The 72,089-nt window shown below is 38.9% G+C and overlaps 1 protein-coding gene across 1 annotated transcript; it reads right to left on the minus strand.

Annotated features, from left to right (window-relative positions):
* Window positions 1-14,491: 14,491 nt before the first annotated feature.
* HPGD (15-hydroxyprostaglandin dehydrogenase) lies at window positions 14,492-50,323 on the minus strand. Its single transcript, XM_061424964.1, has 7 exons — window positions 50,131-50,323; window positions 49,738-49,861; window positions 47,090-47,196; window positions 36,187-36,283; window positions 21,527-21,603; window positions 18,214-18,377; window positions 14,492-16,227 (listed from the first exon to the last, which is right to left on the minus strand). The coding sequence occupies exons 1-7, from the start codon at window positions 50,221-50,223 to the stop codon at window positions 16,089-16,091; spliced, it is 801 nt and encodes a 266-aa protein (XP_061280948.1). The 5' UTR covers window positions 50,224-50,323; the 3' UTR covers window positions 14,492-16,088.
* Between the last annotated feature and the right edge of the window lie 21,766 nt (window positions 50,324-72,089).

A 72,089-nucleotide genomic window follows, 5' to 3' on the forward strand; every position in this document is an offset into this window, starting at 1 on the left:
CAATAAAGCAGAATAGATGTTTTTCTGGAACTCTCTTGCTTTTTCCATGATCCAGTGGATGTTGGCAATTTGATCTCTTGTTCCTCTGCCTTTACTAAAACCAGCTTGAACATCAGGAAGTTCACGGTTCACATATTGCTGAAGCCTGGCTTGGAGAATTTTGAGCATTACTTTACTAGCATGTGAGATGAGTGCAATTGTGTGGTAGTTTGAGCATTCTTTGGCATTGCTTTTCTTTGGGATTGGAATGAAAACTGACCTTTTCCAGTCCTGTGGCCACTGCTGAGTTTTCCAAATTTGCTGGCATATTGAGTGCAGCACTTTCACAGCATCATCTTTCAGGATTTGAAATAGCTCAACTGGAATTCCATCACCTCCACTAGCTTTGTTCATAGTGATGCTTTCTAAGGCCCACTTGACTTCACATTCCAGGATGTCTGGCTCTAGGTCAGTGATCACACCATCGTGATTATCTGGGTTGTGCAGATCTTTTTTGTACAGTTCTTCTGTGTATTCTTGCCACCTCTTCTTGATATCTTCTGCTTCTGTTAGGTCCATATCATTTCTGTCCTTTATCGAGCCCATCTTTGCATGAAATATTCCCTTGGTATCTCTAATTTTCCTGAAGAGATCTCTAGTCTTTCCCATTCTGCTGTTTTCCTCTATTTCTTTGCATTGATTGCTGAGGAAGGTTTTCTTATCTCTCCTTGCTATTCTTTGGAACTCTGCATTCAGATGCTCATATCTTTCCTTTGCTCCTTTGCTTTTCGCTTCTCTTCTTTTCACAGCTATTTGTAAGGCCTCCCCAGACAGCCATTTTGCTTTTTTGCATTTCTTTTCCATGGAGATGGTCTTGATCCCTGTCTCCTGTACAATGTCACAAACCTCAGTCCATAGTTCATCAGGCACTCTATTAGATCTAGGCCCTTAAATCTATTTCTCATTTCCACTGTATAATCATAAGGGATTTGATTTAGGTCATACCTGAACGGTCTAGTGATTTTCCCTACTTTCTTCAATTTAAGTCTGAATTTGGTAATAAGGAGTTCATGATCTGAGCCACAGTCAGCTCCTGGTCTTGTTTTTGCTGACTGTATACAGCTTCTCCATCTTTGGCTGCAAAGAATATAATCAATCTGATTGTGGTGTTGACCATCTGGTGATGTCCATGTGTAGAGTCTTCTCTTCTGTTGTTGGAAGAGGGTGTTTGCTATGATTAGTGCATTTTCTTGGCAAAACTCTATTAGTCTTTGCCCTGCTTTATTCCATATTCCAAGGCCAAATTTGCCTGTTACTCCAGGTGTTTCTTGACTTCCTACTTTTGCATTCCAGTCCCCTATAATGAAAAGGACATGTTTTTTGAGTGTTCTAAAAGGTCTTGTAGGTCTTCATAGAACCGTTCAACTTCAGCTTCTTCAGCGTTAGTTTACTTCATGGCAAATAGATGGGGAAACAGTGGAAACAGTGACAACTTTATTTCCTTGGGTTCCAACTGCAGATGGTGACTGCAGCCATGAAATGAAAAGACACTTGCTCCTTGGAAGAAAAGCATGACAAACCTAGACAGCTTATTAAAAAGCAGAGACATTATTTTTCCAACAAAGGTCCATCTGGTCAATGCTGTGGTTTTTCTAGTAGTCATGTATGGATGTGAGAGTTGGACCATAAAGAAAGCTGAGCCCTGAAGAATTGATGCTTTTGAACCGTGGTGTTGGATAAACTCTTGAGAGTTCCTTGGACTGCAAGGAGATCAAACCAGTCCATCTAAAGGAAATCAATCCTGAATATTCTTTGGAAGGACTGATGCTGAAGCTGAAACTCCAATGCTTTGGCCACCTACTGTGAAGAACTGACTCATTGGAAAAGACCCTGTTGCTGGGAAAGATTGAAGGCAGGAGGAGAAAGGGACAACAGAGGGTATGATGGTTGGATGACATTACCGACTGGATAAACATGAGTTTGAGCAAGCTCCAGGAGGTGGTGATGGACAGGGAAGCCTAGCCTCATGCAGTTATGGAGCTGCAAGGAGTCGGACATGACTGAGCGGCTGAACTGACTGAATGCTTATGTTTCAACGATACTGTCTCTGTCCCAACCTCTCCTTCTTGGCACTGTGTCCCCAGACCTGTTCTCTGTTTGCATCTCCATTGCTGGCCTGCAAATAGAATCATCAATACCATCTTTCTAGATTCCATACACATGTGTTAATATATAATATTTGTCTTTCTCTTTCTGACTTACTTCACCGTATAATAAGCTCTAGATTCATCCACCTCATTAGGACTGACTAAACATCCATGAAAGGTCCCCCACTGCCAAAATAAATTGCAGATCACTTAGAATGAAACACAGGATGCTTCACACCAGCTTTCAACCCTATGTTTCATCCTGAACTCATAAGGAACTGCTTACAGTTTGTTGAACCAACTATGCACTTTCCCTCTCCTTGGAACATCTTCTGCCAAATTCTTGAAAATCTGTTAAAGTTGGGCTCAAGAGTCTTCTTTGTTACAAAGTCTCTCCTTTAAACAGTTTCCATTATAACTTCCTTATCTATCTGGTACATAAATCTGTTACAACCTTTATAATCTGGAATTGTAATTTTCTTCCTCTGCATGCTTGTTTTCCAAACATGATTGTGAGCCCCTTGAAGGAAAACACGCAATTTATTCATCTTTGCTGGCTTGCTTTTTAGGGCTGTGCTTGAAACAAGGAAGTTATCCAATAAATATATGTAACTGAGAGTAGATCTATTCATATTCTTGGCATTTACTATATTAAATGTAATTTAAATTTTAAAATTCACTCAGTGGATATCCTATTTCAGAGCTCTGAGAAAATTATTTCGTTTTCCTTACAAATTTCTCTTTAACAGAGCATTATATTAAAGTAAAACAAGTTTGTCTCTTTCTTGAGATAGAAGGACAGGGAAGAATAGAAAAGTCCTTTACTGCTTTAATGTTTAACATGCAGGTTGAAACATCTTTAAAGTAAGATTTGTCACAAGCTGAAACACAACAGGGTTGATTGACTATAAGTTAAACAGGAGAGAGTTAAAGAAAGATTAGTTTTTCACTTTACTGATAATTCGGTTTTGTTGTAGAAGGGGAGAAAGGGCTTCCCTGGTGGCTCAGCGGTAAAGAATCTGCCTGCCAACGCGTAAGATGCAGGTTGGATTCTTGGACTGGGAAGATCTCCTGGAGAAGGAAATGGTAACCCACTCTAGTATTCTTACAGGAAAATCCCATGGACAGAAGAGCCTAGCGGGCTACAGTTCATGGCGTCACAAAGAGTCGGACACTACTTAGTGACTAAAACAACAAAAAGGGGGACCATCAATAGGGATGGACTTAGGGAAGCTTTAAGAATTCCTCTGGGGCTGACTCAGCCTCTTCTCTTCTATAAAATGCTTCAGGAACCAAGAGAAGGTCAATGAAACAAAGATACTAGCATTTGCCTTAGAAACCTCTACAAATGAGTAGCCTTTTAAAAGAGAAAATTTTAGAACTAGTTACAGATGTAGAGAACAAACTTATGGTTCCCAAGGGGGTGGGAGTGATAAGTTGAGAGATTGGGATGAACATATATACACTAACACATGTAAAATAGATAATAATGAAGACCTATTGCATAGCACAGGAAACTCTATTCAAGAATCTAAGGACCTATATTAGAAAAGACTCTTTTTAAAAAGAGTGAATATATGCAAACTGATTCACTTTGCTGTACATCTGAAACTAACACAATATTGTAAATCAACTACACTCCAATAAAAATTATTTTTGAAAAGGGTTGGAAGTCTGCCATTTCTCTTGGTTCTGGCTTTCTGCCCAATCAAGCCGCACGTTTGCGTGTCTGTGCATGAAGAGCTTGACAAATAGTGTTACTGTTCTTAGTTTATTTTTTTTAAGTTTTAAATATTTTACAGCAATGACAAAAAAAAATAGGACTGTTTGGAATTTGGTAATTGTTGTTAGTCACTCACCACAACTTATAATAAGAAGAAAAACGTAATGGGAAGCAGAGATCACACAGGGCTCTGTCGTGTGTGTGTGAAATGATGCTGAGTGACAGAGCAACCCCGCAACGCTGGCGCCTGACTTGTTTTAGATGTTTTAGGCACAAGAAGAAGGAATAGTCAGGGATCAGGTCCTATCTTGGATGGAACATATTGGATTATGACTGATAAGCCCTCGTCACTAAACAGTTCAGGTAAACCAGCAAGTATTAACAATAAGCACTTTATGTGATAATCATCTAACCAGTGAGGTATTGGGAACCACAGAAAGGTATTCAATGCTGTGATTATAAGAAAATCTTATTCATTGTTCAGCTGAATCCGAATTCACAATGATGGCAAACATCTGTAGGCAGACAATTAGATTCAGAAATCTATTCCTTATGTTTTTATACTAGGCTAAATATGGAAACCATATTTTTCTGAAATGTATCCAAAAATTTTCCCCAAATTACCTTAAGACTTCCATTATTCCCTTCCTCTTTTCCCAATTTTAAAATTCTTTGACTTGCAGGAATTCTATCTGAAGCATACCCCTGGCATATTCTTTTACTCTCTTCAATATGATGGAGATTTATAGATGAGGATAAAAAGGAAAGAGAAGAAGCAAAAGCCAGGGTGGGGTCGGGGTGGATTTGAGGAAGCCTATAATTTGATAAGGATGAGCCCAGATAAGGCAGGACTGATTAGTAACGGTTTGATTGAGAAAAGTCTGGAATGTTCAGCTGGAGATCTGGATTTTGTGCCTCTGGAAATAGGAGGCAGAAGAGTCTGAGCTGGGAAGTGACCCAAATGGAGCATGTGTTATGTTACACACTCAGTATAGGACTTTGGAGACTTGAGAGCAGTTAATGGGAAAAATAAAAGTAAATTAGCACATGTAAGATATTATGAGAACTTGATTTGGGGCAGTTGAAGTGAATCAGAGGGATGAGAGAAACAAAAGATCATAGACTAGAAAGATCCAACTTTCTGACTCAATTTCATATTCATCCCTATAAAACCCTAGGTGTCTGTGCTATTCCTACAAACTTACAACATCCCCTCATTGATAAGATACAGGAAGAGGAAGCAACCAAAAAAGATCATTTTGCCGTAATACTTGAGCAGCCATCAGATAAGGGTGATAAAATTTCCTTAAGAAAACCGATGCTCAAAACATCCTTCTTTCCAAGGAACCCTCCCATTCCCATGGGCAGGAAGAAGGGAGCAGGCCATTCATCAACTAACATTTTGTGAGCCTTTTGCCACAAAATCTGAATAAAATAATCTTTGTATTTATCCAGTCAGGTGGCCATTATGATGTCCATTTAAGAACATCCTGCCAGAAGCTGAAAGTAGACACTTGGCTGTATGATGGGGGTAGGAGCCACAGAAGCAGCCTGTGTGTAGGGCTACAGAGTTTTGGAAAGCCTCCATATGTGAAATAAATAGGGGAAACCAGACATTTAAAAAAAGTTAGAAAGGAAGCAAACTAGTGCAGGAAACTCATAACAATCTTTTGTGATTAAGAAAAGTATTACCACGGATCATATTTACTTTGTATACACTTTACTGCAAAGACCATTGCATAGTGCACAGAATAGAAATAAAGTTTAAAAGAGATATAAAACTCTTTTGGTTCAATTTCTCACTTAGGTAGAAATGCTGTGCACGAGATTTATAATGGGGGGCTAGTGGGCATCAGCTTCAACCATCTCACTGAGGAATGAACTGTCTGCTTCCAGGGCAAATGCATTCGATTTGCTATTGTTGTTCAGTCGCTAAGTCGTGTCTGATTCTTTACGACCCAAAAGATGTCAGCAAGGCAGACTCCTCTGTCCTTTGCTATGGCTCAAAGTTTGCTCAAATTCATGTTCACTGAGTCAGTGATGCTATCTAACCATCTTATCTTCTACCATCCCTTTCTCCTTTTGCCTTCAATCTTTCCCAATTTTGAACCAGTCAGGTTCAAACTGGTTCTATGTCTGGTTCTGTTACTTCTTGACTCACATACAGGTTTTTCAGGAGACAGGTGAGGTGGTCTGGTATTCCCATCTCTTTAAGAATTTTCCAGTTTGTTGTGATCCACATAGTCAAAGGCTTTAGCATAGTCAATGAAGCAGAAGTAGGTGTTTTCCTGGAATTTCCTTGCTTTCTCTATGATCCAATGAGTGTTGGCAATTTGATCTCTGGTTCCTCTGCCTTTTCTAAACCCAGCTTGTACCTCTGGAAGTTCTCGGTTCACATACTGCTGAAGCCTCGCTTGAAGGATTTTGAGCATAACCTTGCTAGCATGTGACATGAGCACAATTATATGGTAGTTTGAACATTCTTTGGCATTGCCTTTGTTTGGATTGGAATGAAAACTGACTTTTTCCAGTATCCTAATTCTGATGGTACCTTAAATCGCATCCCTTAGACTTCTACTTATTTACAGTTCTGTTCCCTGGAGAAAACTTTGTCTATTCTATCTTCCTGACAATAACTCAAGTGAGAATTTTGTCTTAACCTCAGAGGGGAACCAATGGAGGTTGTAAAGAGAAGTGTAGGATGACATATTAGGATTTGCACAAACACCTAATATTGTTCTATTGGGTTCACCATTATATGTACTGTTTTTTTCTTCTTTTGTTTGGACTTATCAAATAATTATTATTAAAATTTCTTCTCAGTTAGATTACCAGTTATATATGATTTATCATATTTTACCCTAGGCATGCTTGATTTGATATCTAATATTAGTGGTTTTAGCAAATTTTAGAAAATATAAATACCTTAAATCTATGTACTCCTTAACATTTGTGCTTTCATATATTTTCATTACAATTTTAATATGATAATTTCACTGATTTAATTTAAATATTAGACCAGATTTAATTATTATACTAACCAACTTGTTGATTTCTGCCATTGTTTTGATGCAGAAGAATTTTTTTGCTAACTCATTGAGAATTTTTGTGTTTATGTTTATTACAGAAAAAGTGTTATTGGTCTATGCTTTTTAAGATAATATCTTTGGCAAGTTTTGGTGAAAATTAATAAAGAAAAACCTCAGAGACTTCCTTGGTAGTCCAGTGGATAAGACTCCATGCTTCCAAAGCAGGAATGCAGGGGGCAAGGGTTCAATCCCTGGTTGGGGAACTAAGATCCCACATGCTATGTAGTACGACCAATAAATAAATAAAACAACAATAACAAAACCTCCTATTAAAAAAAATTAAATTAAAACATAAAGAAAAACCTCACTAAGTCAGAGTCAGGAAGCTGGGGGTGGGGTGGGGTGGGGGGGGGGTGGAAACTCTCAGGCAGTACCACCGGATGTCAATTACAGGAAGAATCGTTAATCACACATCCCAACAGAAGAATCACCAACAGGAAAGAACCCTCAATCACAGGCCCCAACAGGGAAAGATGTGTGTCTCCTATAGGAAACTGACAACCCCAGTAACTCAGTCAGTGAGAAACCGTCATCACCCTAAACATTCACTTTTCTCCAATAGACTTTTGTTCAAAACAATCCCTTTCAACTTGCCCTTTTCAACTTTCCTTTTCGTTGTGTTGGACTTGCCAACAGCTTTTGCCATAGCTTGTTTTTCCCAAATTGCTGTTTCTCTGATATTCCTGAATAAACCCAATTTTGCTGGTAAAATAATCAGCTATTTCATTTTTAAGATCAATATTTTGAAATCAAGGTTATAAGTTGGAATTGACCTCTGGAAGAATCAGTGTAATGTTGGAATTGCTTCCTCCTTAAATATTTGAGAAAATTAACCAGTGAAGTCATCTGAGTAAAGACTTTTTTTATGGGAAATATTTAATTATAGATAAATAAATTGGCTAGTTTGTGATCCCTTTAGTAGTTATCTGACTAATCCAATTTTCTTTCCCTTCTTGTGTCCATTTGAATAAGTTGTATATTTCTAGGTGTTTTCCCATTTAATGTAAATATTCCAATTTACTATTGTAATTTGTTAATAATATCCTTGTACTATCTTTTCATTTTCTAAAGAACCTGTTTTTATTCCTAAAGTTTTATTCGAGAATTTTCATTTTATTTTTAACAGTGTGAAGTGTTTTACTCCCGTTTCACCTAATTTAAACTTCATCGACAGAGTGCTATTGAGTGAAAGAGTAACAGCTATAGCTAACAGTCTTTTGATAAGTTTCAGTTTATTAGTAATAGTCCTGGCAGGAAAGAAATGGCATTCTCTCAAACTGGGCAATTTGAAGTGAGTTTAGTAAAACAATTATTTATAAAGTTATCTGTGGTGTTCAGGGAAACCACAAGGGGTGCGAACTGCAGTGGATTGTTACCAGCCTTAGGCCTGGAGGAGAAGGAAGAGAATGGTCACCAGGACCCATGCATTGTGTGGAGCTGGGGGTGGCGGGGTGGTGGGGAAGGACTCTCTGACAGATGCTGACACCAACAGCTCAGGAATGAAGCCAAGGAAAAGTAGCCTAACCTCACTTTCTTTGGTCTTCCAACCTATTTTGAGAGCCTCCTGTTGACTGGACCAAATCAGGTGTGGACAGGCAAAGGGTTGTTAGTCTTTATATATATCAGCAACCTAGGGTGGCAAACAAGACATTCAACACATTTTGGATAGCCATTCTGTTACACTTCTCAGCAACTGGGACACTCACAGACTCCAAGCAAAGGATAACAAATCCTTTGGCAGGAAAACTGACCTTTCTTTACTTTCAATACAAATTGAAGGAGGAAACAACTGAGTTGTCAGTTAATAGATTTCAAAACAACACTTTTTTGAGGAGAGATTATTGCATGCTTTTGGAATAAAATTCAGAGAGAATTCAAAGACAACAAAAGTCCTTTTATTCCCAGCTATTTATTTACAAAGTTTCTTAAATCTTGAAATTATAATAGGAATAGATTTGATACTGATGCTTATTTTATCTACAAGTACTGTTTATATCTATTCTTGCATACATGAATAATTTCGGGGAAAATCTCAGTTTCCATATACATTTCTAATGTATTGTATTTTTTGAAAGTGGACTTGGATTTTTAATATTTTTAAAAGATTATATATATTAATAATGATGCATTGTGCTTTTAAGAATAATTATTACTTATAAAAATTTAATATACTTGTTAATAATTTTAATGTTACCAAATCCAAAGGAAATTTTTTACCATCTAGAGCCTTATATGCAAAACAAAAATTAATTTTTAATTTGTGTGTGTGTGTATTTACACTTGTTGCAAAGAGTGATGATCACATAATAATCCCCAGGAAAGAATTCTTTAGGATAAAATGCTATAGAAGATATGAGTATAAGCTAAACAATTAAAAAAAAACATAAAAATTATGAAATTTCCAAAAATATTTATTCTTGAATTTTAGAGCAGATGATATGCATAAAGTGGTCATGGTGCTTATTTTTCCCATTGGATATTTTTAAATGCCAATATTTAAAATATGCAAAAGTACATACTTTGTAGTGATTTAAACTTGTATATTTATTCACTTAATAATAATAATAAGAGAATAAACCAATTCACTTAATAAACCAATAAGAGAATTGGTTTATTATAAAAAGATATAACTCAGGAGCAGCCACATGGAACAATGCACAGGACAAGGAAAGAGAAAATGGTGCACAGCTGTTGTGACCTCTCCAGCCTTCTCTCTTCACATTTCCATGTGTTCACCAACCTGGAAGCCATACATCATATATTTTAACTTAAAACTGAGAGCAATATGGCAGAGATGGCTAGCTCTTTACCAAAGATTTATACCCCTCTTTCCAGGGAGTAGTGTTTTGCTGGAAAGTGGGTTCTCTGGCCAGGGTTACACTTCTCAGTTGCACCCCCACCTCTTGCATCTGGAAGGGGGTGTCTGAGCGAGTCTTCAAATGGTTTGTGGCTTGGAGTGCATAAGAAGCAGGTGCATCTGGCTACTCCATGAGTAGACTCTGAGGCTCCGAAAGATGCTGGAGATGGAGGATGGGAGGAAGCTGAATCCTTGACTCAGCCCCTTGGAAGGCTGCCCACTCCACAGTTGTATTAAATCTTTCTGAGAGGAACTCTATCTTATCAAGCCCCCCCCAGTTTGGGGATTTATCCCTTATAGCTCTGAACACTGCTGCTGCTGCTGCTGCTGCTAAGTCGCTTCAGTCGTGTCCAACTCTGTGCGACCCCATAGACGGCAGCCTACCAGGCCCCGCCGTCCCTGGGATTCTCCAAGCAAGGACACTGGAGTGGGTTGCCATTTCCTTCTCCAATGCATGAAAGTGAAAAGTGAAAGTGAAGTCGCTCAGTCGTGTCTGACTCTTAGCAACCCCATGGACTGCAGCCTACCAGGCTCCTCCATCCATGGGATTTTCCAGGCAAGAGTACTGGAGTGGGATGCTGTTGCCTTCTCCAGCTCTGAACACTACCTTAGCTAATTCACTCGGTAGCAGAAGTAGAGCTGCCAAACACAACAACACTAATCAAACAAACCCGAAACGTGTGTCATTGACTTAGCAGGTAGATGGTGCTGCTGCTCAGTTGTGCTCAGCTGTATCCCACTCTTTGCGACCCCATGGACTGTAGCCTGCCAGGCGCCTCCGTCCCAGGGACTGAACCCGTGCCTCCTGTGTCTCCTGCACTGGCAAGCGGATTCATTACCACTGTACTACCTGGGAAGCCCCTAGTAGGTGGATACTTAAGACTACAAAACTGAAAAATCCTGTGAAGCAAAGATGAAGCATCTGACAAGTATTTTGTCTTCCCTGACTCCTCAGGCCGATTTCTAGATGAAGAAGTCGGAAGATGGAATGCTAGTGATATCTTTTGGTGCATTCTGGTTACACTTAGCAAGGAATAGAACTAGGAGGTAAGTTCAGGTTGGTTTAGGTTGGTTAGTTTATAGTAAAAACGAAAATAAGGGAGAAGAGAGAATCCAGAAATGTGGAGCCTTTTGGGTTGAAAACTCAACTAGTTTTAGACTCCGAAAATGAAAAGGTCCGATTCAGAAATGTTTTCTGCATTAAAGATCCATTAATGCGGAGTTCTGCCACAAAATATAAGTGTTGAGTTCCCTCCAAGGTGGCTTACCTCAATGTAGCTGCACTTATATTGAAAGAAGAGAAGGAATGGGGAGAAAAAAAAATTATCAGGCTGGAGAATTATGATTATTAATTATGAATATTCAATATATTTGGGCATTTTTCATACAACTGAAATCAACTGGAAGCAAATAATCAGAAGCCTACATAGTTTTTCAAATTGCTCAGCTAAAGAAATCACAAGCCAGACTTTTTCAACCTTTAACTATTTAAGACTGAAAAAAACCCCTCAGGTTTTGAAACTTGCATTGACAGGATAGCATGCGTGAAAACTATACCACTTCCTAGAAGATCTGGTACCAAAAAAAGAAAAACCAAGAAGCCAAAAAACAAACAAACCATGGAGGATAATACAGGAAAAAGAACTCCCCTTAGGGCAAAGCCAGAGTCCACCTCACTCTCCCCCTTTTCCAGCACAATGATAAAATCATTTAATTACAAATTGACTTGTGGTTTTGGGGTACGGGGAGGATGGGGGGAATGGATAATTAGGGAGTTTGAGATGGTCATGTACACACTGCTATATTTAAAATGGATAACCAACAAGGACCTATTGTACAGCACATGGAACTCTACTCAATATTATATGGAAGCCTGGATGGGAAGGGAGTTTGGGAAAGAATGGATACATGCATATGTACGGCTGAGTCCCTTCGATCGTATCACATTGTTAATCAGCTCTACCCAAATACAAAAATAAAAAAATTTTTAAAAAATCGTTATTCTCAAATTGAAGACTGCAGTCAAGTCAAGAAAAGTTCCCCACTTTGGGGCAAAGATTTCACAGTGCCTGCTTGCAGGGTTTACCATGCCTACTGACCAGTGATCCCATTCTTCCCTTTTCTAAATGAGAGATTTGACTGTAGATTTTCTCTCTGCTCATGACTATAGCGTGTGTGCACAGGCCAGATAAATTGTCCCAGGATCATGAGAAGCCATAGAATCTTAATGGAAACATCAGTGCAGCTACTGGAGATCTGAATTCGAGTTGGATACAGTAACTGCATAGAATTTTAGGATGTTTCTCTGGAATGGGAGTGAATGTATTCAGTGTGAGGAACAAGGGATTTACAGACATAGCAGATGTGGCAAAGACAAAAGATGTATTTGTCTCTTAAAAATTCATGCTCCCTTTCTATGGTGTAGAGTTGTTTCTGGGAGGCATGCGTGTGTCTGCATCTCCCAGCATCTTTTGCTTTCAGGCAGGGCTTTTCCATTAGTTCTCATCAATGGGCTATGAGTAAAAATAATGACTCTTATTTCTGGGTTGAAATGTTTAAGAAGCAGAGATACCTGCTTCATTTTTTCTTTTCCAGTCCACTGGCTGGATTTGAATGACTCGAGTCCTACACGGTGGGGCGACAAGGCAGAAGCAGTCTAATCCACCTCATGGAAACATGCTTACTGAATACCAACACTGGACTCTTGTGTGACCAAAGGAAAACAATTCTATTATGTTAAATCATGAGCTTCGAGGTTTATCTGAATCCGCTGCTACTCATACTAGATAATTATAATGGACACATAGTTCTAAAAATTAGTTTGTGGCTATAGGAGCAAATATATATTTATATGTCTCTCCCTGTATATTTCATACACATATGAATTTAAGGACAAACAAAATTTTACTTAAATTTATACATTTAGATTTTAGAAAATGGTGCCTGACTAGCATGCAATTACTTCAGGGCAACCTAAATCTAAGAATTTACCAGTTTATCCTTTTAATTTAAACCCAAGAGGTTAAACATAAAAAATGTGATAGGATTTAATAAGGCAGGCAATGTGTTTTAATATCATTGTATCCTTGGGGGCTTCCCTGGTGGCTCAGATGGTAAAGAATCCACCTGCAATGCAGGAGACCTGGGGTCAATTCCTGGGTTGGGAAGATCCCCTGGAAGAGGGCGTGGCAACCCACTCCAATATTCTTTCCTGGAGAATCCCCACAGACAAAGGAGCCTGGCAGGCTGCAGTCCACGGGGTCACAAAGAGTCTGACATGACTGAGAAATCAAGCACAGCATAGCACACCCTTCACAGCATCTATACAGTGATGGAAAGACAGTATTTTTTGAGTATAAGATAAAGAAGACAAATGCTTTTATGGATTGGTGATAGGAATTAGTAGTAAATCCATACATCATGCAAGATGACTACAGGGTCACTAGCTATTGTGGAGCTAGGCCCCAGAACATCGCATCATTATAGTCTTATAGAGTTAGTGATATCTTTGGGCTTCCCTAGTGGCTCAGATGATAATCTGCCTGAAATGCAGGACACCCAGGTTCTATCCCTGGGTTCCGAAGATCCCCTGGAGGAGGGCATGGCAAACTGCTCCAGTATTCTTGCCTGGAGAATTCCACGCCCAGAGGAGCCTGGTGGGCTACAGTACATGGGGTCGCAGAGAGTCAGACACGACTGAGCGACTAACACTTTCACTTTATTCATGGCTCTTAAAAACAACTTTTAGTTGGTGCTAAGTGACAAGCTCAAGTCTACAGCAGGGACAATATCAGGGAAAATATCAAATGTATTTCATGCCTGTCATTTGTCTATTTATTCTCAAATCCATTCCTTTCCACTACACTGCTCAGTTCTGTATCACCAGGGGCTCACCCTGCAAACTACGTGCAAGAAAAAGCTATTCATAAATGATACTTAATTTGTGAAATGCCTTAAATTTTTATTAAATACATACACTGTCAGACCTTTTCAGTGTCCTAAATTTATACACAGGGCAAAATTAAAAATTATCACATAATCACTTCTATTTTAAATGTTACTGCTGCTGCTGCTGCTAAGCCACTTCAGTCGTGTCCGACTCTGTGCGACCCCATAGACAGCAGCCCGCCAGGCTCCCCCGTCCCTGGGATTCTCCAGCCAAGAACACTGGTGTGGATTGCCATTTCCTTCTCCAATGCATGAAAGTGAAAAGTGAAAGTGAAGTCGCTCAGTTGTGTCTGATTCTTAGCGACCCATGGACTGCAGTCTACCAGGCTGCCCGTCCGTGGGATTTTCCAGGCAAGAGTACTGGCGTGGGGTGCCACTGCCTTCTCTACAAGTATATAAAATTATGTTTATATGGGACAACTAAGTGTGTGAGACGTTTCAGAGTCATTATCCAATCTCTTAATCTTTTTTCAGTACCCATACATTTTTAGTTTTGCTACCTTGGGAGCCCTACTTCACTTACTAAGAAAAATTTGTTCAAAAAAATTATTTACATTAGGGTTTTCACTGAAAAATTCCATTTAAGATTTCACCACTCCCTTCCCTGGAAATTTAATATTTATATTTCTTAACCAGTATATACAGCACCATATAACATTATGATTTATTTAAAGTTGTTTATAGAATAAACATTTTAATGTAAAAATAATCAAAAAATAGAACACATTCTTTTCAGTTTTACTCAGTATTTGGGTTTAAATGTCTGCATAGTTTATTGATTTAAAAACAATAATTCAAAGCACAATGTATAGTGAAGGCCACCAGTACAAAGACTTCTCCATAAATTAAAAGCTTAAGCTACAGCTTTGAGCATTACAGTGGAAGACAGAGTAAGATAAATGATATTCCTCATACCTATATCACTAACTGGTTTGTTACCGCCACAAGTTATGAACACGATTGTGCCTAATTATACAACTTAACTTTTCTTAGATTTTCACTGATGTTCACTTCTTGGTGTTTTTCAAGTATGTGGACATCTAGACAACAGTTCCTCATATTCAATCCACTCCTTAAAAGTGAAGGTAACAGATCTCTATGGCAGAATTAAAACAGAGCCATAATCTGACAACTCACCAATATCTCTAAGAAATCCATACTAATCTCACATGGATGGATTTTGCTCCACCTGGGAGCTTAAGAGCTAGCAGGCAGAATGAGGTACTTTTCAATATTTATACAAGGAAATGATTGATTTGGAAATCTTGCATGTCATTATTATTAGCATTAATTATTGCTTGCAAATAGCATTACCCGAAGCAGGTGCATTTAATGATCCTGTCTTAAAATACCTGACAGGGAAAATGGCAAAATACCACAGCTATTTTTACCTCTTGTTATTATGGCTTTGAAAACACAAAAACAATCTTCAGTTGAGGCTGTCACAAAATTGGTTTCTTCTCAGCATCTCTACATAGAACACTGAGTGACTCATGAAGATTAGAAGAAAAAAAAGTTTTACTAAAAGCAGGCATTTTTGAAATTGGCACAAATAAAGAAGGAATCTGAAAAAAATTACATTTGTATTTCTTTCTTAACAAGTGTGTCTTAAATACAACATTTTAGGAGTACTAACTATGCTTTTTTGCTATAGCTATTAAAAGTTTCATTCCTGAGATTTTTGGAGTCAAAATTTTTAAAGCAAGCACAGAGGAAAAGATGTTTTCACCAGATGGAAGGGTGAACTGTAGATCAACACCCCAGCCAGTTATTTTTTTTTCATTTTTCCATACATTAGCTTTTTCATTTGGGATATATTCATACAATAATTTACTCCTTACCTACTGGGCCCTACATATGCCATGTTCTCAAAGAGCTGAAATAGTCAGCTGAAAGATGGTGCGTAAGTAAAAGTTATTGTTACTAAATATGTGCCATTGTAGGTACCTTCCTTCTCTTAAAGTGTGAACATAGAGACAAAATGAGCTTTTTACATCTGCTTTGACTTAAATAACAATTCAAGTATCTCTTTTAAAATGAAGTTCTGAAGAAATTAACATTTATGAATCACAAATTTAAATATATCTTCTGAAAGGCAGAATATTCCTGGAATATCCCTTGTTTAGACTATAAAGATCAAAACCTAGCTTTGGTTCATGTCATATTTTTGATAGTTCCTCATTTTTTAAAGTCTATATACTTAACTAATAATTTAGAGAAAATGAACATCACATGCGTGAAAGGAAGGCTTAAAACAGTAACATTTCACTTAAAAAGCTATATTCAATAGAAGATGGAGTATGTCATTTGTGCTTATTTTCAGTTAAAGCTGACATATAAGATGTTCACTGCATTTTCATGTGAAATGGGGTTGTGTCGTAATCTTGAAAATGAATTCCCTTAGAAGTTGTGATCTTCATAATAGCACCATTCAAAGCATCATCCTCGATGAGTGTTATTAATCCATTGGCAATCATTGAAGGGCTAAATATAAACGGAAAATCAATATTTTAAAATTAAAGAATAAGCCATAATTGTCACATCACTTTGAGTTATTTTTGAAGTATCTATTACCTTTAACGAATAATTGGGAAATGTATGTAATGCAGCACTGTTACCTGAGTTTTTAATTCAATGAGATATTCACTGAATTATAAATTTCTGTAGATGTCCACACCTAAACTTCTGTTATTTTGATAAGAAGGATTCATAAATTTATCCTTATTTACATTGAGTAAATGATTATTTTCCCAACTTTAGCCTACAGAAGAATTTAGGCCTATCAGAAATATTCTTAGAGTAGAAATTTAAAGAATTGTCAGTTTAGTTACTCAGTCGTGTCTGACTCTTTGCCGTCCCATGGACTGCAGAATGCCAGGCCTCCCTGTCCATCACCAACTCCCAGAGCCTACTCAAACTCATGTTCATTGAGTCGGTGATGCCATCCAACCATCTCATCCTCTGTCGTCCCCTTCTCCTCCTGCCTTCAATCTTCCCCAGCATCAGGGTCTTTTCCAATAAGTCAGTTCTTCGCATCAGGTGGCCAAAGTATTGGAGTTTCAGCTTCAGCATCAGTCCTTCCAAAGAATATTCAGGACTGATTTCCTTTAGAATGGACTGCTTGGATCTCCTTGCAGTCCAAGGGACTCTCAAGAGTCTTCTCCAACATCACAGTTCAGAAGCATCAATTCTTCGGTGCTCAGCTTTCTTTATAGTCCAAGTCTCACATCCATACATGACTACTGGAAAAACCATAGCCTTGACTAGACGGACCTTTGTTGGCAAAGTAATGTCTCTGCTTTTTAATATGCTGTCTAGGTTGGTCAGAGTTCTTCTTCCAAAGAGCAAGTGCCTTTTAATTTCATGGCTGAAGTCACCATCTGCAGTGATTTTGGAGCCCAAGAAAATAAAGTCACTCACTGTTTCCATTGTTTCTCCATCTATTTGCCATTAAGTGATGAGACTGGATGCCATGATCTTCGTTTTCTGAATGTTGAGTTTTAAGCCAACTTTTTCACTCTCCTCTTTCACTTTCATCAAGAGGCTTTTTAGTTCTTCTTCACTTTCTGCCATAAGGTTAGTGTCATCACATATCTGAGGTTATTGATGTTTCTACCAGCAATCTTCATTCCAATTTGTGCTTCATCCAGCCCGGCATTTCTCATGACGTACTCTGCATGTAACTTAAATAAGCAGGGTGACAATATACAGCCTTAGCGTACTCCTTTCCTGATTTGGAACCAGTCTATTGTTCCATGTCCAGTTCTAACTGTTGCTTCTTGACCTGCGTACTGATTTCTCAGGAGGTAGAATTGTAGAAGGAGAAAGAATTTTAGAAGGAGAAAGAATTGTAGCCAACATTTGTTGAATGTCTATTATTTATCTGCTGCTGTTTTAAGTAACTTCCATTTATCAACTTGTTTGTAGACTTTTCAAAGTCCTGTAAGCTTGTTTTACGATCACTCCTATTCTACATGTGGGAAAACTGAAGTACCCAGAGGTTGACGGATAAGTTTGTGGTCGGTGGTGGAGTCAGGATTTGATACCGATGACTCCATCCTGTGAAATGTCAACTGCTTTAACTCAGACATGGTTAGGAAAGTGGTTGAAGTTAGGGGGCCACATGAAATGTCACGAAGGGTATATTTAAACATTGCTTGAATTCAGGCAGATAAGGTATCACTTCTTCGAAAGACAATTAAACATCACCTTTAAAGAAAATACTTCCTTATGGCTAAAGGTATTAATAATGCATTCTCTACATCTAAAAACAAAATTCATGATATATAACTAAAGTCTATTCAGAAACCCAGAAAAAAGTTTTTTTGCAGAGATTTTGCCAAATCAAAACTTTGAAGCTTGCATGAGTTTCTCAGATGTAAAAGCTAATTTTTTTCCCTTTTGATTGCTCATGTTTAGATAGCCCTTTGCTTTGTCATATTAAAGGAAGACAGGTATAGCTTTACTTACTCCAAAATTCCATAGTATTTCATCATATCCTTGATAGGACCCATGTATTCTATATATTTCCCCATGTTTTCTTCTTTTTCAATGGATTTGAGGATGGGTGTATCAACAAAGCCTGGGCAAATTGCGTTCAGTCTCACACCACTGTTCATGAGATTAGCAGCCATCTGTTAATTGGAAGTAGAAGGTTGCAGGTTTCAGGAGTTTCATAAATGTATCATGTAGGATAAACTGATAATTAAAGCTAGTTAAAAGACTCTGATGTGAAAACCGCTAAACAGCTATCCTTCTAGCTCTATAAAGATGGCTCTGGTAAGGCTGATTGATGGCAGAAAGTAAAGGAATACAAAACTAAAGTGGTAAACTAATTCCCAAAAGCCTCACTTGATTACTTTCTAAAAAATTCAGTACTGTGCACTTCTGAAAATACTTGATTATCTAAAGTACTCTTACCTACTGAACACTGCAGGAAGCTGAAGGTAAGAAGCTAAGGCTTAGGTGGAAAGATGTATCTGTATGACTGAGCCCCTCCACTGTCCACCTGAAACTACCACAACACTGCTAATCAGCTATACCCCACCACACACATAAAAAGCTTAAAATAAAATAAAAAAAGAAGCTAAGGCTTTAGAATTGATATCCCAAGTTTTCTTTGAAATGGGTTGTATTAAAGTATTCTTACTTGCTTAAAAATACATTTAGTGGAAAATTTTAGGACTTTGATTATTCTAAAGACATTTAGTAATTGACACTATCTGGAAGACAATTTTTAAGTATTTTCAGACTAACATCTTTTGGCTTAATTTTCAACCTATAGATTTTATCTGAACTATTTGTAAAACAAAATGTAAGTCGTTTGTAGATTCTTTTTTCTTCCTTGCTAAAATTTACCCTTAAGACCTCAAATCAATACTCACAGCACTTTCAAGTTTATCTGTGGACAAACACAGAGTAGAAAGAAATCTGAGTTGCCTGATGTGGACTAGGGTCAAACAAAACGATGCTCTGCTTTCTCGTTTCAGCTCCTCTACCATAAACACGCATCCTTTTCAGGGTACTTGCCCAGGTTTTTCTCATCTTTATGCTTTTTGTTGGTGATTTTACTATTTGAAATGCCCTCAAGGCATAGTGCTGAAGTGCTGTCTAGTATTTCTAAGTGCAAGAAGGCTGCAATGTGCCTTATGGGAGAAAATACATACATTAGAGGAGCTTCCTTCAGGTGTGAGGTACAAATGCTATTGGCCATGCTATTAATAATACAATACATATTACACACAATACATATTAAATAAGGTGTCTTTAAATATAAATATACTTAATGCTATTGAACAAGACATTGTGACAAGTTCCTTGCAGGAACTTAACCCCAAATTTCCCTTAAAAGCAATAGTTCAGTATCCTCTAATTCAGTGTTTGCAAGTGATTTTACAGAACATAACTAATGAATCATGAGCATCAACTGTACAAGTTCCAGTCTTGTAACTGTAAATGCAACATTTCTGGTCTTTGCTTTGATTTACTTTGCTTCCCTGGTGGCTCAGCAGTAAAGGATCCACCTGCAATGTAGGAGCTGCAGGAGACATGGGTTTGATCCCTGTGTCAGGAAGATCCCCTGCAGGAGGGCATGGCAACCCATGCCAGTTATTCTTGTCTGGAGAATGCCATGGACAGGGGAGCCTGGCGGGCTACAGTACATGGGGTCGCAAAGAGTCTGACACCAGTGAAGCAACTTAGCATGCATGCATGAATGTACTTTGCTTTGTAATGTGTTCATTAAAAGTTGATTTAAAGATTAAGACTTTGCAAGGTAAAATTTCCAATCAGTTTCAATTAACAGTGTGACAGCTGCTCATCTTCCTTTTTTACTGAACATTTACCATTCACCATCTGCTTTCTCTATGCCTATCATTTCTTGCTATTAATGATTTCCTCGTCATCAGGCCCCTCTCTCTGTCTCAACTAGACTAACCACTGCAGAGGTCTCTCAACTGCTCTTTCATCTTCTACTTTTGTCCTCTCTCATACATTTTCTTTGTTTTGTCTTTTGGCAGCACCACATGGCTTGAGGGATCTTAGTTCCCTGACCAGGGACTGAACCCTCACCCCTGGCAGTGAGAGTGCAGAATCATAACCACTGGATCACCAGGAAATTCCCATACATTCTCTAAATAGTAGCAAGAATGATCCTCTTCACATGGAAATATAATCTTGTCTCTCCTGTGCAGAAAAGACCCAATGACGGCTATACTTAGAATAAAGTCCAAGTTCATGACTTTGATCCATAAGTCGCCTTTGGTCTGGTTCTTGCTTACACCTCCGATCAATCAACCTTCTACTTTACCCTTGTTCATCAGGCTCCACTTAAGCTGTACATTTTTTTTCAATTATTATAAAAAGGTACATCATACTATCAATGCATGTGGTCAGTTATGGCTAAAATATCTTTCTAAGCTCCTCACACATTTACCCTATATCTCTATGAGGACAGAATCCTTGACAATGCTACCAGGTAAAAGCTAGCCTCACCCCTTTCTCCATCCTCCAGGCTCTGACTCATTTTTACCATATCATCAAGATAAGTAATGCCTTGAGTATTTAAGGAAGTCTTATAGTTAACGATTTTTTAATTTGGAGTCAATTTCAAAAATAAAGGCTATCTTTTTGTTTTTTTAATCCTTATGGATTTTTTCAGTAACCTGTGTTTAGAATCTACTTCATGTTAAAATAATCTACTCTATAGTTGGTCCTTTATGTTACCTGGAAACTATTTTTAATAATAAATAAGGATGAGATGGTTAGCTAGTATCACCAACTCAAAGGACATTAATTTCACTATTTCACTAGTATCACCAACTCAAAGGACATTAATTTCACTATTTCTGGGAAATAGTGAAAGGCCAAGGAAGTCTGGCATGCTGCAGTCCATGGGATCACAGAGAGTCAGATGTGGCTTAGTGACTGAACAACAACACTGCAGTATAATTTACTTTTCTATCTTTAAATGTATCAAAAAAAATTTTAAAGCAAATTTTGTTGTTTTTTTTTTTTCATAAAAATGTAAACATACAACATACTCTACCTGCACTTTTTCTGCCCCTTTTTTTTTTTTATCATACCATGCAGCCTGTGTGATCTTAGTTCCTTGACCAAAGATTGAACCCATGCCCCCTGCATTGGAAGCGAGGAATTTCAACAACTGGACCACCAGGGAAGTCCCTAAATGTACTGAATTTTAACTCTGCTCCCCACTACTTTATAGAGCTCATCTGTCACATTTGCCCAGAAAGAGAAAGAGAGATTGTGGCTGTGTTCTCACCGCTGCCGAGCGTGTGAATCCAACTATGCCATGTTTTGAAGCACAATAAACAGGCTGCTGTGCAACAGGCATGAGCCCTGAAACAGACAAATAAAAACCAAAAACAATTTTATTAAAAAAAAGCAGACAAACCTCAACAATTGCTGTGAAAATAAATAATCTGTGCCTGTTCCATTTTAAGATTAATCTTAGAGAATACTCTAAGGTCATCATTGGACAACTTTGTAAAACTCACTAGTCCTAGCATCGTATACTTCTAGCATGACCTCTGCTCTATTGTTCTGAATTTACAGTTGGTAAGTTACAGCCTAGAGATACAGGCAAGGGTGATATAAAAGTTTATCTGCCTCCCTGACAAAGTCAAGAAAAGTTGACCTTATCTAAAACACCAAAAGAATCATCTTGAAATCCAGTAAGTTATTATCTAATTTTCAGTTTTTAAGCCTGGATTTTAAAAAGTGTATATTCTACATTTTTTAAGGCTGAAGGAATTTAGATAGCTTAAGCAGGATTTGGAGGGTTTTATTTGTCTTCATTTTAAGTTGGTCAGCGTTTCTCTGCCCTGAACTGCCCTGAAAGATGCCTCTAAGTGTTGAAGAAAATTAAAAATTAACTTCTTTTGATTCGGAGGTAGCAGATGCCTAGATCTCATTCCATGACTTAGGAAAAGAAAACCAGAAACAAAAATGTTTGATCCTATTTTATTTCCTTTCATAATTACATGCTCAACAACAGAATTCAAGCAATTTTACAATTGGCCTAATTTTCCATAGACATGCAATAGTAACTGTTCAAATATATGATTAAATTCACAGTCCAGGAAAAGATAGCATTGTAGCATATATAGTATCTTTTCTCGCCTACCTCCCAGCCCAACAGCACCTCCCATCCAAAGAAACGAAAAAAGAAAAACAAACTTTACTGTAGATATTTGTACTATCAAACGTTTTTTTTTGAAAATTTTTTTTCTGTTTTATGGGAGTATAGCCAATTAACAATGTTGTGATAGTTTCAGGAAAACAGTGAAGGGTCTCAGCCATACATATACATGTATCCAGGAGAAGGCAATGGCACCCCACTCCAGTACTCTTGCCTGGAAAATCCCATGGACGGAGGAGCCTGGTAGGCTGCAGTCCATGGGGTCGCTAAGAGTTGGGCACGACTGAGTGACTTCACTTTTACTTTTCATTTTCATGCTTTGGAGAAGGAAATAGCAACCCACTCCAGTGTTCTTGCCTGGAGAATCCCAGGAACGGGGGAGCCTGGTGGGCTGCCGTCTATGGGGTCGCACAGAGTCGGACACGACTGAAGTGACTTAGCAGCAGCATTCTTCCCCAAACTCCCCTGGATGGGAGGGGATTTGGAGGGAGACAGTAGGTCCTTGTTGGTTATCAATTTCAAATATAGCAGTATGTACATGTCCATCACAAACTCCCTAACACAGGGAGGCCTGGCATGCTGTGATTCATGGGGTCGCAAAGAGTCAGACACGACTGAGCGACTGAACTGAACTGAACTGAACTGAACTATCCCTTCTCCCATCCTTCCCCCGAGCAACCTTAAGTCCGTGCTCTATGTCTGTGAATCTGTTTTCCAAGTAAGTTCACTTTTATTTCTCCTAATTGTCAATTCTCTATCTCAATCAACAGTGAAACTTAATTACAGCCGTTTTTCTATCTTGGCTTTTAACTTCCTGAGCTAACGTGCTCTATCATTTTTAAAATTTGTGCCTTCTCCAAATCAGGAAGCAGTAATCCCTGATTACTATAATGTTATTACTATCAAATATCATGCTAATACTACTAAATGATTCTGCTGAGACGTGCTCACCTCCACCCAGCTAACTAGTCCCAGAACAAGACGGATGGATCATGAGCCGGTTATGCCAAAGTTCAGCGAACCTTAACCACTTCCTGGGTGCCTGCCAGGTCTCAATTTATGAAGTATGTTTGCTCAAGAGCAGTTTAAATCCCTGGGATGGTAGATCACACAGAGTGCATCCACCCAGTGATCTCAAAGCATGGAACATGTGGTTCTCCTTTTCGTTTTGTTTTTGTTCAGTAACATGTGCAAGTTAATTAAGGTCTTCAGTGTCAGTCAACAAGAAAGAATTAATGATTCTTTCACAGATGTATTAGGCATACAGGTGTATTAAGAGATCAAGATAAAGCAAATAAACAGGTACAGTCAGACACTTCTGCTTCTTGTTCTTGTAAGTTAGTTACTGTTCTACCGTCTCCCTCAATGTTTATGAGGCCAAGGCAATGGTTGAAGGAGGTGTTCACAGACAGCAGGAAATGCAGAGTGAACCTGAATCAGAGATGAGCTAGTTGACAGCCACAAAACCCAGAAGGACTCTGTTCACAGATGTTGTCAAAGATGAAGGTGGAGTGAATTTCTGTTACATATGTGGGAGCAGTGAACTTCCGAACCCAAACTAGTTCTAAGTGTCACAGCAGTGAAGGAGATCTAATATTGTTGTGTTGCTTCTAAGGAGCAAGCTGCGAAACGCACTTTGCTTTAAAGGTATATTGGAGACGCAATCAGAATTTGTCTGCATCTTTGAAGTGGCGCTTGGTCTTGTAACTCTCCTAGCATTCCAGTGATATTTTCACTGTGATCCTGCGAAATGTTTCCTCTTGCTCTGCTTTCACTTTCTGGTATTAGATCAAAGGCTGCATAAATCCTTTTCAGACATTCAAAAACCAAACATCCTTTTAAGATATTTTTACAGCTTGGTGGTATAACTGGCATAAAATAAACTGCACATATTTAAAGTGTGTGGTTTGATAAGTTTTGACGTATGTCGACACCCACGAAACCATGACCACAATCAAGATAGGAACACAAACATCCCCCAAAAGTTTTCTTGTGCGTACTCTGTCATCCCTTCCTTCTGCCTTTCCCTCGCCTCTAAGCAACCACTGATCTGTTCTGCGTCACTATAGATTAGAAGTTTATATAAATATAAGCACACAATGTAAACTTTTCTATCTGGATTCTTTCAGGATAATTCTTATGGGATTCATCCCATGTTGTAATGTCTATCAATAGCTCATTTCTCTTTCTTTCTTTTTCTGAATAGTATTACACTGTAAGGGTATACCTATCAATTGCATATACCTTGCTGTTTTGATAGATATATTCAGTTCGGAGGATAATAAAAGAAAGAAAATTCTATTTTTCAATTATTTTATTTAGGCAAGTTGTAGTTAACTTGGTTAAATAGTTTTTCTTTATCTCCCACTACATGCAGATTTTAACTATTGCTTTTTACGTTTCGAACAGCTAAAGATCCTACAGGGTTTTGTCCCCAGCTTGCCAACTGACTTTCAATGTTGACATTTGCTCTTTCTCCCTCAGTTTGCTGCTTTGGAAAGGAAGGCTAAAGGGAGAGAGAAAAGTGTTGTGGTTTTTTTTTTTTGACAATGACTTTAACTGAGGTTGAAATGTTTCAGAAATCCAACATTTTCTCTTGGATCTCACGATCCAAGTATAAACATTATTTCTGTTGCAGTCAACTTCAGTGTTGGTTAACCATACTCTGTTACTGACCTTAGACTCACAGCACTAACATATACTCATATATGGTTTCTACATGCTTCACATAAAAATCTGTTCTGAGGCTAGAAATAAGGGTCAGCACAGAGAATTGTTCAGGGTGTGTCCAATATGACTCTGGGATCACCACTCACATGGTAGTTTGTAGAAATTGTGCCCCACAGAGTTCCTGCAGTTTATAACCTGCACAACCATGCATGGAAGCCCTCTGTGGTAGAGGAAGATGAACCAGTGGAGGTAGGAAGAAAACAAGTTAAGCATCGTGTCATAGAAATTAAAGATGGAAATATTTTAAGAAGCCTATATTGGTTACTTTTATCAAGTGCAGAATCGAAAGAGAATCACTTTTCTTTGAGATATTAACAAGTCTCAAAATCTCTCATCTAAAAATTGTAGCTGTCACCCAAAAGTAAATAAAAATAAAAAACTGGTGCCAAAAAATCCATGATGAACAACAACAAAAAATCAAACTTAAAAAATAAATAAAAATAGTAGCCCTCTTGGTTTCACCTCTCTCCAGCTACCTCTGCGTAGCTCCATAGTTCACCCTAATCAGGCTTTCATCTGACCAATCCAGTCAAACAGATCTTGTGGAGGTTGCCAGTGACCTATGTCTGCTAAGGCTAAGCCTTCATCTTCCTGGACACTTTCCTCAGCAGCAACCAACACAGTGAATTAAGCTCTCCTCAAAACACTTCCCTCCTTTCGCTGGTGTCCTTCTGCCTCACGCTTGCTAGCAGTTCCTCCTCCTCCTCCACCAGACCCAGGAATAGGCTGGAGGACCCAAGAGCTGACCTTGGCCCTCTTTGCCTTTTAAAATAATTTTATTTATTTATTTATTTTTGGCTGCCTTGGGTCTTCCTTGCTGCGTGGGCTTTCTCTAGACTCAGAGAGTGGGAGCCACCGTCTAGTGTACAGGCTTCTCACTGCAGTATCTTCTCTTGTTGCAGAAATTGGATCTAGGTGCATGAGCTCTATGGTTGCAGCTCCTGGGCTCTAGAGCATGGCTCAAAAGTTGTGGTGCACAGCTTAGTTGCTCCAAGGCATGTGGGATTCTTCCTAGACCAGAGGTCAAACCCATGTGCCTGCATTGGCAGGAAGATGCTTTACCACTCACTGAGCTACCAAGGAAGTCCCTCTCTTTCTATGCACACTTTTCCCCTATGTGACTTTATCCACTCCTGTGGATGAAATTCATTCTCTCAATGTCTCTTTCATTCTCCCTCTCTCACACAAACACACATGATTTTTAAATTTAAATTCCACATTTCCAGCCAGGATCTCTTCCTCTGTCTCGAGACTTCCCATTAGTTTTCTTCCTTTAAAACACAGTGTGTGCTAATTCAAAAGCTTTTATAGGAGTGAATTCATTTTAGAAATATGTGTTTGGTACCAATTAGGTGCCAAATAGAATGAAAACATGTTTTTAATTGTTAGTTATAAATGTATAAAACCAAGGGAAGGATCACCATTTGACCAGAATGTCGTCTCTTATATTATTTAACCATTTAAAAATGTCCTTTTAATTGAATTTGTTGAGAGGAATTACAGGAGTTTGGATCTGGGGTGCCAGAGTAGCTGATCTCAAATCCTGAATCCACCACAGTGAGCTCTACCTTTGGAGGGGTTACTTCTGGATACTGTGGTGTTTTCCTTGTGTGAACTTGAGGAGTAATAGTAGCCATTGTGAGTCCTAAATGAGCTAATTTACACAAAATACTTAAAACTGTGCGTACCACATAAGAAGTTCTACCTACCATTTGCTGTTATTTTTCTATAAATGCAAATAAAATTTTAAGATGAAACATCTCAAAGTCTTGTTTTATTAATTAGTTTACCTGTTTCTCCACAGTGCACCTTTTTATGAAAATGTATCTTTTACACTAAAATGCCACAAATCTGGTACAGGATCCTAACTGGATTTGGTTTCTGACCCTTGGCCAACTGTGGACTGTTGCTAATCCTAATTCAAAAGTCTTTACAGAGTGCCTTCATTTAAGAACTATGTATTCAGTAACTTTAAATACAAAGGATAATGAAGTAGTATTTCAAATATGCTCTGTTGAAATGCGTAAACCAAACCGGAGGGCCCCTTGTGCAGGGGTAGGGTAGAACTTTGATATTCAACCAGCCAGATGACCCCATCTGACTTCACAGGGAGTTCTGCCAGTATAATGACTGCAGGCGCAGTTGCTGGAATGAATTTAGATATTTTAAAATCTTGCAAATTAATTCCCATATGCACAGAGAGATTCTTTTGTCTTCATGTTAAAGGATTTAAGAATAACAAAACAAGGATTGTGACCAGGAGAGAACAGTCTCTAAAGAAATGTCATTTTGTTGGACGTTGTGGGGAATCCTCAATTGTGCTTAAAAATAGATGTCTTAAATTATAAAAAAGTTAGGAAGAAACTTTTAATGCTTATTTATTCTAGGCCCAGCACTGTGCAAGTTTACTTAAAGAACTGCAAAATGGCTCTCTCCAAAATAGAACACGTCTAATTAGTAGCAGGCTTATGTCTGTCATAACTGAGATTAAGAAAAATAACATCAACAAAGCAAGACATTCTATCCATGAAACAGAGAAATATTTTCTACAACCACTCAGGATAATAACACCAAATGACACAAACTGATGGAATAACGATCAAAAAATGTTTAAATACTTGGAAATTAAACATGCAATTACAGAATAAAGTCATTCAGAAAGATAAAATATCATTTCCATTTCCACATTAGTTCTTCTAACTTTAACATTCTTTCTACCCATATTTACAAAAGATAGCTTCAATATCTACATTTCACAGAGAGTAAAAAGCTCAAAAGCACCATTTCACTGGTGCAAAAAACTGAAATATGCTCAGATGGCAATTGTACTGAATCCATGAACATACTTGCTTTTAAGTGGATAGAACCCATGTAAAATAAACTATACAGAAGTGTTAAAGGAATTCGACTTAGGAAAGTAAATTGAGAGTCTAAACATACTGATGTCTGCATGATAAACTTTGGGCTCAGCAGCTAACTCTTCACATTTTCTACCCATCTCACAGTGTCTACCTATCTCTCTGCATTTGACCACCACTTCTCTAATAGAAGGGGAAGCGAGAACTAGTGAGAATGCATTTATCTATGTTTATGCAGAAAGCTAACTGAAGTAACTGGTGGATGTCTTCATTATATGATCTTTCACACAGTAGAACACCTTATCTGATGCTGCTATTTCCCCCTCAGTCTCATGCCTGCCATTAACAAATCATGCTTTGAAATGTGCCATGACATAAAAAGTGGCATAAATTTTCACAAAATGACTACATCTTCATAATAAAAATCTTTCCAAAAGGTGACTTCAGTAGCACTTTCCAGGGATTGTTAATTCTCAGAAAGTTGCCCCTAATATCCCATCAAAATGCCCCTTCCTAAAAGTTCAGTTATTGCCTATGCTGGGTTTAGAGGAAACCAAGATGAGCTTTTTAAGCCACTCGAAGAATGTCCCTGTGCAAACTTGGGGGCCAAGGACTGGCATCATAATTGCAGGACCCGCCCCAGAGTAGAATTTACCTCTAAACAAAGGTAATATCTTTCATATTGAATTCTGAAAGACTATTCATTTCCTTAACAGTCTTCCCCACCCCCAACACAGCTGCTGCTGCTGCTGCTAAGTCACTTCAGTCGTGTCTGACTCTGTGCGACCCCATAGACGGCAGCCCACCAGGCTCCCCGGTCCCTGGGATTCTCCAGGCAAGAACACTGGAGTGGGTTGCTATTTCCTTCTCCAATGCATGAAAGTGAAAAGTGAAAGTGAAGTTACTCAGTCATGTCCAACTCTTCGCGACCTCATGGACTGCAGCCTACAAGGCTCCTCTGTCCATGGGATTTTCTAGGCAAGAGTACTGGAGTGGGGTGCCATTGCCTTCTCCGCCCAACATGGCTAGGAAATGCTAAATTTTTTACCCATTTCTCAAAGGCCAATATATAAATATTTGACCTTTCCTACTGACTCATTCTAGTGTGTGTCTTCTTAATAATTTTAAGTCATAAGACAGCAAAATGGCACCATGAAAATGTTCTTTGGTACTAAAGGAGGGAGGTGGCTCTTTGGATCAGTGAAGATCCAGATAATGCAGAGTCATCCATTGTACAAGATACCCTAAAATCGTTGTTGTTCAGTCTCTAAGTCGTGTCCAATTCTGCGATTCCAAGGACTGCAGCATGCCAAGCTTCTTTGTCCTTCACTGTCTCCCTAAGTTTGCTCAAACTCATGTCCATTGCTTTCTTTACTAATTCTCACCACTTTACCAAGTTATGCAACTTGTTCAAGATGAGTTGTTCAACTATAAATTGTAGATAATTAAACAGGCTTCTATTGTAGGGAACTGTGAAAGTTAAATGTGACATTGTACAGCCAATGGTTTATCACAATGCCCGGCATTTGTGGATATGACAGGAACTTGGCATTTGCTAAATATGTTAGTTCCCCTTCTTTAAAGCAAGAAGAGTTACAGAGGGTTGTACCATGTGATAACCTGAAATTTCTGGTCTGTTGTGACATTGCAGCCCAAATGCTTCTCTTCAGGCCATGTGAATCTTAAAGACTTTCACTGCTTATTATGTTTCTGCTTCATCTATGCCATGATAACTAATGGGTTGGCCAAAAAAGTTTATTTGGGTTTTTCCATAAGACGTAACAGAAAAACCCAAATGAACTTTTTGGCCAGCCCAATATTTAGTGCTACATACTTACAAGAGACACTGACATATAGCTCCTGGGGTATAAAGTTTGCTTTCATACCCCAATACCTTTCTGTAGATGTTCAACACGTTTGGTTAACTTGAATGTGTTATTTAAAGTGGTAACCTTAGCACTTTTACTGTAACACAACAAATTATATTGTTCTAGATATGACATGGAAGAAAAGTTATGACCAACCTAGATAGCATGCTCAAAAGCAGAGACATTACTTTGCCAACAAAGGTCCGTCTAGTCAAGGCTATGGTTTTTCCTGTGGTCATGTATGGATGTGAGAGTTGGACTGTGAAGAAGGCTGAGCACCGAAGAATTGATGCTTTTGAACTGTGGTGTTGGAGAAGACTCTTGAGAGTCCCTTGGACTGCAAGGAGATCCAACCAGTCCATTCTGAAGGAGATCAGCCCTGGGATTTCTTTGGAAGGAATGATGCTAAAGCTGAAACTCCAGTACTTTGGGCACCTCATGCGAAGAGTTGACTCATTGGCAAAGACTCTGATGCTGGGAGGGATTGGGGGCAGGAGGAGAAGGGGACGACAGAGGATGAGATGGCTGGATGGTATCACTGACTCGATGGATGTGAGTCTCACATGAGTCTGAGTGAACTCCGGGAGTTGGTGATGGACCGGGAGGCCTGGTGTGCTGCGATTCATGGGGTCACAAAGAGTCGGACATGACTGAACGACTGAACTGAACTGAGATATGACATAACTCAAATGGGTATGTCACTGGGCTAGTATTTAGCTACAAAAATTCTAAGATATCCAAATATTTTCACAGGACTCTTAATGTTTTCAATTCAGTGATATGACCTTCATAGTGTCACTCACAAAATGCCACTGAGTGCCTTATTTCTGAAGCACATAGATCACCTGCAGCAAACACCAAGACCGTGGTAGCTGAGCAGCCGGGAACAGGTTTGGTGGGCCGATTCCTTTTCCTATGACGACTTCTCTTTTCCCACTATTTGAGTAACTAAGTATAAAGAAGCATACTTGACTCCTATTGGATGTCTTGGGCTTCCCAGATGGCTTATTAGTAAAGACCCACCTCCCAATGCAGGAGGCATGAGTTTGATCCCTGGGTTGGGAAGATCCTCTGGAGGAAGAAATGGCAACCCACTCCAGTATTCTTGCCTGGAGAATCCCATGGACAGAGAAGCCTGGCGGGCTACAGTCCACAGGGTCACAAAGAGTCAGACACAACTGAGCACTCACGCACACATATATGGGATGTCTTATGGGAGCAGAGCTGTTTGATTATCTGCATTAAACCAGACTTTGCTCTTCTCTGATGTTCAACTTTTCTTGCTTAATAATTAAGGATGAATGTGGCAAACTGAGTGCAGGTTTATATATTAGATTTATAGATGAAAGCTCATACAGAAGAGTCTATGTGGTTAACAGAGATTGGAACAACTTCCCTGGCTCCAGACTGGAGACACCTTTCCCTCAACACAGCAAAGAATCACTCTCTACTGTAACTACTCCTCTGTTTGTTAAACTTATTAATTGCATCTGATATTCTGTCTGCGTCAGTGGTCATTACTCATTAACTCCTCTGCCCAAACCAGTGTGTCAACTTGAGGTTTTACTATGACACTAAATGATTCCACTGGATCTGGACACGAGATCATGGGATGGACTCTGGTTGGACTGAATAGTACCCATTATTCCTTCATCAGAGAGAGCAGTAGGGGAAAGAGGAAAGGTCTATAGGGAAGGAACATCTGGAAAACACAGGAAGCAAGCACTAGAACTACTTTTCCTATGATTTCATTTGTCAGTTATATCTCATATAAGCTGAGAAGTAAAAACAAACAAACAAAACTTTGACTCTGGTAATTCTCAAAGACTTTTTTGGTCAGCTGACGTCTGCCAACATGCTCTGACTTCAGGGGCACAAAATTTTTGATACTAATTCTGAGGAAAGTGTGAAGATGTGAGACAGCTACAATTTATTCTCTGCTATACTATTACAAAATCTTGTATTTTTATCAAACTGATTTCATTAAGGGAAGATCAGAGGCTCATAATGAGTGGATAAAACACAAAACAGTACATTTTTATTCTTTCTGAGATGAGAGAACCTCAGTGTCAAAGCCAAGGGCCAGAGGAGGGCTAGCAGGGGTTGCCCAGATGGGTCAGAGGCAACAAGGAAATGGTGTTAGATGTTGCAGGTATGGAAGATGGGCATTATGAAGGTACCCAGACAAGTGTAATGGACAGAGATGAACTAATGAACCATCACCAGTGGAATTACCCTGCTTATCGGGAGGAATAACAGAGGGAGAATCATTTTGGATTGCTCTGATTTTCACTAGATTGTAAGAGTGTCAGAAAGTAACTCAAAGGCAGAATGGTATCCTCATTGAATTTCCATCCATTCATTGCTTTGTCTACATGACTAGCAAAAGATTCACACATGCTTCCCAATATTAACTCTGGGATAATGAATAAGAGTTCATTAACACTCAGGATAAGAAGTGTGACAAACCAAGCTCTTAGCCAAGAAAGGCGAGTGGACATCTAAATTGCTCTTCTGTTTGGCATGTTTTGACTTGTGACATTGGTAATCTCCCCACATGGTTCCAGGGCTTTACTCTGTGTGTGTCAAACAGGGCAAAAGCTTAAGCTTTCACTGAAGGTTGAGTAAGTAGTCCTGAGATTAAAATAGTGCCCAGGAGTCCTGAATATACTGGGACATCACACTGGCTTAATTAAGCTACAGGACTTCAGTTTCTCTTTCTTTATAGTTAGGCTAAGAGAGACATGGAAACAGACACAGATTTAACAAACTTATAGACAGAAGAGATAGAAAATCTTGCGGTTAAGGCATAGGGGATCTCCTATCACGCTGCTATTATGAGAATTCCAACTCCCAAGCTTCCTTGCATGTAAGATTGTGCAAGATACTTATTATGCTCTCCAGACTAGGCTCCCTTATCTTCAAGATGGAGATTATAGAAACTACTGCACAGGGCTGTTGAGAGAATTAAATGAGATAAGGACTTCCCTAGTGGCTTAGTCAGTAGAGAATCCACCTGCAATGTGGGAGACCTAGGTTCGATCCCTGGGTTGGGAAGATCCCCTGGAGAAGGGCATGGTAACCCATTCCAGTATGCTTGCCTGGAGAATCCCCATGGACAGAGGAGCCTGGTGGGCTACCATCCATGGAGTCACAAAGAGTCGGACACGACTGAGTGACTAAGCACAGCACAAGGTGTCCATAGTATTTAGAAGAGTATCCTGTAAATGGTGAGTGCTCAGTTAAAGTTAATTGCTGTTATATGTTTAAATAATTTCATTGGATAAGAGGCAGTACTACATTACATTTCTCTACTCATGCTCTTGGGGGAAATTGAGCCTCTTCTGCTACAGAATCTCTCCCAGAGACTCCTATATTGTTCAACACCGAGGGCTTCTAGTCCTCTTGAGACTGAAATCAGTGCCTCCAATGATACAAGGTCAAGGGTCTCCCACTATATGGCATTCATGGTTCTCCAAGTGTTACTAGACCTCTTAACTTTAAGAAGGAATTCATGGAATTACCTTTTGATTGCCACCATAGGTTCTTTTCCACGTTTATATTTTAATAAACTATTAAACATTTTTCTTAATTCTCCAATCATTTATATATTTTTCTTAGGGTTTTATTTCAAAGGTGTATAGATTTAGCCTTGACAATTTCCCTTTAGGATTCCAGTCTCTGAGAATCTAAACTTCAGCCCTCTCTAGGATCAAACATGTCTTTTAAGTACTTCCCATGCTTTCACCTTTTTCTTGGACTTGAAATATTATAATTTGTAAGTAGATGTCACATTAGGAAAACTAACCAGATTACCCTGAACAGTTTATATAACTATATCTATAATAACTCCAGAGATGTCATTTTTGTCTTGAAGCAACACAGAAAATGAAATGCTAGTTTATTTTTGAGAACCTCTAAAGAAGGAGATGTCTACATTTCTACTTGGGTGAAGTTCACAGTGGTTTAAGCACTATCTGACAATGATTCCCAATGGAATGAGAAAAACGCAGAGCCTCAGACAGGTATGTGATCACAGGCACCTCTAATGCTGATGCTTGCAATGGTACTAGAGCTGAGAGGTGGAGAACAGGAAGTGGGCACACTGTTCTGCCATTACCACAATAACTGAATCCAACCTGATGACTGAAGAAAGTCTCGTTTTTGGACAGATAGTTTAGACTTGGTGTCAATATTGGTCAGGTTTCTAAAATTTCATGACTCCACTTGAACTATTCAAGAACCATTCATGATGATTTTCCTAGAATTTTCAAAGTGAAGTCTTTTGCTCCAAAAGTTCCTGCCAAAAGGATTATAGCTGCTGCTGTGCTGTGCTGAGTTGTGCTCGACTCTTTGTAATCCCATGGACTGTAGCCTACCAGGCTCCTCTGTCCATGGAATTCTCCAGGCAACAATATTGGAGTGGGTTGCCATTTCTTATTCCAGGGTATCTTCCCAACCCAGGGATCAAACCTGCATCTCTAGTGTTTCCTGCATTGGCAGTGGGTTCTTTACCACTGTGCCACCTGGGAAACCCTAATGGTTTATGGCTTATACCAAGTAAAATGATATCAGCTGATCGCAAGTCACATAGCCCTGAATAAAACACAATTTGAATGGCATATTGTGGAAAGAATGATCAGCTCTCTGCTGATGTCCACCCTTAGGCACACAACTTGCTTGCATTTCCTAGACTCCCAGCTTCAGCCAGCCTGGTTTTCCAAAAGGCTGCGTACAGAAAAGGTTTCCTGCAGCGAGCATCTTGCCCTAGGTTGATCCAGGAGTGAGGAATAAGTTTGTGCTATATTTAAGCCACTACCCATTTGGGTCTATTTATGAAAGAAGTTTAGCACTGGAGGGAGGTGGAGTATGGCATCTCAAAATATGTCACCTGGGCATAAGGGTGACTTTTGAGCTAAAGGCACGTGTAAAACAGCAGGTGCAAGGGAACACTTTAATCTCTCTTTTCTTCCTGAAAACAGGACACAGAACTTCCATGTAAAAGATGCTGTCCCAGTCCCAGGAGGAAGGAAACTTTATCATCAGAGACTGGTGTCAAAGAGAAGAGACATCTATACAGATCTTGTTAAAATAACTCTTATCTTTCTTGAGTCTCCTCATATATTTTAGTTACTTTCCCGCAAATGCCTTGCTTCACTCAACCCAGTTTACAAACACTGAGGTCTCACCATTTCTTTGGATCTTCATTTTTCCCCTGGGGGCTCTCATGGACATGTGAGAACCTGTATGCTTTGCTCCTCTGTTGATCTATCTTATGTCAATTTAATTCTTGCACTGGGCTAGAGACACTGAGAAAGAGATAAAGTTTGGTTTCCCCTACAGTATATCCCAACTAACTATATATGCCGTATTTTAAAATTATACACTCTTACTACCATCATACATGAGTAGAGATACCTTAACTTCATTTTAGTCCTTTTTAGTTCATCAAAGGTGTTTTTACAAACTTTACTGTTTAGGAATCTCACAATAACCTTTGACAAATAGCAATGCTAGGAAAATATATATGTATAGTCAAAGCTATGGCTTTGTCAGTAGTCATGTTTGGATGTAAGAATTGTACCATAAAGAAGGCCGAATGCCAAAGAACTGATGCTATTGAATTAGGATTCCAGTCTCTGAGAATCTAAGCTAAAGTCCTCTCTAGGATCAAATATGTCTTTTAAGTATTGCCCATGCCTTCACCTTTTTCTGGAGAAAAAGATCTTCTCCACCTTGTGCTGGAGACTTTTGAGAGTCCCTTGAACTGCAAGGAGACCAATCCAGTTGATCCTAAAGGAAATCAACCCTGAAATTTCATTGCAAGGATTGCTGCTGAAGCTGAAACTTTAATACTTTGGCCACCTGATACAAAGACAACTCATTGGAAAAGAACTTGATGCTGGAAAAGATTGAAGGCAAAAGGAGAAGGGGGCAGCAGAGAATGAAATGGCTAGATAGCATCATTGACTCAATGGACATGAATTAGAGCAAACTCTAGAAGACAGCGGTCAGAGGAGTCTGGTGTGCTACAGTCCTTGGGTTTGAAAGAGTCAGATACGACTTAATGACTAAACAACAACATGTTTCTTGAAAACAGCACTGTATTAAGTAACTTTAAAGTCACAATTTAAAACAAAAGAAAGAAATTTTGAGTTCAAACTTTTGATATTATGAAACAGAAAATCCCATAGAACCAGTAAAAAGAAAAGTAAACCAAGTTGCCATTTCAAACCTGAGTTGGTAATAAATACACTTTGAAGAGATATTTCTGTGGTCCAAAAGACCAATAAGAAATCATTATTAACATCATAATTGTCCTTACCTGCTAACGAGGACATATTAATAATGATGCCACCTTCGCCTCCATTTTGCTTGCTCATGTAATCCAAGCCCAGGTAGGTTCCACTGATCACAGAAACCTAGTCCAGGGGCAGAAATAGGAAAAGCAACAGAACCATTATATTTTATGATATAGTCACACCCCAACATTTCTATTGCTATCTCAGACACTGATGGAGATTCCTGCAAAAGTTATCAATGAAAGGTTATGAAATGGCTGTGTTTTGGTTTTAAGCCAGTAATTAACTCTTTTGTTTGCCTAAACTTGTAGAGCTCATCACATTTCTGCAAAACTTCACTTAGTTGCCCAATTTCTGAGATTTTATGATAAATGTTACATTGCAACAGTATCTTATTAACTTTCATTAATTCATAGCATCTTCAAGAATTCTATATATTCTTTTTCTCTTCTAAATCGTGGATACAAAATTTATTCACCCTGTTTAGCCCATAGTTCTCTTGCCCAGGTATTCTGTGGCACATCCATCTGCTGTGTTTCATTCTCTTGCCTCTTGGAATATATCATAGTGGATACCCTTGATTGCCTGTACAGTTCTCATTTCCTTCTTTTTTGTATTTGTATCTACTTCTTCATGTAATACAAAGGAAGGCGATCTCCCTTGCTTTAGTGCAGACAGTGGTTAATCTAATTGAGTCACAGAAATCCCATTCACCTTGCCTGTGACTGGTTTAGGAGATAAAAGTGACCCATTTCCCAGCCAGTAAGACCAGAGAAGGAGTCAGCTGCAAGTGGGGTCCAGATTGGGGAGGGTGATGAAGGAGGATGCTACAGAGAAATTTTTCAGTGCTCTTAAGAAAACCAAATGATTGCATTACTCCTTTTTCATTGCTTTGTACGCAGGGAATGGCAGGGACATTACTTTGAAAAGCAGAGATATTATTTTGCCAACAAAGGCTCAGTTCAGTTGCTCACTCATGTCCAACTCTTTGCAACCTTGTGGACTGCAGTACAGAAGGCTTCCCTGTCCATTACCAATACCCCAGAGCTTGCTCAATCTCATGTCCATCCAGTAAGTGATGCCATCCAACCATCTCAACCTCTGTCATCCCCTTCTCCTCCCACCTTTCCCAACATCAGGGTCTTTCCAATGAGTCAGTTCTTCGCATCAGGTGGCCAAAGTAATGAAGTTTCAGCTTCAGCATCAGTCCTTCCAATGAATATTCAGCACTGATTTTCTTTAGGATGGACTGGTTGGATCTCCTTGCAGTCCAAGGGACTCTCAAGAGTCTTCTCCAAAATCACAGTTCAAAAATACCAATTCTTCAGTGCTCAGCTTTCTTTAGAGTCCAACTCTCTATCCATACATAACTACTGGAAAAACCATAGCTTTGACTAGATGAACCTTTGTCAGCAAAGTAACGTCTCTGCTTTCCAATATGTTATCTAGAATGGTCATAGCTTTTCTTCCAAGGAGCAAGTGTCTTTAAATTTCATGGTTGCTGTCACCATCTGCAGTGGTTTTGGAGCCCCAAAAAAGAAAGTCTCTCACAGTTTCCACTGTTTCCCCATCTATTTGCCATGAAGTAATGGGACCAGATGCCATGATCTTAGTATTCTGAATGTTGAGCTTTAAGCCAACTTTTTCACTCTCCTCTTTCACTTTCATCAAGAGGCTCTTTAGTTCTTCTTCACTTTCTGCCTTAAGGGTGGTGTCATCTGCATATCTGAGGTTATTGATATTTCTCCCAGCAACCTTGATTCCAACTTGTGCTTCATCCAGCCTGGCATTTCTCATGAGGTACTCTGAATATTAGTTAAATAAGTAGGGTAACAATATACAGCCTTGACATACTCCTATCTCAATTTTGAACCAGTCTATTGTTCCAAGTTCGGTTCTAACTGTTGCTTCTTGACCTGCATACAGATTTCTCAGAAGGCAGGTCAGGTGGTCTCATATTCCCATCTCTTTAAGAATTTTCCAGTTTGTTGTGATCCACACAGTCAAAGGCTTTGGCATAGTCAATAAAGCAGAAGTAGATGTTTTTCTGGAACTCTCTTGCTTTTTCTATGATCCAACGGATGTTGGCACTTTGATCTCTGGTTCCTCTGCCTTTTCTAAATCCAGCTTGAACATCTGGAAGTTCACGGTTTACATACTATTGAAGCCTGGCTTGGAGAATTTTGAGCATTACTTTGCCAGCATGTGAAATGAGTGCAATTGTGTGGTAGTTTGAACATTCTTTGGCATTGCCTTTCTTTGGGATCAGAATGAAAACTGACCTTTTCCAGTAGTCATGTATGGATGTGAGAGTTGGAACATAAAGAAGGCTGACTACTGAAGAATTGATGCTTTTGAACTGTGGTGTTGGAGAAGACTCTTGAGAATCCCTTGGATTGAAAAGAGATCAAACCAGTTAGTCCTAATGAAAATCAGTTCTGAATATTCATTGGAAGGACTGATGCTGATGATGAAGTGCCAATACTTTGGCCACTTGATGCAAAGAACCAACTAATTGGAAAAAACCCTGATGCTGGGAAAGACTGTAGGCAGGAGAAGGGGATGACAGAGGATGAGATGATTAGATGGCATCACTGACTCAATGAACATGTGTTTGAGCAAACTCTGGGAGTTGGTGACGGACAGGGAAGCCTGCCATGCTGCAGTCCACGAGGTGGCAAAGAGTTGGACATGTCTGAGTGACTGAACAACAACAATGGCTGGAATGAAGTTATAGAGATAGCATCCTTAAGAGGGAACCACCATGAACAATGGCAGATGGGAGAGATGACAGGGACTGTCCTGATGATATCACAGAGCTGCAGCATCAAGCAGCCCTGACTCAGTGTCCTGTGAGATCACATAGCTGTTTCACCTAGACTGAGTGGGGGATTATTGTTCCCTGGACACATGGTCTTCAGTAATGAAATCACTTAATTTTGTTCATCACTCTTGCAGCTACCTTTTTGATAGCTTATTCTTATTACTGACACCCACATATAGGCACCTTTTCGGTATTATTCTAACATTTAAGAATTAATTGGCACTTCCATGGTGGTCCAGTGGTTAAGAATCTGCCTTGTAGTGCAGAAGACACTGGTTTTCCCCCTGGTCCTGAAAGATCCCACACGCCACAGAGCAACTAAGCCCATGTGCCCAACTTCTGAGCCTGTGCTCCATGACAAGAAAAGCCTGTGCACTGTAACCAGAGACAGCCCCTGCTCTCCACAATTAGAGAAAGCCTGCGTGCAGCAACAAAAACCCAGCACAACCAAAAATAAATAAATAAGAATTAACCACTATCAAAAGCAACTTGTGACATGCAACGTATTTGAAACCTTACATTCCCTTTTAGATTTAAGAACGCCTCTCCCTTCCAACTTAGACTTTTAAGAGAAAATTTCCTTTTGACATCTTAATTCCTATGACTTTCATTTTTCACAATACTGCAAAGAAAACAATGTAACAGAGAATGGGATAACGAGTCTGAACCTGAGGGCATATATTGATGGTAACCTTCTTTTTATTTTAAAAATTCCTTTTGGAGTTTTCTTGACAAGCATCCAGAGTTGCCTCTATACCTAACAGTAGTTTTAGCACAAAGAAGTAAACTGAAGATTCTATTCACTCAAGCCATACATCAGTGTGATATTAAGCAAACTCAGGGAGAATGCATAAAACTTGCACGTGATTCCCTTTTAAAAGGAAAAAAAAAAAACCTTCAGTGGTTTATATAAGAAGGATTAACAAATGTACATGGCTGGAATTACTGAAGTCAGATTCTGTGTGTTTCTGACCAGGTCTCTAGCATGTCTGAACAGAACCTCTGTTTATGTGTATTGACACTACTCTTTTATTCTCAGGTATTTACAGCTTTGCTGACACCTGTTTTGGGTTTTCAACATCTACATGAGGCAGCCAGATAGAAGATTGGGGAATGTTTTTTTAAAAGCCAGATTTATTTCCTGGTTTTTGATGGAGGAGGAAAAATAATGGTCGTGCCATCTATTATCAAGTTAAGAATTGAGTAATTTTTCAAATGAAAGTATTCTTCAAATAAATCTACAAGAAAAAAACCCTAATGTTTTAGCTGAACATATATGATATTTTCACCTCTTTTCCTTTACTATGACAATCTTTTCCACATCCCAGATCATATATTAAGGAAAATTCAATGTCTAATTTTACGTGTGGTTAGTCAGTAAGTTGTGTCCGACTCTTTACAAACCCATGGACTGCAGCCTGACAGGTTCTTCTGTCCATGGGAATTCTCCAGGCAAGAATACTGGAGTGAGTTGCCATGCCCTCCACAGGATCTTTCCAACCCAGGGATCTAACCCAGTCTCCAGCATTGCAGGTGGATTCTTTACCGACTGAGCCACCAGGGAAGCCCTAATTTTACATAGTGAGAATAAGTAAAAACTTGACTATTGACAAAATAATCTAATGAGCACATGCTTACTCAATATTTTTGGTTATGAAGAGAGAATTTTTATATGTATACTGAAATTACAATTGTTTAGTATTCCAAATCTTAAAGTACTTTTTTTCATGAATTAAGGCATTCTGTAACTTAAAAATCACTCTCATAAATCCCCCTATCCTGGAAATAATTCTCTAGTAATAAAGATAAATGGATAAATGAACTTAACTCCTCTCATTAAGCATCATGTCTTCTATTATACACACATATATGTATAGATAGGCTTCCCTGGGGGCTCAGCAGAAAAAAAAACCACCTGCAATGCAGAAGACCCAGGAGATGTGGGTTTAATCCCTGGTTTGGGAAGATCCCGTGGAGGGGAGCATGGGCTTCCCTGGTGGCTCAGACAGTAAAGAAGAATCTGTCTGCAATGCAGGAGACCTGGGTTTGATTGCCAGGTTGGGAAGATCCCTGGAGAAGAAAATGGCTACCCACTCCAGTATTCTTGTCTGGAGAATTCCATGGACAGAGGAACCACAGAGTCACAGAGTCAGACACAACAGAGCAACGCACAGACACATATATGTATATATGTTCCATTTATATTTGTATGTGTGTGTGTGTTTACTACTGAAATTTTCTAATCTGTTATTTCCTTTATCTCATTTCCCTCCACTCTGGAGTTGCTTTTAGTTTATTTATGGTTCTTGTGCTACATAGTAAGTAAAGCAATTATAAAAAATTCTGTCATATAATCATAAAACTCTACCTTTTATGTTCTTGTTTTTCCTCCAGTCAGTTTTCAAGGGATACTAATAGACATGATCATTTTTTCTGAAATCTATTTTCATCTTTTTTTTCTTCCATGTTCAATCTTTCAAATTTTCTGCTTATTTAGGGGGTAAATATGATTTTGTTCCCCCTTGCAGAAGCTACTTATAATTCAGGAAGCCTTGACTAACTAACTAAAATAGTTCTATAGGATCTTTAGATATGATAGAGATGCAATAACAGAAAGTAGTTATTAATTTAAGTTGTAATCAGCATGCTTGGGAGCCAAGAAAAAGGAGTATGCTTGATAACAGGGTTTCAATCTGTTTCCTCAACTCTTCATTAGAGGCAGAGTAGAGCAGAAAAGTCTACCTCATTTAGAAATGAGATGGTGGGAATGAAGAAAATGTGACTTCATACAAATTATGCTTTACTGAAGTTTAACCAACTTTAGAGGTAAAAGGATTATTTTCATCTTTTCCCAATCTGGGAAATACAAAATCAGAAAAATGAAATAAAAATTCATAAACTTTAAAAAATATTTTATTTATTTTACTTTTATTTATTTTTTCGGCTGTTCTGGGTCTTAGTTTCGGCATGTGGGCTCTAGTTCCCTGACCAGAGATCAAACCTGGGCCCCCTGCATTGGGAGCATGGATGCTTGCCTATTGGACCATCAGGGAAGTCCCAAAAGTTCATGAGTTTTAAATTCAGGTATAGAACAAATCCTTTTAAAGAATCCCCAGTGATAGCCATCAATTTTATTTAATTTTTATTTGAATATACTAATGGAGTCAATACAAGTTAGTCATATGCCCAAATTAAGTCGTAAGTCCCACCCAAGTGTGAATGAGTTATTTAGGTTTATTAAAGTTTCAAATAGTGAAATAAATACATTACCAAATGACTTAATCAGTATTCAAATACTTTATCAGTATTAAGTCTACCTCTGCTCAATGGCCAGACCAACAGATAGTTATGTAAAAATTATTTCTTTCCTGAATGTTCCTTGTGAGTCTGAGCAGCTATGAATAAGGCTCCTGTGGCTGATTTCAGTCTGAAAAGGAAGGACAGAGAAGTCTAATGGGAAAAAAAAGACTGGGAAGAGGTTTACTGGAGCTCTTGTGTGGGACACATGGTGAGAACCACTGTCTGAAGAATGAAGAAGGGATAAATTTGGTAAGGAATAAAAGTGGAAGGATAGATGATACTGTTTGCAACACTGATGTAATAGGAAACCATTACAAACATTGTACTGAACACAAAAATGAATATCTGTGTCTGCAAAATATCACAGGATAGCGGTTTATTTTTCTAATACATTTTAATTGAACATCTACTAAGCATGCAAAACAAAAATGTTCTGCCTTGAAAGAACTTACAGCATATTATCATACGTTGTACATGTATCAAAATAATTCTAATAAAATTTCAAAAACTGATATGCCCTATGAGGATAAGTTATGTTGTATAAGCTTTCAGAAGAGGGAATGATATGTGGTGAGGTTTTTTAACTAACTGGTGACTCTCTGACATGGACAAGAATATGGAAAAAACATGGAAAAGACCACACACAGAATTGTAAAATTCAAGGAAGCAAATTATATTCAGAGCAGAATTGAAAAAAAAGTATTATACACTAACCACACACAAATATTTGCATTCTACTACCAGAGATAATCAAGTTAGGAGGACAATGATTAGTCAGACTCTAATCTACTCTTGCAATGCGTATTGTAGGTAGCAGTGAAGGAACTTGTTTTTAAGTTATATATGGGTGACAAAGGTTATAGCTTGTTCTCTCTCTGTAACATTAAACAAATGTCATCAGTCTCTGGAGTTAAGCTAAGGAGTGGCCTCTGTCAGCAGACTTCAAAGAAAAGTAAAGGCCAGCTGAGTTTCAATGAGGAAGAATCCTGGAGAGTGAGCTATAACCAAAGGGGACAAATAAAATTCCCGCCTTCCAGAATTCTCTATTTGCAGATAATGCAAGAACTTCCCAGCTTGGAGCAGATGTTTATTCACCTGTGTATTTATTATAATAAAGCAAACATGCCCTCTCTGCTGGATGAAAACAGATCATTAGAATCCAATCCTATCCCCCCTGTGATATCTCTTCACTATTTTCATGTTTCTTTATATTAACTCTAATCATTGCACATGTTTTCTGACAGCTGATTTCTCAGAGAAAAGACACAGTAGATACCCATTATGAATGAACTGAATATGGAAAATTTACATCCTAGGGACCTCTATCTATAAAATATCTGGAGTTTTACAGATGAAACTAAAAATCATAGTGATACACAAGGGAAAGAACTGTTGTGTGATTTTTTTTTTTATTAGTATAGCTCAATTTAAAAAATTTGGTCACTTTATGTGGTTTCAGAGAGTGGCATAAGTTCATAAAAATATATCTTCTTTAAATTCCTGAAGTTTCCAATTGGTTGCATGTTCAAAAAAATTTTTTTTAAGTCTGGCAACCAAAGGATATACTGAAGTATGGTTCACAATCAGTTAGGGATAACCACCAAAGAGTACACATAAAATGTACTATTTTCTTACCAGCCAAAGAAAATTAAGGCTATCCAGTGGAATTTAAGGTAAGAATGGAAACAGAACATAGACAAAAAGAAAATTTAGTGAACATGAAGCATGAACTAAAGCAAAAGGAATAAATCCTAACAGAAGAGTAAAAATAAATGAGTGGCTTAAATTCACAAATATAAAAAGTAAAAAGTTCTAGGATGTGATTTGAAAAATAAGATTTTACATTATACTGTTAGCAAGAGACAAAATTAACATAAAAGGTTATTTTCATTTTCAAAATTAAGAAACAGAAAAAAGTATGCCTAGGTAAATGAGAATCAAAAGAAAACATGGATGCCAATTTTATATCTGGAAATAGAAAACACATAAAAATTCCCAGGTTGCAATAGGGTTATAACTTGAAAAAGTCAACAGTCGATAAATTATGATCACCAGCCATTTATGCAGAATTAAAACTGACAGGATGACTGAAAGAGGTAGGCGAATTGACAATTGTCATTTGAGATATAACTACATCCTATTCAGAAACAGACCAATGAAGGAGATAAAGTAAGCACAGGAATAACTGACAGCCAAATCAAATAGAAATATTTTCAGAAAATGATAAGATCTTATCATTCACAACAGAGACACAAATGTAAAATTAAATTAGATGTTAACTAAGCAAAATCAATGGTATTAGACATTGATACACTGTAATAAAGTAAGATTTAGCCAAGAGATGTAACTATGGTTCACAGAATGAAAATATTTCATTTTACTTAACTATACTATTTGTGTAAAGTAGAAGAAAATCAAAAAGTTGTCTCAACTTAGAAACAGCAGTTGTGAGGTCTCTAAACGTACACACATCAGAAACATTTTGAGAGACACTTAACAAACACCTTTTAAAGTTATTTATAACACCATACACAAAAATAAACTCAAAATGGATTAAAGATCTCAACGTAAGACCAGAAACTATAAAACTCCTAGAGGAGAACATAGGCAAAACACTCTCCGACATACATCACAGCAGGATCCTCTATGACCCACCTCCCAGAATATTGGAAATAAAAGCAAAAATAAACAAATGGGACCTAATTAAACTTAAAAGCTTCTGCACAACAAAGGAAACTATTAGCAAGGTGAAAAGGCAGCCTTCAGAATGGGAGAAAATAATAGCAAATGAAGCAACGGACAAACAACTAATCTCAAAAATATACAAGCAACTCCTACAGCTCAACTCCAGAAAAATAAATGACCCAATCAAAAAATGGGCCAAAGAACTAAATAGACATTTCTCCAAAGAAGACATACAGATGGCTAACAAACACATGAAAAGATGCTCAACATCACTCATTATCAGAGAAATGCAGATCAAAACCACTATGAGGTATCATTTCACACCAGTCAGAATGGCTGCAATCCATAAGTCTACAAGCAATAAATGCTGGAGAGGGTGTGGAGAAAAGGGAACTCTCTTACACTGTTGGTGGGAATGCAAACTAGTACAGCCACTATGGAGATCAGTGTGGAGATTCCTTAAAAAACTGGAAATAGAACTGCCTTATGATCCAGCAATCCCACTGCTGGGCATACACACTGAGGAAACCAGAAGGGAAAGAGACACGTGTACCCCAATGTTCATCGCAGCACTGTTTATAATAGCCAGGACATGGAAGCAACCTAGATGCCCATCAGCAGATGAATGGATAAGAAAGCTGTGGCACATATACACAATGGAGTATTACTCAGCCATTAAAAAGAATACATTTGAATCAGTTCTAATGAGGTGGATGAAACTGGAGCCTATTATACAGAGTGAAGTAAGCCAGAACGAAAAACATAAATACAGTATACTAACGCATATATATGGAATTTAGAAAGATGGTAATGATAACCCTGTGTACGAGACAGCAAAAGAGACACTGACGTATAGAACAGTCTTATGGACTTTGTGGGAGAGGGAGAGGGTGGGAAGATTTGGGAGAATGGCATTGAAACATGTAAAATATCATGTATGAAACGAGATGCCAGTCCAGGTTCAATGCACGATGCTGGATGCTTGGGGCTAGTGCACTGGGACGACCCAGAGGGATGGTATGGGGAGGGAGGAGGGAGGAGGGTTCAGGATGGGGAACACATGTATACCTGTGGTGGATTCATTTTGATATTTGGCAAAACTAATACAATTATGTAAAGTTTAAAAATAAAATTAAATTAATTTAAAAAAAAAACTAATAAAAAAGATTACCAAATAAAAGAAATTACCAAGGGCATAGTGACCCCATGCCCAGCCCAGCTCTGACATCTGGCTTTAGCTAAAGTTTCAGTATTTCTAAACCCCAGTGGTTTATGTCATGTGTTTATAAAATGGGATAATCTGTAAGCTTGTAATACAATGCAGAAAAAAAATTTTATTTCCTAATTCTATATTTTCACAGTTCATGAAATAATTAAATTATCATCAAACATTGTAGAAATGATACACATACATGCACACACACACATACACTGACATTAATAATAAAAACCTTAATTATTACAAAGTACAATGGTCACTTTAGCCTTTGTAGTCCTGGAATTAAATTTAGTTTTTAAATAAATAATGTAAAGCAGAAATTGGAAAGATTTTTTCTGAAAAAACTCAAATGGTAAACATTTTAGGCATTGTGTATCACAGGGCCACTGTCACCATTATTCAGCTCTATTGTTGTAGCAGAAAAGTAGCCAGAGACAACATGTGCATAAACAACCTTGGCTGTGTGCCGATAAAGCTTTACAGACACTGAAATTTGAATTTCATATATTTATACATTTCATTTTTTTCTTCTTTTCTTACTATTTTTTCAACTATTAAAACATGTAAAGCCCATTTGTAGCTTGCAGGTCATACAAAAACAGGTGGCAGGCTAGTTTGGCTGGAGATCATAGTTTGACAACTATTAAGTTATTTGATAAATGATGGTTTTTTTCCTATTTCCTTTAATATTTTAAGACAGATTTATTTTCATAATTGGAAATCTCAAATGTCTTCCTATTTGTGAAAGGAAGTGCTTTTTTCCCCTAGCTTTTTGTAAATTCCCTTTTTCTAAATTGTAGGTCATTATATTGTTTCCATGGAAAAAAACTCTTTTTTCCTTTTAAGATATCCTTTTATGAAATAATTGTAGAGAATGAACATGGTTTAGACAGCTTACCAAATTAATCTGCAGAGTTTTTTCCCAGTTTTTCTCATTATTCACTCCAGCATTATTGACCAAGATGTCCAGCTTCCCAAAGTGGTCTACAACTTTCCTAAAAGTATCTAATAAAAAAAGAAGACATTATAGATCTGTTCTTATTTTGCCCAGACACATTTATCACAGTGTATGCCCTGAAATGATGTTTTAACTTATGCAGTCTTCTGGTGAAAATTACACTCTTAGACTGTGGCTTATTGCCTTGCTTCTCAGTGTGGTTTGCGAGCCAGCACCATCAATCAGAATTACCTGGGAACCTGTCAAAAATGCAGAATCAGTGGTCACCACAGACCTACAGAATCAGAATCTTAACCTTAGTAAGATCCATAGACAATTTGTATGCACATTAAAGTTCTGTAAGCAGTACCTCAATGGAGTAAATTTTAGAGAGCTGAGGACCCTGTGCTAAGTGCTCTTGGAAGTCAGTTTGGGCAGCCAGCATCTCTGTCCCTGAGAAGTTACTGAAGTCCTGTGGCTTAGCCTATGACAAACATCCTTTTAAAAATAAGCCATATTATCTTCAGAAAGTGTCATATTAAGCACTCGTGTATTCAGATCCATTACGACCATTTCCATGCATCTAGTACCTAGTGGGCTTCCCAAGCGGTGCTAGTGGTAAAGAACCTGCCTGCAAATATAGGAGGCACAAGAGATGTGGGTTCGATGGGGAGAAGGGCATGGCAGCCCACTTCAGCATTCTTGCCTGGAGAATCCCATGGACAGAGGAGCCTGGAGGGCTACGGTCCACAGGACACAAAGAGTTGGACATGACTTAAGTGACATAGCAGGTACGCACACACTCTTCAGAACTCCACAACCACCTTACAGGAAATTAGGTTGTCAAATACTAATGGCTTCTCACTTCTGGGCTCAAGCAACTTACAATCTAGGTTTTGCTGACATTTAAATGCTGTGGCACCCTTTATACTTTGTCTAAACTCTTCCTGTTGCTTTTTTTTTTCCATCTGTAGGTCATCTCCAAGAACTTTTTCACCTCTGTATTTTTATGATTTCAATGACATCTCTTGGGCCATGTGTCTACATAGTTTTAAAAGTTGTAGGCCACACTAAATCCTGAAACTGGAAGAGCCAATGCCAAGTTTTCCTAAAATGCAAATAAACATTGATATCCAGAAAACATGTGGCTTTCTCATTGACCATCATGCCTTCTCCTGGTCACTCATTATGTGTCTGGTTTCCTCCTCCACAATCAGTTATCCTTAAGGAACATGTTTACAGCCAAGGTACTAATTTTAAATACTGGGAAGCAAAACAATTAAGGTTAAATGTCATGTGCCAAACTATATAAATTCAGACAGAAATAGCTTTCAGATGACCTCTACTGTTCCCTATTCTATCAGCATGGCTGTTGGGATTTGACATGACTTTACCCTTGAAGAAAAATACCCTGTGCAATCAGCAAAACTTTTTCCTCTGGCAAAATACATTCCTCTGGCACTGTGTTTACAGGTCTCTTCTGCTCACACTTATAATCCATGTTATGGGTCTTTATAAAATTTTCAGAGTTTAATTACATAATTTCCTTTAAAACAATTTCCCTGAACAATTTGTTTCCTTCGAACATACCACTTCATTTTCACTCTTTCACAGAACACTCCAACATTTAAAAAAAAAAATTACACACAGACTCATCCATTTTAAGAAGAGAAGTACTAAAGTGACTTTCATGAAAGTTTTTTGATCCGTTAATTAAAGATGTGCCTAACAAATTTTTTCACTTAGTCTTCCAAAAAAAAAAAAAACTTTGTGAAATACAAATGTTCTATTTTCTCATTTTTCCTTGAAATACACGTATTTTCTCATACAGATCTGTTGGACTTCTAAATGATCAAATCTGTTTGTTTTTTTTTTGTCTACACCAATACTATTTCTAGATTGGTCAAGTAGATCCATCTGTCTTAATCAAGTAGACAGAAACAGGAAAGCATTGAGGGAAGTCTGATAGAAACTTTTCTTCTGCAATTCTAACTCTGCAATACAACTATTACTGTTTTTAAAGTATTTCATAGGGGAAAAATCAGGGAGAACATCTGGTCAAAAGCATCCAGCACAGCTGTGATGACAACCCTTGACCTTGCATTCTAGCATGTTCCAAGGAGAAACACCGCCACATTTGATTGCCATTGGAGTCTGCCGTCTTCCAGCTTTCTGGGAGAAGTAGTACGCCGTAATCCCCTAGCCTACTTTATCTTTCTAAGTTCCATTTGCAAGCTCAATCATTTAATAACTACTGAAGCAGCACTATCTTGGAATACACCAAGGAATTTTGATTACATTATGTGCTGCCAAATGACTAAAAGAAAAGGATTTCTCAAACATGCTTGGCTTTTCTTCCTCCTTAGTTTTTTTATGTCTATTGGGATGTCAGATATCCCTTCCTCCTTAGTTTTTTTATGTCTATTGTGATGTCAGGTAGCAGTCGGCTATCTCTTGGAGCTCGGAGGTAGCTGCTCTGCAGGAGATAGCCCCTCTGCAGAAGGTAGCCTGCCGCCACCCCAAGCTGGCTCTCTGGCGCAGGCTGCCTTCAGGTTGCTACTTGCTCAAGGCGCGCTCCGCGCTGATGGATTGATTTTCCCCTCGCTTACCTCTCAGTTGTTCCTGATCGGCCACATCGCACTGAATAAAGAGAGTCTTCTGAGGTTCAAACTGCTCATCCAGGGCGGCTTTACACTTGACACCTGCTTCGAGATTCCAATCGACCAGCGCTACCTACGGACAAAAGGGGAGGAATCGAGATCCTTCGCTCCTGGTAAAACTGACAGACAGACCGACAATACAGAGACAACAGGAAGCTCCTCGTTTGGACTTGAGACCGGGCAGTTTACAGATCGGGTTCTCTGCCAGCGCATTCGAAGTCCGCTGGAGTGCGCCAGCCTGGACAGCTCTGGAGGCGGCAAGGAGAGCACCGGGTCGCTCACTCTCCGGGACCTCGACTGGAGAGCGGGTCTCGGGTGGGCAGTGCGCCTCGCCGCGCTTACCTTGGCGCCCTTGAGCAGCAGCGCCTCGGCGAAGGCTCGCCCGATGCCCTGGGCCGCGCCAGTCACCAGCGCCACTTTGCCGTTCACGTGCATGTCGCCGCCTGCGCTCGGTGGGCAAGCTCAGCGTCTCCGCGCGGCCGCGGCTTTTAAGGACCCTGCGCGCGCGCATGTGTGGCCGGGCCGCGCTCGCCTGCCAGTGGGCGGGGATGAAGCTGTCAAGCCGCGCCGGCACCCAGGACTGTGTCACCTGGCCCTAAGCACTCGGCCCGTCGATCTTTGCCTTCCTGACTCGTAGCCGAGCCTAGGAGCCTCCCCCTGCACTAGGGCATGAGACATACAGTAAATAAACAGCTCTGCCTCTGTGGAGCTTGTAACCTAACTAGCTGGGGAGATGATGATTTGGACGCAGGCTGGCTGGTTAAAGAGCAAGCAGAAAGGTTACTCCCCAAGAAGAGATCCCTTCCGTGCGCTGAAGACCACCCCATAAAAGGAGGGCAGAGGAGAAGCTGAAGAACTTGGATTCCTCCTCTGTGCCCAGATCTTCCTCCCCCACCCCACTATCCCCCAACACCCCCACCCTCCAAAAAATAGAAAAAGAAGGAACAAAGCAAAAAAACAAAAACAATAAAGCACAATTCTAGGGACTGCCCTTTTGTCTTAATCTAAGTTTTAAAATTCTTATCTCATGGACATCGAAGTGGGGATGGAGGGAGCAAAGGTGACTAACACCGTTTTTAGGTTTCTTCTTTTATTTTTTTCCTTACTGAACTGTGCTCTGAACAGAAACCCATGGATCCTGTCTTTCAAGGATGGAACTTTTAGGAGTCTTGTTGACACTCGTGTTTCAGATCAGTGTCAATTCTGGGTCACCCTGAGAGTGCCCAGCAAGAACTGTCATCACTGACTGCACTGGGCTTCCAGCCTCTCTGTCAGCCTGGTGAGGCGCAGGTTCAATGGAATGTTTGCTGGTTGAGTCATACTCGTTCTGGAGGCTTCCAGTTAAGTATGGGACAGAGGTTCCTGGTCCTCCTGAGCTTGAGCTGTTGCATTAAGATGCATTCAGTTGGGAGTATTCCGCTGACTTTGTCTTTCTCTCTTTACTGTTGTCATCTGCAGGCTTCAGTTCTAGTTCTGTAAACTGAATACCTGCCCGGCATTTATTTTCATGATCAAAGAAATCTAAGTACTTGGGGAGACAGAGGTCAGGCAAAAAGCTTACACAACAGGGATGAATCCTTTGCGTACTTCTTTGTTGCTCCCAAGGGGCAGCAGATTAGGTAACTGGCACGCAGGCATGTATGGGGAGGTTGTGTGAAATATATGTTGTCAGCACACCACTGGAACAGAAGACTTTATATTGAAAGAGAGCAGCAGAGGATTTAAAAAAAAAATTAAAAGGAAGCAAAGGAAAACCCAAACCTCTAGAAGCACGTACAGAACATAGCAGAAAGGAAATGTTTTTCTTTATCAGGAAAGAACTAACATAAGAGCCAGAGAAGGAGCCGCTGGAGTGACACAGGGACATGTTGGAAAAGCATATGGAAAAAGAGTTTCAGGGAATAAAGGAGTTATTACTAACGCAAAGTACTCTGATAAGCACAGGGAAAGAAGGATGAAGAAATACTTTAAAATTTTCCAGATAATAATTGGTGTCAGTATATTTGCCTTTTAAATTTGATTTTTGTTCATCATGGATTTTTTAAATCAATGTTTATGTTTACTTATATTTTGGCCACATCCTGTGGCTTGTGGGATCTTAGTTCCTCAACCACGGATCAAACCCATGCCCCTGCAGTGGGAACACAAAGTCTTAACCACTGGACCCCCAGGGAAGTCCCAGCGTCAGTATATTTAGATGGCACAGAAACCAAATGCTGAAATTTAAGGACAAAAATGATGACAAGGTGAACATTGCAGAGGTTTAAGACCAACATGACATGGAAAGCAATAGATTGCACGGTGTTGGAAAGACTAGTAAGCAGATGAGTTATTCTTTTAAGAAAGGACAGGGATGGATTCAGGTTAAAAGCCAGTCAGTGAGAGTGAAAAACAGGAGAATAGAAGCCGAAAGGGGGTGGGTGGGTGCATGGGTGGGTGGGTACATCAGCTGGAGATTCAGACAAAGCTGGTTTGGGTCTTGTCTCTCTGCTCCTGCCTGATTGTGTGACCTTGAGCTAGTTGCTTCAACTCTGTGTTTCAGAGCCCTTATTGGTAAGTAGCAGTTCCTATCAGACTTTAGGGACAATGAAATTAGGTCAGGCATAAATTGATAACAATTTTAGCTCATATGAGATGGAGAAAACTGTGAGAAACAGTTTTATTAGTAGAAAGGAAAGACTGTGAATTCGAGCACAGTTAGTAACCCCCACGGCTTTCCTTCCCCTTGGTTTCCATGGTGACTGTCTTTGTTCAGACCCTTTATACTTTCTCTTCTGACACAAATAGCAGTTAGACTCCTGAATTATTTCTTTGCCTCCAGATAGCATTGACATATATACGCTACCATGTGTGAAACAGATAGCTAGTGGGAACCTGCTGTATAGCACAGGGAGCTCAACTCAGTGCTCTGTAGTGACCTAGAGAGGTGGGATGGCGAGTAGGGTGGGAGGGAGGTTCAAAGGGAGGAGATATATGTATACATATAGCTGATTCACATTGTTGTACAGAAGAAACTAACACAACACTGTAAAGCAATTATCCTCCAATTAAAAAAAAAAAAACAATTTAGTTTCCACACTCCTTCCAATAAAAATCCTAAAACACAAATCTGATTATGTTTAGACATTCTTATGTTTAAAACCCTTAAAATATCTCAATCCTTGGCATGGCATGGGAGGCATTCCACACCCCTTATCTTTCTTGTAGCTCCTCTTTGCAGCCTGGGAAGCTGCATCCATTAAAAAACTGACCTCACTGGCCAGGCTCAGGCCTTTGGCATACCAGTACAGTATCTGCTCACCCAAGCATAGTCCTCTGCTACCTTCTTCACTCGTCTTCCTACTGAGCTGAAGAACTACAGTGGAAACACCGCTCACATTATTATAATTACCTTCCTGTCTCTGAGTGTCTTCAAGGACAGCTGTGTCCTGAGCATTCAGGGCAGGACCACCCAAAGTGAGTACTGAGTAAATGTTAGTAGTTTAGTGTTAGTCACTTAGTCATGTCTGACTCTTTGGACCCCATGGACTGAAGCCTGCCAGGTTCCTCTGTCCATGGAGTTCTCCATGCAAGTATATTGGAGTAGATAGCCATTCCCTTTCCCTTCTCAAAGGGAATCTTCCATACTCAGGGATCGAATCCAGATCTCTTGCACTGCAGGCAGATTCTTTACCATCTTTACCACCAAGATTGTATGAAGAAAAATAATAAGTGTGATATGTGAGATAAATGTGAGATCTGTGTTCTAGAAAAGACAGAAAATTTGAATTAGATGGTGAAAATTCCTATATACTGTGATTACTTTTTTACACAACTTAAACATAAGATTGGAAAAAAAAATGCATGGGTGTTATATCTTTGGAGAAGAATGTTTTGAAATCTTATTATATTTTATATGAAAGGTACATTTTCACTTAAAACTATCTATAGGATATTATGTATATTTGAAAATCAAAAAAGGTACTCTTTATTCAGTAAACAAATCCTCCATTCCTCTATGACTTTTTGATAAACATTTCTCATCTTCTGTGCTCCTAACATTATTTAATTTCATTTACATTAACTTACTGTGATTCTATCATCAATGTAATTTATGTAATTAAAAACATAATTCTTAGTTAAAATTAGGCTAAATCTGAAACAAACCATATTCATATGATTTTTGAAAGCATTCCTATTGATAGGTTATGCTTTAGTTTGTTGTACAAAGTCCTCTTAAAATAAAAAACAAAAATTAAGAGTCAAATTAAGAGGATTATTTTTTCTTTAATGCAATTGTAAGTATTAGGTTATGACCAACATAGAGAGCATCTTAAAAAACAGAGACATTACTTTGCCAACAAAGGTCCATCTAGTCAAAGCTATGGTTTTTTCCAGTAGTCATGTATGGATGTGAGAGTTGGACTATAAAAAAAACTGAGCGCCGAAGAATTGATGCTTTTGAACTGTGGTGTTGGAGAAGACTCTTCAGAGTCCCTTGGACTGCAAGGAGATCCAAGAACTCCATCCTAAAGGAAATCAGTCCTGAATATTCATTGGAAGGACTGATGCTGAAGCTGAAACTCCAATACTTTGGCCACCTGATGCAAAGAACTGACTTATTGGAAAAGACCCTGATGCTGGGAAAGACTGAAGGCTGGAGGAGAAGGGGACGACAGAGGATGAGATGGTTGGATGGCATCACCGATTCAATGCACATGAATTTGAGTAAACTCTGGGAGTTGGTGATGGACAGGGAGGCCTGGCATGCTGCAGTCCATGGGGTCACAAAGAGTTGGACATGACTGAGCAACTGAACTGAACTGAAGTATTAGGTATTTACTCAGAGGCAGGCATTCCATAAAGGCTAAATGTACAGCCTCTGGAATCCAGCTCCACCAACTACTCCTGTGTGACTCTGGGAAAGTGACTTAACTTTTCTGAATCTCAGCTTCCTCCTCAGTAAAATGAAGCTGATGATAGTACCTATTTCAAAAACTTGTTATGAAGACTATACCAAATTGAATATATATAAGTCAAGTGCTTAAGCCAGTGACTGACACATAGCAAGTGTTATGTAAATGCTATTATCATGAAGCACTGTACGTATATAATTGCATTTATTATTTACAACCAAACCATGAGGCAGTTATTATTGTGTTATTTTACAGATGAGGAAAACCAGTTTGGGGAGGTTAGGGAATTTGGCCAAGGTCACTTATCTCGAAAATTGAAGGAGGTGACTGACTCTAAGTGTGGCTGACTCCTGAGTGGTGCTTCTTCTTCTTTTTTTTTTTTTTCAATTAAACTTTTTATTTTTTTGAAAGTATTGTAACTGAGCGGTACTTGTCACCATGATTGAATAGTGATTTCTTTAAGAAACACAAATAGACTTTAGTTCAAATCAGAGTTCCTTGTTCACTTTATATTTTCACACAGGCATGAGACTTTGTTTGCTCAGCTCTGACTTGTCGAGATGGGCCAGTCTCCACTTGATTTTCCTTTGTCCTGTTCTAGAGGTGAGCACAGACATCCCAAAAGCACCTAGTCACAGGCCCCAGCTTAGACTGAGGCAGATCAGTCACTTAAAAGCCTATTTAATTTATAAATGATCACATATAAATCAATAGAGAAATAGGCTTATTCTTTATTGAAACTGAAGGGCCTTACTGAAACAAGCCAATTTCTGCTGATATTGGCATCAAGGATTCTTTTCTTGGCTTTGTCTCTGAGACAAGCTACAGTAGAGGGGTTGACCACTTTTGAATATCTACTGCATTCTTATTCTTCTGCATATTATCTCATTTAATCCTTTTTCCAATCTTGCAAAGTAAATATCACACTATCGTCATTTTACAGATGAAGAAACTGAGCTCATGGAAGACAAATAATCTGACTTAAGATCAGACTTGGAGATTTAGCAACACTTCTGGGTTCAAGCCTTTGCTCCTTCTACCAAACTCAGCTCTCACAGAGATGCACTTTCAAATGTCATCTCTATCTTTGTGCTGATGGTATGATCTTGGGCTGGTTACTCAACCTGTGTGGTCTTAAGTGTCCTGGGCTGTTATGTGGAGAATAAATTGGCATTCATGAAGCACCCATTACAGGGCCTGACCTGTATATGTTGACCAATGAATGAATCCTTGTTATTAGGTTCTTCCTTGATGTTCATATTTATTTCTAGATTTAGAGGTAAAGACAGTTGAAAATGGAAAAATAATGATTATATGGGTAGATTTTCAGCTCCAGAATGCAAGTTAAATATTTCTAACTTTTCATAGTGTACGAGTCTGCTCGGATTGCCATAATAAAACACCATAGACTCTGTGGCTTCAACAACAGATATTTATTTCTCACAGCTCTGGAAGCTGGAAGTCCAAGATCAATCAAGGTGTTCAGTTCAGTTCAGTTCAGTCGCTCAGTCGTGTCCGACTCTTTGCGACCCCATGAATCGCAGCACTCCAGGCCTCCCTGTCCATCACCAACTCCCAGAGTTCACTCAGACTCACGTCCAACGAGTCAGTGATGCCATCCAGCCATCTCATGCTCTGTCGTCCCCTTCTCCTCCTGCCCCCAATCCCTCCCAGCATCAGAGTCTTTTCCAATGAGTCAACTCTTTGCATGAGGTCGCCAAAGTACTGGAGTTTCAGCTTTAGCATCATTCCTTCCAAAGAAATCCCAGGGCTGATCTCCTTCAGAATGGACTGGCTGGATCTCCTTGCAGTCCAAGGGACTCTCAAGAGTCTTCTCCAACACCACAGTTCAAAAGCATCAATTCTTCGGCACTCAGCCTTCTTCACAGTCCAATTCTCACATCTATACATGACCACAGGAAAAACCATAGCCTTGACTAGACGAACCTTTGCAGGAGTGATTTCTTCTGAGGCCTCTCTCCTGGGCCTGCAAACGGCCACCTTCTCCCTGTGTCCTGACATCGTCTTTCTCTGTGCGTTACCTGATGTTACCCTGTGTGTCCCAATCTCTGGTTCTTGTACAGATAATAATTAGATTAGGGCCCCATAATTATGGCCTTTACTTTAACTTAATCCCTCCTTTAAAAAACCCTATCTCTAAATACAATCACATTTTGAGGTCCTAGGGTTTAGGGTTCCAACAGATGAAATTTATAGTTGGTGGGAGGAGAGAGTTCATCCCATAACAGGTTTTCCAGTTTGAAAATGGAATTCCATTTATTGACTCTACCAAACTGGGGAACCTTGTAATCTACATGGCATTTGAGGCTGAGTTAGTCTTGTGACTTGTAATCGACAAGGCATCACATTTTTCTGTGGGCGTTAAGACCTGGAAGGCAAAGGAAATGGGAGAAGGAGAGTTAAATGGTCAAGGTCACAGCTGCTAAATGCTCACTTGGTGGTCATCTGTGATGGAGGTATAGGGAGCAGAAAAGGAAATTCCTCACTTGGTGATGATGGTGGGGGTTGAAGTAATGGCAGAAGGTAAGGCCAGATCCCAGGAACCTTTTAAGTAATAAAATGAACATCAGATTTCACTCTCTGACATTGACAAGTCACTGAATGGCCTTAAAAACCAGAGATTGCTCTCAGATTTAAGTGTTTAAAAGTTTATCTTTAGGAAAATTATTTTTAATGTTTGTTAAATGTTTGATGGAGGGGATGTACTACAATGATGTACCAACAATTCCTCAGCTGTTGAAAGCTAAATTCATCTCCACTTTTCAGTTAATGCTATGATGAATAAAGATTATTAGACAACAAATGCTGAAAAATTAGAGAATCTTCTGATATAGCAGTAAGCTGGAATCCTAATGGAATGGAGTGCTAAACTCTAAATACAGCCAACACCCAAATCTTGATTAAAAATTATGTATATTGCTTGTGAAAATGGAACTGTTAGAAAATCTATCAATGGTGACATTGATTTAATGGTGACAGTTTTTTAGTGGTGAGATTTGGGGTAATTGCTATTTGCTTTTTTACCATGCTGTCTACTAAAGAGAATATATATATATATAGTAACAACAATTTGAAATACTTTTTCATTGCTTTATGATTTTATGTAGTGGAGTATAGTTCAAATGAAAGATTCATTAAGCATTTTTTAAAAAGTTTATCTTGATTCCATTTGGAGAATGAGTTGAAATTGAGGGCAAGGGAATAAGATCAACTGTATTTATCTTGTTTTACACTGACAGAGTCTAGGGGTTTGGGAGGAACAGTTCTGGTGGAGACAGCAAGAGAAGAGAAGATTCCTTTATGACACTGACCACAAGAATCCACCTGGCAAGATAGAATCAGGAGGATGCGTGTCAGTGAAACCTCCTGGGACAGCCACCTAGTCACATTTCCATTGAATTGTTTCCTGTTTTTGAGTTTGTAGGACTCTTGATAAATGACAAAAAATATGTTGTGTATGTATAATGCTGGATGTTAGGGCTTATACATCTGGTTTTTAATCTTGGGGAAGGAAATTTTCTTGGTACTTGGCTGAGCTGCTTTATCTTTGGAATATTATTTATTCTTTTTGAATTTTTAGGTAGTATCCTAGAAAATTATTTAAGACTAGCCCTTTCCTTAAAATTTCTTATTTATTTTTACTGAAGCATATTTACTGTATAATATTATGTAAGCCACGGTGTTCAATATAGTGATTCACAGCTTTCAGGATTGTTCTCCATTGATTAGTTATAAAATATTGGCTGTATACTCCCTGCATTGTACAACATACCCTGTAGCTTATTTTATACCTAGTGGTTTGTATGTTTTTATTTGGAAATTTAACCATTCTAGTCACAGAAGGGTAATCAGATTAGCCTTTTCTAGTGCCATAGTATGATGGGGAAAATGAGAGGCAAGTTTCCTGCACTGAGGGTTTTCTATGCAATTTTTAGACCCTCCCATGCACCGTGGAGAAAACACTTCCCCACTCTTTAGGTTCTCCAGTAGGAGGACTTACCAGACAGGGAGACTATGAAAGGTTCTAGCAAAACTGGCCTGTGCCTCACTATGCTCAAATACACAAGCAAAGTCTTCTTTGGAGGAAAGATTTAAGAGTTCAGAAGTGTATATGTTGCTCATGTTCCATTGGTGATCTGAGATTTTTTTTTTTTTTTGGTTGTCAAAAAGGGCCCTGCTCTTTAGCACCTAGTAATGGTTTTTGTGTTATTGTTCAGTCGTTCAGTCATGTCCTACTCTTTGTGACCCCATAGACTGCAACATGTCAGGCTTCCCTGTCCTTCACCATCTCCCAGAGCTTGCTCAAACTCAAGTCCATCGAGTCTGTGATGCCATACAACCATCTCATCCTCTGCTGTCCCCTTCCCCTCCTGCCTTCAGGACTTCCCAGCATGTGGGTCTTTTCCGATGAGTCAGTTCTTTGCATCAGGTGGCCACAGTATTGGAGCTTTAGCTTCAGCACCAGTCCTTCCAATGAATATTCATGACTGACTTCCTTTAGGATTGACTAGTTTGATCTCCCTGCAGTCCAAGGGACTCTCAAGAGTTTTCTCTGACACCACAGTTCAAAAGCATCAATTCTTCGATGGTCAGCCTTCTAGTAATGGTAGAGGACAACTTTCAGAGATATCTAGTGCCTAGACTTGCAAGGGACTTTTAAAATGCTTGATTTCCCATGTTTTGTAAATTTGGGGTTAGGGCGTTAAGGCAATCGATTTAATGGCCTTTATAAATGAAGGTTGAAAAATGTTCCTCAGTGAAGCTATTTTTGGTTCTAAGAGTTAGAATATACAACAGAAAACCAAATTCAGAAACTTCTAGGATCTATGACTTGGAAGCCTGGAGAATTTGCCCCTCTGTAGGCTTTGTGGGTATTTGCAAAGTGAATCCTCAGTTTTCTGGTCCTGAAGATTAGGGCTTGGGGAGATGGGAGAGCTCCTCCCTAATCCCCCCATCTTCTTCCTTCTCTCTTTCTCTGCCTCTTTCCTCGCCTTTGCCCTGTACTCCAATTCAGGCTTAGAATTCCTTGAAAATAGGGAACAAAGAATGGAGACAGGACAGGGAACAGGGTACCAAGTGGACTTCTTCCTTGGTTTGGAGGCTTTGCATGTGCAGGTTCGGGACAGGTCCCTCACTGTCCCATGAGTCCTGGCTAAGGTGGAAGATGGGAGAAGCCATCATGGAGAGTGGGGCAGACAAGTTTCAGGGGTTCACATATGTCCATCCCACCTACCACATGCTCTCTGCTCTTGAAATATTGGTGAAGATCAGTGACACATGACAGCAACACAGAGTCATTTGAATGAAAAAAATAGGTTGAACTCGATATAGCATTTGGAAGTACTACAAAATTCGAAGTGTATGTCTCAGTTATCTTGGATCTAATACCACTAACACATAATATATATTAGGATATGGAATCAGGACAAGCCATCTCTATACCAGAGGCCTACGATCAGACATCTATTTCAAATAGGGACAACTAGGTTAACTTTTATTTTGGAAAAAAAAAACAAAACATAATAAAGTCTTTGATCCAGAGCCATTAATATTTATGAACTGACTTCCTCAAGATGCTCTAAAGATAAAGGCTAGTTATGTGCTGTATAATTTATTGGTTACATTTCAGGAACATTCTCTTATTGATCTGGGAACACAGTGGAATTTCTGGAGCTCTATCTGACCAAAGAAGCCTTCTACATTCTCATTTGCTCTTTGACTCACAAAAGGCCATAAATAATTGGAGAAGTTAGGCAAGTGTATTTTTCCAGACACCCCTTAAATTGTTGTAGTTTGTTTAATTTTGTTTTAAAATATATCTGGACACACCTAAATAACTCAAACAATCAGGCTCTTTAATTGAAAACTGATACTGAGGTTGTCTTTTCAAGACTTTAACCTTTGGGAAAATATGCTAGCTTGCTTTCCCTCTGCTTTGGAATTTAGTTTTCTTAATTGCTGTCAAATTTTGGAACCAATAAGGTGAGACCTTATATTATGCTGTCTAAATAACAATGGAAGCTAATAATGGAAAAATTCTTGTTGACAGGCACTATGGGTTTTAACTGTAACTATGCAAGTAACCTGGGTATCTTGTGGAATTAAGGTCAATAGTCTGGCTTAGAAAGTGAGAGAGAGAGGACAGAGGCAGAAGCTGAAAGAAGACGGAAGGAAGGAAAGAGGGAAGGAAGGGAGGAAAGGAGGGAGAAAAGATGGATGGAAGGAAAAAATTTCAAAAGAAGGGGGATGTAATTAGATAAAATTAAAATCCAAATACTTTGGCTGGGTTTCCCAGTAACTTTTTTTTTTTTCACAGAATGATAAATTTATTTAAAAAAATTTTTCCCAAACTTTAAACTTTTTATTTTGTTTTGGGGTATAGCTGATTAACAATGTTGTGGTAATTTCAGGTGAACAACAAGGGGACTCAGCCATACGTATGTGCTCTGTGTGCATCCTGAGTTGCTTCAGTAGTGTTGGACTCTTTGCAACCCTGTGGACTGTAACCACCAGGTTCTTCTGTCCATGGGATTCTCCAGACAAGAATACTGGAGTGGGTTGCTATACCCTCCTCTAGGGAATCTTCCCAACCCAGGGATTTGAACCCGCATCTCTCATGTATATTGCATTGGCAGGCGGGTTCTTTACCACTAGTGCTGCCTGGAAAGTCCAGCCATACATATATATGGATCCATTCTCCCTCAAACCCCACTTCCGTCCAGACTGGCTATCACCAAAAAAAAAAAAAAAATTCACAAATAACAAATGCTAGAGAGGGTGTGGAGAGACGGGAACCCTCCTATGCTGTTGATACAAATGTAAATTTGTTCAACTGCTATGGAGAACCGTATGGAGGTTTCTTAAAAAACTAAAAATAAAGCTACCATATGATCTAGAAATCCCACTCCTAGGGTATATATCTGAAGAAACACATGTTCCAAAGGATAAATGCACCCCACTTCTCACTGCAGCACTGTTTACAATAGCCAAGACATGGAAGTAACCTAAATGTCCATCAACAGATGAATGGATAAAGAAGATGTGGTACATATATACATTGGAATATTACTCAGTCGTTAAAAAGAATGAAATAATTCCATTTGCAGCAATATGGATGGTCCTGGTAACTCTTAAATGAAAGCAATAAGAAAATGTGACTGATTTGGAGTAATGAATAAAATGACATTTAAATGAACCAGAAAGAGGTGAACTAGATCTCCCTTATTACTGGGAACTAGTGAGATGACAGTCAAGACTGGAATACGGCAGGCTAAAAGCTTCCTTGTATTAGATCTCTAAGAACAGGGACAGGGGAGTAGACAGCATGTACATAATTTAAATTCCAAGAAGGTAAAGAAGAAATAATTGGTCCAAGAAAGAAGGAACAAGAATATTCAATTCAATTTCACCTAAAGCTACTGTTCCCATTTATAGTCAGACTCTGCTGCCTAGTGGTGAGGATTTGAAAAAATGAGTAAATGAGTCATGACTTTAAATAACTTACTCCCTGGGAGCCGTGAGTAGACCAGGTGGGCAACACTCGCCCAGAAGGAAGACAGGAAGACAGGATGATGGGGTAGTGGATTGTGTCTCTTTTCAACTGAAAGAGCAAGGCATGTGAAATATATTTGATTTTACTCATTCTCAATCTCAAGAGAGATGAAGCCAAAAAAGGAAAAGTGCAACAATGTTGCATTCTAATCTAAAAGGAAGAACTGATTTGTATACTGAGATTTTGTAATAAGTTAGGCGTTGGACAAAGACATTGGACAAAGAAAGAAATGCTAGAATTAGAATCAGTCTTGAGACTTCCCTGGTGGTCCAGTGGCAGACTCAGAGTCTGTTTCTGTTTTGTAAATAAGTTCATTTGTGTCATTTCTTTTTAGATTTTGCATACAAGGGATGCATACACTATTTCTCCTTCATTGTGACTTACTTCACCCAGTATGACAGTCTCTAGATCCATCCGTTTTGCTGCAAATGGCATTATCTCGTTCTTTTAAATGGCTGAGTAATATTTCATTGTATATATGTACCCATCTTCTTTATTTAACAGCATTATTTTAATGACACACATTACTCCATGAAAGGAAATATCTTATTATTGGATATTTCAATTATTTGCATTTTTACTTTAAAAAAACCCTTTCTAATTATTTCCTTAATTTAAATTCCAAAAAGTAAAAGTTCTGAGTTAGGATATACCAGATTAAATTTCCAAAAATGTGATACCAATGTATACTCCCACCAACTGGTATAAAAGTGACCATTTTCCTACTAGCTAATGTTGTCACACTTTTAAATCTTTGCTAAATTTGAGCAAAAAAATTTATATAGCTGGTTGTTGGTTGTATTTGAATGTGTATATCTTGATTGCTAGTGTAGTTGGGTATTTTTTGTATGTTTATTGGTCAAATTTAATTTTTGGTGAATTGTAAACTCCTTCACATTATCCATTTTTGGTCATAGTTTAAATATTTGTATTTTGTGTGATAGCTACTCAGGTTATGAAATTACATTTTAAAAATACACTCTGAAGAGGTTATGCATTAAGTGACAGGATGTCTGGACTTATAAGTAAAATAACCCTGTAAGGTGGTGGAGACTGATGATGCAAGAATGGCTGTGAGATGACAGTCAGGGAAGGACTAGGGCTTCATAACAGGGTCCTCACCGTTTGTATGGACATATCAATATCCACTGCAAGTGAATATCCACTCTGAGCGTCCCTGCACCAACAATCTTACAAGTCACAAAGGATGGATTTAAAAAGGCTCAAAAGAGACTTTTGGTGTCAAAGATTTAAGCATGTATCAAAACATCAAATTATACATTTAAAATCTGCAGCTTTCTCTGTAATAGCCCCAAACTGGAAGGAGACCCAATGTCCATCAACAGCTAAGTAGATGAACAAGTAGTAGTATATCCAAACAGGAGAATACTACTCAACAACAGAAATAAGAAACTATTCACATAAATACTGTTTTTGAACCTGAAAATAATTATGAAGCATGAAGAAAACCAAAATTTTTTTAAAGCAAACGTTATGATTCCAGTCATGGAAAATTCTAGAAAGTTTAAATGAGTTTATTGTCAAAAAAGTAAGTCAGTGGATTCCCAGAGGGCTGGTGAGGGCAGGATGAGATTATAAAAGGGCACAGGGTGAATGTCGGGGCAATGGATGTGCTCGTTAGAATGGTTACAATGGTTTCATGGATTTATATGTACCTCATACAAATCCCAGAGAAGGCAATGGCACCCCACTCCAGTACTCTTGCCTGGAAAATCCCATGGGCGGAGGAGCCTGGTGGGCTGAAGTCCTTGGGGTCGCTAAGAGTCGGGCACGACTGAGCGACTTCACTTTCACTTTTCACTTTCCTGTATTGGAGAAGGAAATGGCAACCCACTCCAGTGTTCTTTGCCCGGAGAATCCCAGGGACGGGGGAGCCTGGTGGGCTGCCGTCTATGGGGTCACACAGAGTCGGACACGACTGAAGTGACTTAGCAGTAGCAGTAGCATACAAATCCAACTGTACACTTTAATTATGTGCAGTCTATAGCATGTCAGATGTCAATAGAACTTTTAAAAAGTGATTCAGTATAAGTTTCTATCTATATTTTTTCCAGAAACCAGAGGCTTTGGCAAGCTTATAATTACTTGACCTCCTGCCTCTCCGTGCCTTGGGAAGAGCAACCCTCCTTAGTAGCTGGCCACATTGGCAAGCAGTAAAAATCATCTCTATCTGAGTCAACAAAACTCTGGCTGCATGATAAAAGACTATAGGATTTCTCTCTCCTCTATCTTCATTTTCTCGACTGTGCAGCAGTAGCCTTAAGGTGAACAGTCTGGATGCTATGAGAGTAAACAAACCCTTATTTGCTCTGTGATCTCAGTTCCTGGAAGAGTCCTAGTATGGGGTGTACACACTCATCTCTTATAGACTTAGTCACTGGGACAACTGTGGATGCACTTTCAGAAAAGGCACCTTCTCTCTAGTTCAGGGCAGTCAGCTCCAGACCTATTAATCATATGCAGTGTCTCTGCACCAATTATGGTTTCAGCCTGGCCCCTGTCAATAACAAGTGATTCTAGCAAACCAAATTCTGGACATCAAGGTGCACGCTCCTTTGCAGTATCCGGGAACGCTCTCCTCCTGTGTATGCCGGGTGTTATGTGACATCCCCTGGGGAAAAGAGAATGAATTCATCCTTCTCCTGAAAGCACTAGAGACTGTCACAGCTTCCCCCTCCACAGGGTGACCTCTGGACCCTCAAAAAACCATGGCTTCCGGAACACAAAATAGCACCACAGAGCCCTGTAATCTTTCCTAGGTGGGGTTTATCAGCAACTCAAATTAGATTGAAACTGAAAGAACATACATTTTTTTGCAACTTGCCAGCAATATCCAGTCTGGGTCTTATTTTCCAAAATGGGGTCAGAACCATGCCCTAACTAGTCAGAAAGGAGGAACGAGCTGTTCCTAAGAGGTAGGTTAGGTAATTAGATGCACTTTTGACTTTTGATATTTTCAAATTACAATGGGCTTATTGGGACACAACCCCATCATAAGTCGAGAGAAATCTGTGTAGTTACTGATCTTCATCAGAGGAGCAAAGACAATATAATGGCTTAAAGATAGTCTTTTCAACAAACAGTGCTGGGACAGCTGGAACACATTTTTTCATGTGCAAAATAATGAACAGGCACAGACCCTTCACAAAAATTAACTTAAAATGGATCACAGGCTTACATGTAAAATGCAAAACTATAAACTCCCTGGAAGGTAAAATAGGTGGATATGTAGGTTGACCTTGGGTTTGATAATAAATCTGTACATCCAGCATGATCCACGAAAGAACTGATTAGCTGGACATATGAGGTTTCCAAACTTGCACCTCCAAATCTTCAGGCATTCTGCTTGCCTACCTGGCATCTCATTTTCTCTGATCCTCATCTTTTCTGGGCTTCCCAGGTAGCACAGTGGTAAAGAATCTGCCTGCAATGCAGGAGACATGGATTCAATCCCTGAGACAGGAAGATCCCCTGGAGTTGGAAATAGAAACTCAATCCAGTATACTTGCCTGGAAAACTTCATGGACAGAGGAGGCTGGTGGGCTACAGTCCATGGGGTTACAGAGAGTCAGACATGACTGAGCAACTGAGCATGCACACACATATTTTCTAGGATCCACAACCCATTAGTGCATTACCTTCTTGCCAATTACCTAAGCACCAATGTTCATCTACTGGATCTGTAATGACAAATCTATCCAACTTCTCTATTTTCAAATTCAGGCTGCTCGGGTCCTACGAGGGCATCAACTCTAATGATAAGAGTGACCCTCTTGGCAATCCTCTCTCTCATGCCCAACTCTTTGCTGTCCTCTCATACTCAGGTGTAATAATTCAAAGTATCTGCTAACCCTTCTATCTCTATACTTTTCCTTTTACTGTCAGGAGGAGACCTTATAACTTCCCTGAAAGCCTAAACTGTTATTATCATAATATTATTATCTTATTATCTCTCTTATTATTATCACACCCATGACTTTTTATTCCTTTTTCCTTGCATTCAGATCACACTAGCAATGTCACGTCTTTGGCATAACTCTAATTTTTCCATCTGTACTTTATTTTTTTTAATTTTTTTTTTTTTTTTACTTTACAATATTGTATTGGTTTTGCCATACATCAACATGAATCCGCCAAGGGTGTACACGTGCTCCCCATCCTGAACCCCCCTCCCACCTCCCTCCCTGTACCATCCCTCTGGGTCATCCCAGTGCACCAGCCCCAAGCATCCTGTATCATGCATGGAACCTGGACTGGTGATTCATTTCTTATATGATATTATACATGTTTCAATGTCATTCTCCCAAATCATCCCACCCTCGCCTTCTCCCACAGAGTCCATAAGACTATTCTATACATCTGTGTCTCTTTTGCTGTCTCGCATACAGGATTATTGTTACCATCTTTCTAAATTCCATATATATGCGTTAGTATACTGTAATGGTGTTTTTCTTTCTGGCTTACTTCACTCTGTATAATAGGCTCCAGTTTCATCCACCTCATTAGAACTGATTCAAATGTATTCTTTTTAATGGCTGAGTAATACTCCATTGTATATATGTACCACAGCTTTCTTATCCATTCATCTGCTGATGGACATCTAGGTTGCTTCCATGTCCTGGCTATTATAAACAGTGCTGCGATGAACATTGGGGTACACGTGTCTTTTGGGTACACGTGTCGTCTTTTTCAATTCTGGTTTCCTCGGTGTGTATGCCCAGCAGTGGGATTGCTGGGTCACAAAGCAGTTCTATTTCCAGTTTTTTGAGGAATCTCCGCACTGTTCTCCATAGTGGCTGTACTAGTTTGCTTTCCCACCAGTAGTGTAAGAGGGTTCCTTTTTCTCCACACCCTCTCCAGCATTTATTGCTTGTAGACTTTTGGATCGCAGCCATTCTGACTGGCATGAAATGGTACCTCATTGTGGTTTTGATTTGCATTTTTCCGATAATGAGTGATGTTGAGCATCTTTTCATGTGTTTGTTAGCCATATGTATGTCTTCTTTGGAGAAATGTCTGTTTAGTTCTTTGGCCCATTTTTTACTAGAGCTAATCAATGAATATAGTAAAGTTACAGGATATAAAATCAACACACAGAAATCCCTTGTATTCCTATACACTAATAATGAGAAAATAGAAAGAGAAATTAAGGAAACAATTCCATTCACCATTGCAACGAAAAGAATAAATTACTTAGGAATGTATCTTCCTAAGGAAACTAAAGACCTATATATAGAAAACTATAAAACACTGGTGAAAGAAATCAAAGAGGACACTAATAGATGGAGAAATATACCATGTTCATGGATCGGAAGAATCAATATAGTGAAAATGAGTATACTACCCAAAGCAATCTATAGATGCAATGTAATCCCTATCAAGTTACCAATGGTATTTTTCACAGAGCTAGAACAAATAATTTCAAAATTTGTATGGAAATACAAAAAACCTCAAATAGCCACCTGTACTTTAAAATCCAGTCCTTTCCTCTTCATGGCAATGTTAGTTCACCATTTATCTGCTTTCTTTCCCCCTTATATTCAGTTCCTCTTTCTCCGTTGGCATCAATCCTATGTGAACATTTTAGAAAAAAAAAAAAATCTGTTGCTGCCACATTGGCTCAGCAGTAAAGAATTTGCCTGTAATGCAGCAGACCTCAGTTCAATCCCTGGGTCTGGAAGATCCCCTGGAGAAGTAAATGGCAACCCACTTCAGTATTCTTGCCTGTAGAATCCCATGGACAGAGGAGCTGGTAGGCTACAGTCCCTTTGCAAAGAGTTGAACATGACTTACTAACTAAACAGCAACAATAACAATTTTGATATTGGTATATACTAATTATCTTAAATTACTTCCTATTTATTCTTTGATCCATTAAAATTGATTGAAGAATATAAAATTTCTTTTTACATTTATAAAAAAATACAAAAATTATTAATTTACAATAAAAAGTATTTTTATTGTCTGTCTTACCTAATTCTGGCAGGGATGCACCACAAGGGCAGGCGTTTGGGTCTTTTGGTTCTGATGTAGCCCAAGCCCAAAAGCGCATAAAAGAGCTCCTTTCTTTCAAAAAATTCCATTTCTTGGGACATAATAGACCCTCAAAAAATATTTTTTGAGCAAGCAAATGGATGGTGGATCCCAAGCTAGACTCCCCACTGAGAGTGGGGAGAGGAAACAGAACTGTCCTAAATTTCCCTTGAGGTGACAACAATACCCACACCACAGGCCCATGCACATTTCAGTCTCAATCACATTTACTTATCTTACCCACCTGACCCTCTTTATAACTTACCTATTGAAACATTTTCTTGTCCTGAATTTTCCTGACCTTGCACTCTGCGTTTTTCCCCTCCAATTTTTGAGTCTTTTCATGGTTCTTTGCAAAGTCTTTTATTGATCTGTTGAAGTCAACTTCTAAATGTTAACACCTTCTCTTGTTTTCACACATTATGCAGACTCCCTGGTTATGCATATGCATTTTCTGGCATCAGTTTTATCTAAATATAGACCATTTTCAAATCTAAAGTCCAGTTCTTGAACCTGAAATTTCCTCTATATAGATCACTCTCCCCTTCTCACCTCGAACTTCAGAATTAGGTCCTGCTCATGTGTGCTGTGTCTCTATCACTTCCCCAAATCAGAAATCATTGTGATACACTTAGTATTTCTTCATCTCTTGTTCCCTTTCCTAATCATTTTTCTTATCCAGTCAATTCAACTCTGCAATATTTTCAGAATGACAATAAGAGCAATAGGTATGTGAATACTTTCTACTCACTAACAATCTTAAATTTACCCATTATTGTAGAAATCATTATGCTGTAGTATAATTGTTCATTGGTCCCTTTCACTCAAGAAAGTGTAAATTCCTTAGTGATAAGAATGTTCTCTTTTATATTCCCAGCTTCTTGCACCTGGTCTGGAAGTTATGTAATTAAAAACATTTGTTGGAAGGATAAGAGATTCTAGATAAATTATTCAGTTCAGTTCAGTCGCTCAGTCGTGTCTGACTCTTTGCGACTCCATGAATAACAGCACAACAGGCCTCCCTGTCCATCACCAACTCCTGGAGTTCACTCAAACTCATGTCCATTGAGTCAGTAATGCCATCCAGCTATCTCATCCTCTGTCATCCCCTTCTCCTCCTGCCCCCAATCCCTCCCAGCATCAGAGTCTTTTCCATAGTCATGAGGTGGCCAAAGTACTGGAGTTTCAGCTTTAACATCAGTCCTTCCAATGAACACCCATGACTGATCTCCTTTAGAATGGACTGGTTGGATCTCCTTGCAGTCCAAGGGACTCTCAAGAGTCTTCAACACCACAGTTCAAAAGCATCAATTCTTCGGCACTCAGCTTTCTTCACAGTCCAACTCTCACATCCATACATGACCACTGGAAAATTATAATCCTATTTAATTGTTTCAGTATTTTTGAGCTTAATAGTATGGAGTACATAATAGCTGAAAGTGTATATGGGTCAGATTTTAAAGATTTATTTTGATAGATTTGATAGATATATATTTTGATATATATTGCTGACAGTTTCAGCAATATAGATTCGAGTCAATATATATATATACATATATATGTGTGTGTGTGTGTGTATATATATATATATATATATATATATATATATATATATATACTATTTGAGGGACTTCCCTGATGGCTCAGTGATAAAGAATCCACCTGCCAATGCAGGAGACATGGGTTCAAACCCTGGTCCAGGAACATCCCACATTTCATGGATCAACTAAGCTTGTGTGCCCCAACTATAGAGCCTCTGCTCTAGATCTCAGGAGCCTAAACTACTGAGCCCACGTGCTGCAACTCCTGAAATCCGAGCACCCCAGAGCCGGTGCTCCACACAAGAGAAGCCACCTCAATGAAAGGCCCATGCACTGCAATAGAGATTAGAAAACCCCCACTCACCCCTCACCCCCAGCTCACTGCAACTAGAGGAAGAGCCCATGCAGCAACAAAGGTCCAGGACAGTCAAAAATAAATAAATATTGGCATGCATATTATTTGAATATAATCTATTAGTGTAATAAATTCATTATACAGGTTATTAAAAAGTTCACATAGAATCCTCAAATACTACTACAACTAAACATGGAACTCTTCCCTTGCAAAAACATCCACTGTGAACATTAGCAGGCTGCTGACAGGCAGAAAAGCATGTTTAGAAGCAGGGAAGTTTCCCTAAGGAGAGACTTGCTTTGCCAAGTAATGATTATTGGCAGTGTGTCAGAAATGTAAAGAATCTGAGATAGTCAAAATATAGCTTGGCCAAATTAATCTTAATATGCTGACACTGGAGTTTTTAAATACTCTAATGGCAGTCGTAAAGTTTAAGAAAAAAATTTAACACAATTAGGGATGTGAAACAAAACCGTGACCCCCACCCCTTACGCATTCTATTTTTCAGGACATCTTCTAAGTGAGTAGATTTGAATTTTTAGAGCACTTTCAGGTTTGCAGAAAAATTGAACAGGAAGTAGAATTCCCATGTAGCACAATGGAAACAAATTATCTGAAGAGGTGGATAAGTGGAGGGTAGTTCAGTGTTTCCCAGAGGAAATGATTTTTAAGCTGGGTTCTGAGAGGATGGGGTTTTGCCAGAACGAAAGAGTCATCCATCTCTTCTACTCTGACAATTCCAGGGGCCATTTATACCATGTTTCACACACACCACAACTGGAAAACCACACCCCTTCTGTATCTCCTTGATACAATCTGGGATTATAGCGACAATGTTACCTGGATACAGGACAAATTGAAACAAGAGAGCAGGATTTAAAAGTCTTGCAGTACATATGCAAATCATGATGTTATTGGCCCAATCTGCATGTACTTTGACTTGGTTTTCTGTCGCTGATGATATATTTGTGATAAATACAGCTGGAATCCTTTAAGGATGTCAGAGATTATAAAAGAAAGTCACCTGTCACACAAAGAAGCTAAACATATGACCTTTAGCCCTATGCCAGAATAAACTGTTAAATGGCTTAAGGGTTGTTTGTTCAAACATAAATATATGTACAATATATATCCAAAAATATTCCTGATTTTTCCTCTAGTCAACTTCTTACAAATTTACAAAAGTCTACAATTTCTCACAAAATTAATCCAATAAATCCTGATAGACTATTTTAAGTATTTTTATTAATTTCCATGCCCCTTTAGTATGCTTTGAGTATACTGTGTACTCAAAGTATACAGTGTATATGTAATTATAAATGTGAGTTGGGTTAAAAAAAACTCATAAATATATGTTGGATAAAAACATAAATACAAGATTCATAATCCAGAGAATAAAAAATGGGAAAGTAAATATCACATGGAGATTTTTTTAACTTTTTTTTTTTATGTATTTCCTCCAATTCCTTATTCGTACCCTCTAATTTGGACCATATAGTCTGGATCATTGCAAATAACTCTGAAGACATGGGGGTGGGGGTCTTAGCATTGACTTATTACTTGAGGTAATTGAAGTAAATAACTCTTTGGGTTATTGGGCACAGCAATCTCATGGAGAAATTTGTAGGTGATGGGCATGGCTTTAATTGGCTATTTGCCTGAGATTTGGAAGACTCAACCTTTAGTCATGCTTTAACTGAAAAGAAATAGAGTGGCTCCAGTCATTTCCTGTACTTAAAACATTTGGCAAAACTGAGTTCCAGGGTTGTTAAAGCTGGCCTGTTCTATTTTGGCAGCTTCTTTTGTCCTTAGGGTACGTTGTAACATCTGCTATTCCATAGAGCGTATGCTAATCATGAGATGTTTTGCTTTATTACTGGCTT

The sequence above is a fragment of the Bos javanicus genome, chromosome 8 (genome assembly GCF_032452875.1).
Source record: "Bos javanicus breed banteng chromosome 8, ARS-OSU_banteng_1.0, whole genome shotgun sequence".
Taxonomy (NCBI): domain Eukaryota; kingdom Metazoa; phylum Chordata; class Mammalia; order Artiodactyla; family Bovidae; genus Bos; species Bos javanicus.

Coding starts and splice junctions, on each gene's coding strand:
- HPGD (XM_061424964.1), bottom strand. CDS start 50,223: ATGCACGTGAACGGCAAAGTGGCGCTGGTGACTGGCGCGGCCCAGGGC. Junction 49,862..50,130: donor TGCTGCTCAAGGGCGCCAAG/GTAAGCGCGGCG, acceptor TTTTGTCCGTAG/GTAGCGCTGGTCGATTGGAA. Junction 18,378..21,526: donor GATTCACACGCTCGGCAGCG/GTGAGAACACAG, acceptor TCCAATTAACAG/ATGGCTGCTAATCTCATGAA.